Source organism: Myzus persicae, unplaced genomic scaffold, assembly GCF_001856785.1.
Source record: "Myzus persicae strain clone G006 unplaced genomic scaffold, MPER_G0061.0, whole genome shotgun sequence".
Lineage (NCBI taxonomy): Eukaryota > Metazoa > Arthropoda > Insecta > Hemiptera > Aphididae > Myzus > Myzus persicae.
The window spans coordinates 275,061-334,304 of NW_019101621.1; the positions used below are offsets into that span (position 1 = coordinate 275,061).

General features: G+C 28.5%; 5 protein-coding genes across 6 annotated transcripts in view; 1 reads left to right on the top strand and 4 right to left on the bottom strand.

Annotated features, from left to right (window-relative positions):
* Positions 1-1,125, bottom strand: part of LOC111029865 — a 6,066-nt gene extending 4,941 nt beyond the window's left edge. The window contains exon 1 of the mRNA XM_022309084.1: positions 993-1,125. Coding sequence (XP_022164776.1) covers positions 993-1,125 — 133 coding nt within the window. The remainder of the gene's footprint in view (positions 1-992) is intronic.
* A 10,564-nt stretch (positions 1,126-11,689) lies between these two features.
* Positions 11,690-39,117, bottom strand: LOC111029875 (peroxidase-like). Of its 2 annotated transcripts, none has more exons than XM_022309100.1 (11): positions 20,022-20,240; positions 17,942-18,047; positions 17,601-17,850; positions 17,292-17,530; positions 16,625-16,789; positions 16,338-16,534; positions 15,500-16,062; positions 12,583-12,736; positions 12,263-12,439; positions 11,999-12,188; positions 11,690-11,931 (listed from the first exon to the last, which is right to left on the bottom strand). In XM_022309100.1, the coding sequence occupies exons 1-11, from the start codon at positions 20,022-20,024 to the stop codon at positions 11,747-11,749; spliced, it is 2,229 nt and encodes a 742-aa protein (XP_022164792.1). In that variant the 5' UTR covers positions 20,025-20,240; the 3' UTR covers positions 11,690-11,746. The 2 variants fall into 2 exon arrangements, with proteins under 2 accessions (XP_022164792.1, XP_022164793.1); XM_022309101.1 differs by lacking the exon at positions 20,022-20,240 and adding an exon at positions 39,054-39,117 and having other exon boundaries at positions 11,747-11,931.
* Positions 28,460-29,777, bottom strand: LOC111029866. Its single transcript, XM_022309085.1, has 4 exons — positions 29,572-29,777; positions 29,183-29,475; positions 28,557-28,729; positions 28,460-28,483 (listed from the first exon to the last, which is right to left on the bottom strand). The coding sequence occupies exons 1-4, from the start codon at positions 29,775-29,777 to the stop codon at positions 28,460-28,462; spliced, it is 696 nt and encodes a 231-aa protein (XP_022164777.1).
* Positions 39,118-39,132: 15 nt separating the features above from the next.
* LOC111029874 (SUN domain-containing ossification factor) lies at positions 39,133-48,700 on the top strand. Its single transcript, XM_022309099.1, has 12 exons — positions 39,133-39,531; positions 43,895-43,985; positions 44,123-44,256; positions 44,324-44,577; positions 44,647-44,858; positions 44,941-45,204; positions 45,266-45,603; positions 45,662-46,287; positions 46,348-46,613; positions 46,726-46,959; positions 47,063-47,294; positions 48,193-48,700. Exons 1-12 carry the CDS (start codon positions 39,464-39,466, stop codon positions 48,576-48,578), a joined length of 3,105 nt encoding a protein of 1,034 aa, XP_022164791.1. The 5' UTR covers positions 39,133-39,463; the 3' UTR covers positions 48,579-48,700.
* A 263-nt stretch (positions 48,701-48,963) lies between these two features.
* On the bottom strand, positions 48,964-58,698 carry LOC111029867. The gene is made up of 11 exons (XM_022309086.1): positions 58,271-58,698; positions 58,072-58,173; positions 57,365-57,728; positions 57,120-57,302; positions 53,899-54,294; positions 53,629-53,818; positions 53,207-53,517; positions 51,611-51,856; positions 51,443-51,541; positions 51,224-51,361; positions 48,964-50,909 (listed from the first exon to the last, which is right to left on the bottom strand). The coding sequence occupies exons 1-11, from the start codon at positions 58,696-58,698 to the stop codon at positions 50,634-50,636; spliced, it is 2,733 nt and encodes a 910-aa protein (XP_022164778.1). The 3' UTR covers positions 48,964-50,633.
* Positions 58,699-59,244: the final 546 nt, after the last annotated feature.

Genomic DNA, 59,244 nt, shown 5'->3' on the forward strand with positions numbered 1-59,244 from the left:
TATTTAGAAATCGGTACCAGTAAAAATGAAGAACAATTTTTTTATTCAATTAACCTTTAAGTATTTAAAGTTAATTTTTGTTAATCGATACAACAGTTTTGTTTTTAATTAGATATCACTTTTCCTGTATTATTCAAGTTGTTGGTTTATTTTTATCTAAGTTTAAGTTTATCTCCTAGAAAAATGTACAAAGAAGTGATATGTAGCATAAATCATATTTATGAATTTATGGTTTTATAACATAAACATATAATATGAAATTACGTCTGCGCCATGGGAGTAATGAGTAGATAACCTATATGTATATAATACATATTATTATGTTTTATATTTATGTATAAGCTAAATTATGCTGTATACATATAGTATATAGTCTAAGGGTTCACAGAATTAAATATGAAGTACCTACAAATATTAAATGCATTTAGCTGACACTATAATATTATTATTTTAAAAATGAAATTGTGAATTGAATAACTAATATTTAATTGTAACCAATAAAATATAAACCGTTTTAAAGTTTTGAACTAAATTTTGTATTTTTATTAGATACAATATATTATAATAAGTTTTAATTTTTTATAAGGTTGATGCATAATTAATATCTTGTACATATTGAAGCATTAGGTTTTTTTTATTATTTAATCTATACAAATTAGGGCCAAAATCTAAAATAGTTCTTGTTTCAATTTACACTCAGTCGCCCTTCATTGGTGCCAAGGATGAACTGGGAGACAGAAGACAAGACCAAATGGATTATTAGATAGTACAACTCATTTGATCATATCTGTGTACACAATATCAATAATTCATAAATGATAACAAAATATGTAACGTTAAAACTTTAAAAGCAGTATTTAAATGGGTTTGTCGCCTTACACCTACTTAATTATACTGTGAAAAGTAACCAGTAAATTGTATCTATATAGTTATACTATACCGACAACAATATTTCATATTTATTATGAATTAATTATTATTATAAAAATTACCTCCGATATCATTACGTTTTAAAATCAATTGTTTAACTATATCATAAAAAAAAAAAAATGTAACGTCTTCATCATCCGTTGGATTGGTATTTCTTGTTTCTATATTATCATTGCTTTCACTGTTAGCAGCCATATTTAACTATCTAATTTACAAATCCGAATTTAACCAATTAAGTAGGTATTATTTTATATCAATATTAACAATTCAATAAAACACATATTTTCATATTAATTTAATACAAGCATTAAATTTAAATATAAAAAGTTACTTAATGTTTTTAAATTATTTAATGTTGCTAAGTGCAAAAATAAATGTTTAAAGCCAAATAATAGCTGTTATAGCTATCATGATTAGGTATAATATTATCAACACGCTTTAATAATCATGATTTTATACACTCGGCCTGACTCGCATTTCTCAATAGCTTGTATATACCTACATTTTGTGAGATCTATTACTTATATAATAGTTATATAACGCTATAACTTATATAATTATATAGGTAACTTAAATATCAATACTAAGCACTTACAGTAGAACAGTGTAGACAAGTTGATTATGATATAAATACTAAAATACCTAGCTTAAACATTTTTTAAATATTTTGTTTAAGTCATTGTTGATAATTTTAGTGGACATTTAAATAGCTGATTATTTCAAATGTCTAGGATTAGGATTTTTTGAATTTCAAAAAAAAAAATAACAAAAATCGAGTAATAAATCGTTAATTTATGGTTGAATAATATCAAATTCAATTGGTTAGACAAATTGTATGTGACTGCACATTAAACAACTTTTTTTAATTCCAGTAAAAAAAATGTATGAGTTTTAGTAATACATATTGTAAAAATAGTATTGCCGGATTGCATGACAATCAGCTAACATTGAACGAATCAACAGTGAACTAATGGTCCTTTAAACATAATTTAGAGGCCCATGATTGGACTATTAAATTTTATTGGACCATTAAATTCATAATTTTTTTATGGAACCCGGCATAAGTATTTTAAAACGATAAAATAAATACAAAATAATAAAAAAAAACGAATTACAGCTTATAGACTTGCTATGCAACACCACCTAAAGTTGGTCACAGTGTAACGGCTGTTATACCATAGTACAACCACTCTTATCATTCAAAAGCTTATCACTACCGAAACGGTGGCGGCGAAATGTCCAGGTCCGTAGTCGTTGGGCACTTGGCACTAGCGGCTTAATAAATAATATTAAAATAGTCTGTACCATATACTATTCACTCTTTTTCAATAGTTCACTGGAAGTCCTGAAATCGTCGTTATAACCGATTTTCAATCTACTACGCTGGAACACATATAAATGGTATTATTCTTGAGTATGAAAGTATAAAATGTACATAATAGAATAATATATTTACATATATTGATTTATAATATACTTCACGCACATTATTGAGTTATTATATTAGATATAAATACTTTATTCATAATCTACATATTATAATAAGAAATAATAATACACAAAATATCAACACGTCATGTTTTTAATATGCATACCAATTATTACTGTATGTATTTTCAGGATGAAAATAATATGATTTTGCATGTAGGCAAACTGCAATAGTATATTTAAATAATTTATAGAATAAAATAAAATTACGTAGTAAGTTAATATATTTATGATATAATATACCTATAACTATATTGTATATTATGTCATGTCTGGGTCCCGGGATAGAATAGGCCCAGAGCAATCCCTGCTTGTCGTAAGAGGCGACCAAAAGGGTCTGGGGAAGGGCAGCAGCTTCTCCAGTATTGGTTGTAGGTGGAGATCAAGGAGATCGGTACAGCTACATACCAAACATTTGTAAGTGAAGATGGCAGCCATCTAAAGGGTTACAAAACTGCGAGGTGGAAGGAAACGGGAAACCACCACCTTATTATCCCTAGTATCTGCAGTTATGGATTGTGAACTCATTGTAAAAGATTCCGGACGTAAACTAGTCTCCCGTTCGGATGTCCGGGTGGAGACTACCTTGAGTAAAACAAAACAAAACTATAAAAGAGTAGGCACATGGAATGTAAGAACCTTGAGAAGAAGCGGAAAGTTTGAAAATTTAAAACTAGAAATGAGAAGACTAAATATTGACATTATAGGGATAAGTGAAGTAAGATGGCCAGATCCCGGTGACTTTTGGAGTGATGAGTTTAGATTCATTCATACAGGCTCGGAAAATGGACATACTGGGGTAGGCATCATCATGAATAAACAGTGTGGAGAAAGTGTGATCAGCTACTATCAATGTACAGATAGGATCATCATGGTTAAAATTAACACTAAACCTGCTATTACAACGATTATCCAAGTATACATGCCAACATCATCACACAATGACGAAGAAGTTGAAGAAACTTATGATAAAATAGATGAAATAATGGCGATGACTAAAGCAGGGGAGAATGTTATAATCCTGGGCGACTGGAATGCAGCAGTAGGAGAAGGGAAAGAAAGTAACATAACGGGTAGTTATGGCTTGGGAACCAGAAATGAGAGAGGGGAACGACTAATACAGTTCTGTACACAACACAAATTGACAATTGCAAACACTTTGTTCCAACACCATAAAAGAAGATTATATACCTGGAAGAGGCCGGGAGATACAGCGAGATATCAAATCGATTACATTATTACTAAAAAACGCTTTAAAAATCAAATTAAACAATGCAAAACCTATCCTGGTGCTGATAATGACAGCGATCACAATCTAATTATTATGGAAACAAATCTAAAGTACAAAAAAATTAAGAAAGGTGTTTTCACAAAGAAATGGAATTTAGAAGTATTTAAGAAAGATGAGAAGAGAATAGAATTTAAAGAGAAATGTAAGAAAGCATTAAACAACATACAAATTGAGAACTGTCAGTCGGAGGAAAATAAATGGGAAAATATTAAGGAAATTCTAAAGATCCAGGCAGAGGAAGTATTAGGAATCCAAAAGAAAGAGCCGAGGAAGCCTTGGATGACAGACAAAATAGTTAAGCTAATAAATGAAAGAAGAAGGTATAAAAATCAAACTAACACTCAAGAACAACAACAATACAAAAGAATACGAAATGAAGTGCAAAGGAAGATAAAAAAAGCGAAAGAAAAATGGCTAGATGAGCAATGTAAGGGAATAGAAAATTTTCTAAAAAAAGGAAGAAGTGACCTGGCGTTTTCAGAAACCAAAAAGCTTTTTCGTGAAAGGAAACAAAATGCAGGAACCCTAGTAAACAAAAACGGCGAATTACTACTAGAAGCTGGTCAAAGGGCTAAAAGATGGAAAGAATATCTGGAAGAATTATATGAGGATAATTCAACTATGATGTTTGAGGAAGAGGATAATGTAGATGAGGATGATAAAGGTGATTATATCTTGCAGGCAGAATTTGAACATGCGATGGACTCCCTTAAAAACAATAAAGCGTATAGTGTAGATGAAATCCCAGCAGAGTTACTTAAATACACAGACGTAGTTGTTAAAAAAGAACTGTACAAAATATGCAATGAAATATATTTAAAGGGAAGAACCATTAGTGATTTCGAGAAGGGTATTGTGGTACTGATTCCAAAAAAGAAAGGAACACAAAAATGTGAAGAGTACAGAACATTAAACCTCATCACACATGCCGCCAAAATTATCACCAGAATAATCAAAAACAGGATAGATAAAAAGATAGAAGAAAATCTGAGTAAAGATCAATTTGGATTCAGAAAAAACATAGGAACAAGGGAGGCAATTTTAACACTGAGAGTACTAATTGAAAAACAAATTAGGAGAAACAAAGATACATTTATAGCCTTTGTCGATTTAGAGAAGGCGTTTGATAATGTAAAGTGGAGTATATTATTCGATATTCTGAAATCAATTGGAATTAAGTATTACGACAGAAGATGCATTTATAATTTATACAAAAACCAAACTTTATTAATTCGTATAGATGGAAAAGAAGAAATAGCAAAAATTAAAAAAGGGGTACGACAGGGCTGTAACCTATCACCCATGCTGTTTAATCTATATATTGAAGAAGTAATGAAAGAACTAAGAATAGAAGTAAAGCAAGGAGTTAGAATAGGGGGAGAAACAATTAACGCTCTGAGATTTGCTGATGACATCGCTTTCTGCGCAGAAACAGAAAATGACCTACAAAATATTTTAACTAAGGTCAATAAAATATTAGGGGACAAATATGGAATGCGATTAAATAAAAAAAAGACAAAGGTTATGGCGTGCAGCAAGACAAACCCTGCTAAACTTAATATATACATAGATAACGCACGCATAGAACAAGTACAACACTTTAATTATTTAGGAAGTAAAATAACAGAAGATGGCCGTAGTAAAGATGAAATTCTAAGTAGAATAGCGCAAGCGAAGAGGGCTTTCCAGAATAAAAAACATCTACTAACCACCAATAGTATGGACTTAGAGGTAAGGAAAAGGTTCTTAAAAATATATATATGGAGTATTGCCTTATATGGCTGTGAAACCTGGACAATCAGTGCAACAGAGAAAAGAAAACTAGAGGCCTTCGAAATGTGGTGTTATCGTAAAATGTTGAGAATTAAATGGATTGACAGAATAACGAATGAAGCAGTACTAATTAGAATAAAAGAAAAGGAAATACTATGGCATACCGTAAAAGTTAGAAGAGCTAAAATGATAGGACATCTACTACGCCATGAGAGTCTAACAAAAACCGTCATAGAAGGCGACGTTGAAGGCCATATAGGAAGAGGAAGACCAAGGATGGAGTATATGAAGCAATTAATGAGTGACATGGGGAAGAATAGTTATAAAAAACTAAAGGAATTGAGTAATGATAGGGAAGCATGGAGAACTGCAGCAAACCAATCTAAGGATTGAAGACAAAAAAAAAAAAAAAAATATTATGTCATATTTTATTGTAATTACTTTTGAGTCAACACTTTCCCATCATAGATCGGTGAGTAAATATGTTTGTTGTACAAACAATAGCAATATCATACAATTAATCTGAATGTTTTTAAAATGCCACTAATAAAAAATATAATCATATGAAAACGTCCAAAGCTTCGAATCACTAAGTATAATATAATAAATTGAATTAGCTGGTAATTTAAAGGTACCTACACAACAAATTAACTAAAATAATAATTCTTCGTTTACATATCAAATTTTGTTCAAATTTAATTTTGGAATGTCCATAAAAAAAAAAAAATAATTATGTACATATTTTTACAGGTTGTTTTAATGGCCAAAAGCTAAACAAAAAATTTAAAAAATACGATATATTTTGTACTATTAGTTAATAACCTATAGTGACTTCGATTACCTACATAACATTATGTTGTGTCTTCTGATACATACATAATATATTGTAATAAAAACGATCGTTATATGATATACAAAAAAAGACATAAAACAATATCTATTAGCTATCGCTATGGAATATATTTGTTGTTTAAAATTTTTGAAAATTAGTAGCTAGTAGTAAAAGTAAGAAAAGTATTCAATTTTCTATCGAAAACCATGCAATTATATAATAACAGCTAGTGAATGTAATCGTATTTAAAATATTTCAATGCCAAATTTAAAACCTAATACACATAATTTTTTATCATTATTTTTAAGGCCTAAAACCGTCGTCATAACCGATTTTCAATTTACTACTTTGAAACACATATAAATGGTATTATTCGTGAGTATAAAATGTACATAATATAGTATAATATATTTACATATATTGAGTAATTATATTAAATATAAATACTTTATTCATAATCTACATATTATAATAAGAAATAATAACACACAAAACTTTAACTTTTAATGTTTTTAATATGCGTAATATATTTCTACGTATTTTCAAGCTTAAAATAATATGATATGACACCCACCTGGCGTGCGGCGATTATGGTCCGACAATGCCTCCAGACCGACCCTGATTCGATTATTCGGTAGCGTCAATGTCGTGGAATTAGGTACATACGAATCTATTCGAAACGAAAATCAAAAACAAACATTTCGTTCATTGTTTACATTATATTTTTTTCCCGGCATTTATTAAAAATAGTATAATCCTATAATATCTACATTGCCATGATAAATTAATATACTTAAGGCGTCGTTTTAAAAATCGTGAAAGCGCACATTCAAATCACCCAGAGTAGTGTGCACTATGTGTCTGTGACCATTTATTCTTTGTTATTCTTCAATTAAATAAATCAAATGTATCTGCCAAATACGAATTTATACCACGTGAATAATAAAATTAGTAAAATTTAATTATATCGTGTCGACGACTATTATTGCCCTCGTTTATATACCGTCAGTTTTAGATAAAAATACCTTAAGTTTTGAATGATATTATAGTTCAGAAAAAAAGATTTTATGAGGTACCAATTTACTTTGTTTTTCTCCCTAGATATAACACAATCCTAGATACAACACAATTAAAAATTAGTATGATCAATCTATACAATTATTTTTGTGACTATACTTTATTATTTTTTTTATTTACTAGGATTTTAATGTTAAAAATAAAAATAAATGATTGTTATTCATTTTTTTTTTTTAATAAATAATAAGTATCGACTTAACATTTTAACCCAATACGCATACCTAGTGTTTAATTCAACTAAGTAAACATATTTTTATAACACAAGATTATAACTAACACAATAAAATTATTTATTTTACTGTTATCTAGAAATTTACTTTAATCAAAATATTCAATTTTTTATATAAAAAGAATAAAAGAATATAACGAAGGTCATCTATGTTATATAGAAAGTAGGCAAACATTTATGTGACTACTTTTTTACCAACTCCATATGTTAATTGGTTTCATTCGTTACAAAAATAAATTTAAGTGCATAATTATTTATAAAATTGTGTCACTATATGAATATTGGTATAGGTACCCCGTTTATATTACAAGCACCTACCTAATTGTCGAACTAAAAATTAATAATACTCACAAAAAAAACCATAGTAAACCAAATTTAAATATAATAATAAATAATGGTTCAAAAGTGGTCATGCTTAATAACTTTTTTGATTAATTTATACGATATTAAAAATTCATATAAATCTAATCCTAAAAGTCAAAAGTTAATTTACAGAGTCGTCTTTTTGTATTCACTAAATATCTCAATTAAAAAAGAGTGATTTTTTTTTAATTACCGTACACACTACACATATTATAATGATTGTACACAACTTTTAATTTTTTTAAAGATTACTTAAAAAAAATTTTAAAAAAGCTTTTTAAATTTATCACCCTGCAATGATAAAGCAATAACATATTTATGGATACCAAATAATAATAATTATTAAATCAGGAAATATGTGTATTGATTTATTTTTATCGAAAATCATTAGGTATGACATTGTACAGAATGATGTATGCAGCTTGATTAAACAAGAAACATATAATATTATTTTAACTCTGAATTCTGATTATACTCTTATAGAAATGTACAAACACGATTTAACGGAATCAACATTGAATCAACTCATCATTTTAATTAAGAGGAGAAACACACAACACTCATAACTCATAAGATGATTGTTTTGCGAGAAAATGAACATTTCAGACAAAACAGTCATACCTACTTAATGAATTAATAAGTGCTATTCCGAGGGCAGTCGAAACGAGCACAACCTTGCCCAGTGTATTGCGTAATTACATTATACATTGTGTGAGTAACAAAAATCATTTTAGTCATGACTTTACTGAGTAACCATAATTTTCACCTGCGTACAATACTAGTTATAGTATAACTAATCGTATTATACAACTATTGTTCAAAATATGGGCTATGAAATATACATATGTCTCGTTAAACATGTTGGTCATTAGCAGCTATAGTTTATTATTGATTTGGAATTAAAAATGTAAATAATAATAAACATACTCTATATTACTAAATCATTAAATGTTATCAAACAGTTTTTTACACCAAAAAAAAATTGGTTGGCATTTTCGATGTTTTTAAAGATTAACTGACATCCGAGGTTGATACCGAGCAATACTTATAAGTTAGATCTATTTTCCACCACAGGAATGGGTTGAAGTTAGAATCATATAAAATATAATTTAAAATACAAAAACATAAACAGATAAGTAGGTATATTCTTAGATGTTAAATTACGAAAATATTTTGTCTCTATTTCTTCAAGTGTCATATTATTATGAAAACTAAAAAACAAAGTACTATGTAATTTAATATGTAATTTTAAATTGAGGAAATTTATATTTGTATACTCACATAGCAAAGTAATTTTTCTTAGAATTGGACGAAAACCATTTTTAGTGAGTTCATTGTTGAACAAATAATTTTGCATTACAGATAGAAACGTTCAGATATTATTGAATTATGAGATTATTTTTTTTTCGGGGTCAACATAATAAAATGTGAGAATAACACACTTTGAATGTTTTCCACATAGTTTTGTGGTGCACGTCATCGACAAATGGTTATCTCATAAAAGAACAAAATACTTACTATATACTTAAATACACAGCTGATAGGTGATAGCCACGATCATACAGATATCATTTTTATTTTTATTTAACTGTAATCGTGGGTATAGTTGAGCAAATAAATGTGGGCAATTACAAAATATATTATCATAGATATTTAGTATTTACGTACAAACAAATAGTACCTATACTATTGTGCATACGAGTGATTACTCATATAATATTTTATGTGGTTTCGAGTGGAAATTTTGGAAAAGTGGAAAACCTGTTGCTGCCTTTCGGAAAGCTAAAAGACGATCTGCATGTTGTGACAGCCAATGTCTCTTTAGCGGTGCACTAACACAATAAAAACGTATTTGAGTGTAACTAACGTATGGGAAATATTACATAACACGATAAATATATAATTTTTGTGTTTTAAAATTCAAAAAAATATAGATTTATACCGCCAATATAAACAATTCCACCTAAAGGTTGACCAATTTTGTCAAAATTTGAAATTTAAAATGCTTAATAGAAAATATTTTTAAATTATAGTACTAAATCGTATCGGTGAAGCTCACGGGTTTGTAACGACGTCGGCGCAATTGGTTGAGTTATGGTAACCGTGATGGGGATGAGGTCGATGTCTTTTACAGCCATTAATAATATAGTATATACAGATAAGTAATAATATACAAATGGATAGGCATCTAGTATAATAACGCGATAATGAACATTTTGATACTCAGAGTTTTCGGTGTTCTCACCAATCACTTAAAAAAAAAAAAATGAACGATTAAACAAATAGCTAGAGTGTGTGCACTGCACAATATAAGTACTTATATTATATTATCATAGTATGTAGCGTCTGTCTGTCATCCACATTCCGGGCAGCAACACATTTTTTCGTTTCTATAGGAGTGGCCTATCCATTTTTATATATCTACGTTCACAACACGCCTACTCAAACGGCAGCTAACCAGATACACTGCGCATTTATTCGTTTCTAATCAATCTGTAAGCTCCGCGACCGGGTTACATGTTTAGTTATTCAAGTGCCACGCCCCGAAATTTGATGATCACGTAAATTATATTCTTTTTTCTCAGCGTTTGTTAAAATATAAAGTTTATACTCGTAATAAGTAATATATTAGACGTAACTTTCTTAAAATATTCAAAAATTATAATATTTTATTTATATTATTAATACTATCTCATGTATATAAATATATGAATAAATGTTCTGTCTTCAATGGTCTGCTTCAACTGTTCGTTTTTTCTTTTTGAAATATACGGGTGTAAGCAACAGAAGCGACGACTTAATGTAAGTTGTAACAATTATTTTAAAAATTCATATATACTTGATACAATTTTCAAAATATTTTGACTTGTTTTGAGCCGTGTACGGACATTTTCAATTTTTTTAGTTTTTGAGAAACGCTGTTCTACACAATTAATCTGCTCTAATGTCTAGCCTTAGTTATACCACAGACTTTACGAAAACTATTTTCATTTAGTCTGGTTGTACAGTCGACGTCAGCGGGCCGTGTACGAGACAGACCCGTATGTTCATATGGGTAATTCTAAGGGATATACTTAATATTATACTTAGTAATAAATTCATAAATATAATTAAATGGTTTTCGCAGACATACGCTATCATTATTATGAGTAATTAGTATTATATGTACCTATATTATAATATAAACCGTTCTATTTTTCTGCCGCCACTACCGATCAGAAAATATAACTGATAAGTATTAACCTACAGGTACATTAAATTAATAAATGGAATTAACACAACAGCCAAATCACTGGCTACTGAGTACTGACTATCAACATATATTTTATACTTTGTGCATTGTGCAGGCTGTTTTAAATTTGTACTATCATAATATTATATTCTTTATATCTATTAAGTACTGGTTTTCAAACACGAAATGTAAAAATGTATATAGGTACCTACTTTTATATTAAAAAAAATGTTCTTGTACACAAAAAATTATCTAGATAAATTAATATAGATAACTGTATTTTTTATCTAAAATAAAAAAAAAAATGACCGGTAGAATTTAATCTAGAAAGATAATAGATAATAATATTTTCATCTAGATAAGTTCCAACACTTGTTACAAACAGGTAAAATGCAAAAAGGTTCAGCCAATGGTGAAATAATGATTATTTATTATTAAATATAAAAATATTATAATTCTTATAATCTAGTACTTTGTTTCAATATTAATACATTATAAATGAATGCATCGATGTTTGGTATGATATTATTTTCAAAATGTATCGACCATTTCTGACCAGTGATTGATGTTGATTTTTGGAATCAATTTGGAACTACAAAGTTGCAAATCAGCCGCAGTTGGTTTCAAAAATACTTGTTTCTGCATTGATGTGATATTATTGCTGTTATCACAAAATACTCTGGCAAGCGTCACTTTTCTGATTTCTGTCAGTTGATCTGAAATTCGAAAATAAGATTAGTTAAAAATAATTTAATTTATTCAAAATATTTCAGATATACTAACATTTGTTGAATACATTTGGTAAATCGTAAAAATATCTGTCTGCGATTCTAGTCCTTATAAACTGTTCCTTGATAATACACCTCATCGTCGGGCCAACCATAGCGACGTCTTCGTGTTTCTCAAGCAATGCACCTACCAATAGCTCTATATTCTCCCAATGTTTGTATTGGGCCAACAATTTATCAGTTGACTGTATATAATAATATACAGGAATAATGTAATCAGTGTAAAATGATTTAATAATTCAAATACTTTCAAACTTACACCTTCCATCATGATCTGGGACAAATCTTGCTCATTTTTTATAGGTTTTAGTCCACAATATTCTCTGTATTTCGTATAAAATCGAATACCGTGATCGCGATTTCGTTGTACATCCAAGCTGAAAACGTCCATTCCAAATATATTATCTGGATGCACAGTGTATAAGTAATTTGTTATCTGAAAAAAACATACGAATCACTGATAATACAAAAAAAATTCAACATATAATATTGTCTATATTCTATAATATGGGCATTTTTATCATTTATGAGTTTAAAAGAGTCGTTCCATCATTTTGATTCTTTTTTTCAAAAACTCACCGTTTTAGTAAACAGCATATCGACTTTTTGTGTATTCTGCGTAGATAACCCTCTGACAAGTTGATCCATGTAATTCGTTAGTAATTCAATCGGTCGGTTGAAATGTTCCTTTAGGGAAAGACTACCGTTCATCACTCGATCTTCAGTGTATAAACTAAACAAAAAACATCCAAATAAATTATTCATTAGTGCATTTAATGATTCATTTTTCGTACAAGTACACATCAATATTCTAACAAATGTTTTCTTAACGATTTTGACATAATTAAATGTAATTCTGTATTATTTGATTTTTGTATAACTAATTAAATAATAATAATTAAATAACATATAATAATAATGATTTTTTAATTCGACCAAAATACGAAACGAATATTGTTGAATATCTAAAAAAATATATCACAATACATTCATAAATAAATAATTTTTTAAAAAAATATTTTATATTTTGTATGGTTTATTAAAAAACAATCACTTTGTGCTTTAACATGAAACCATACATCAAATGTTTGCTACAAATTAGGTATGCAAGTTTTGTATGCCATTTTCAGAATTTGCCAATTATTGATTTTCCGGAATCCTGGAAACAAATATGGCAATGCTATATATGGCACCAAAACTTTCTTAATTCAGCTCAAAATAGGTATCAACAGTTTGCTAGGTATTTGCTAAATTTATCAACGCTGTTTTTAGAATTGCTCCCAACTGATTTTTTTCGGAGTACCGGAATAAATGAAAATTATTTAGCAAGGGGACTTTGAATAAAAATATCTGGACATATGTATCTCAATTTCAATATTTAGATGTTTTGAATTGCCTGACTAACCTTTGATTAAGTGTTATATTGCAACATAAAATACAAAACAAAAATCTATAGGAAGGTTGGAAAATTAAGATTAGACTCCACTCTCTATTATTCATAAGCCTTCAGTCATAAGCTTTCAATTTTTAAACATGTATACTATAAAAAGATCATTTTTTATTCTTAACAATTATAAATAAAACATTATCGAAACTGGTTTCTAAAAAAACTGAATATTAATAATATTAATAATTTATAAAAAAAACAGTAAACACATATTTAAGAATAATAAATGCATAAATAAAACACAATAAATTACTGAATACTTTTTGTAATAATCATATTCATAAATTCAATAAATTCATTTATGAACTCATACCTAAGATTTTTTACAATCGTGTATTTATGATAAACTAACTTTATCATGAATGTATTGATATATATGGATTTAAGTGACATTCACGGTACTATTTTTAAAAATGTTTGAATTTTAAATATTGACAAAATTTAAAATTTACATGAAAATAACAATTTATTCTAACCTTTGATATTAATTGAAATTCTTGAAATTAATTCAAAAAATATTATTCCCCGAAACATAAAACAATTTACTGTTTAAAACGTTACTAACACGTACATAGAAGATTAATCAACTTTATAGTTTATGAACTGATACACAAAAATATGAGTAAACAGGATCTTTCATGCATAAATAGGTCGAACGAGAATCGAGCGGGCCGCGTGATTGTACATATTTAGGAATACACTGTCCATATTTACTCAATATTACACAGACGAACGAGTCTTATAATTGTATATAACTTAAGAAATACATTTTACATTTGGTTAAAACCATACAATTTAGCTAAATGGTATTGTTTATGTTAGACTGTTGGACTGTTTCGACTGTTGTCTCGGGAACCTACACATGACATCTTACCTAAGCATTATGGTACTCAACGTGTTAATGAAAATTCGTAAATACGTAAGTATCTCGCGGGGTTTGCAATCCACCACAGTTGGATTTCTTACATTACATGACAATAAACTGTTCACGTGATTACAAGCTTGTCCCACCGAAAACGCAGGACGGGATGTCTGCACTCTATCAGAATGAGATCGTACCTCGGCGGCCACCAGTTTTCGTCCTCAACGGTCAGACGCTTCCCAAGCCTAGTCAAATAACGATTCGGAATTCCGATTGTGTATGTCCTCGGCAAAACTATTGTTCTGTAGCAAAGTGGTGACTGGTGGCCAATGCTGCGCGTGTAGAAGTACTAAATTGTCCACGCGCGATCATATCGATTGAATGAAGTGTTCATTTCAGCTGTCGGTACCTACTATACTATTGACAAAAGCTCGTGAGCCCAGCACTGCGAAACGAAGCCATGCCCATGCGCAGGAGTAGGCTGCAGAGAAACGATCTCATTCTAAATAGAGTATATATTATATAGAATTGAACTTGTCCAGTCTGCCTCACTGACTGATCAATGTGGAGCCTAAACAATGATGATAGGCGGAGGCCTAAAATTTTCACACTGCCTTCAAGTGCTCGCTGGGGAGGATCATAAATTATCAAATTTATTATAGCGAGTAATATAAAACCAATTCTACAAAGCTGAAATCAAATAGAGTTGGCTCATTTGGCAAGCAACAAATTCTTTTCACGTGCATCACCGAACGGGACAACTACTTGTAAATACACAAGGGAAGCTTCAAACGCAACTTTTCTGGCAAAATTAATTTAACCTAATTCAAATATAACACATCCATTATGATAACCACTTGTAGACCCCTGATTTTTTTTTTATTGGTAGCAAATATGTTTTCTCATATAGATTTTCAACTACGTGTATTGTGACGAATATAATTTATAAATATAAATATCAAAAGTATTTAAACAAAAAGTTTGTAAGAAACTGCAGATAAAGTAACTGGATTCACAATGAGGGCTCACTAAATCAGTAAATTGGTACCTAAAAAACTAAAAATATTCGCTGAATATGGGATAACCGTACATACATTGAAACAATAATAAAACATTTTTGAGTGTAAACAACTAACTTACATACGATAATAATGATAATAATATTTCTTTAATATTCGTCTACATACTTAATCGATTCTGTAATCATAGAATTAGCGAACGGTAATATTGCAGTAGCGAAACTGTTGCTGACGCTCGGGTCAGAGGTTTCGTTGTACGCGTTACTGTAACCTTTAGTCAACAGTTCGAGCCCGTACTGCCTGGTGAAGTTTTCACCGAGCAGCGCCGGCAGCCATTCGGCGTAAGTGATGTGCTGTATGGACGCCGTTACAATTTTCCTGGCTTCTTGAAAAATGCGTTCGTCACTCCAGTGCGGGTTGACGTGGGACAACAATTTTGCCAACCGGTTGTGTTCCCTCATCCACAACGTGTGCATTACCGTCAGTTGGGGAAGCGTGTTTGCCCGAGGATCTCCAGCCCTATAGCAAGTGCCGCTGCCATACTGGCACGCATTCGATTCCGTGTCTTCCAGCGGCATATACCGTGGCTGTAGCGTGTCGCCCTGGCCTTTGTTATCGCACCCCATGTCCGTAAACAGTTGGCCGTCCGACTTGGTTCTCAATGACCACGTCCGTTTCGCCGACGAACCGTATACCATCGACCCATCTAAATAATGAGTAGCTTGATTCATCTGCGAAAAACCACCATGATAATGAGTTCCATATATTATTTTTATGGTCTTTTGGGAATTCAAAAGTCAGCTCTAGAAATAATGCTATTAAAATATGCACTATTCCAAATGCACATTGATTTTTTTATATTGATTCTTCTTTAAATGTTGATCATAAATTTAAAAAACAATAAATGAAATAACGGAAAGGGTAATTATTTAAATATTTTAGCTGTTAACATAAACATAAAATAATTTACGTTTGTCGTTATGGTATTATCTTATTTAGCTCTTACTTGTTCCCTGGGTCCAAAAGTACAGTCGGAACTCACCGCTGGAACCGAGCGCACGTAGTTCATGCACCGAAAGTCAAAAAATGGATCGCGATCTTTACTTCGATCGTCTATAACTATTTGCATGCACAATTCGTTTCTGTCTCGAGGAGATAATTCATAGTTGTGATTACAACAAATCACCGGTTTATTATTTTTTTCTGTGGATTTTTATATTCATATTATGTATGCATTAAAAAAATTATTAACATAATAAACTATCAGTATAAACTGTTATATATTAAACCTACTATGGCTAGAAATTGCTGTGTGAGATAGATCATGACCTACAAAGATCGTCCAGTACGCTATTGCCATAGTCTTTAAGTCATCTGGTGAGTTCTCGTCGTTGACAAGCGCAATGCTAAGCTTTCTAGCATTGGGAAGAGAACTCCTTCCACTACCATCCAAAATAGCTGTATGGACGATAAATAAAATCTTATCATAGGATCCACATTAAAATTAATTATATCAGTGAGTTAAAGAGTTGATACCGACTATAGTTCAAAAAAATCTAATCTTGAGGCAATTCAAAATTTAAAAATAGTCAAAATAATTTTACCATATTATGATTTATGGAAAATGCCGATATAAATATTTTTTAAGTGTATTCGGTTATGTGGTTGGCGGAAAAAATAATATTTTGTTTTTCACTTTTTTTTTTGAAACTAGGATTTTTTCATTTTAATCTCCCGAATGCGAATACTAAATAAGCTTTTGAACTCGAAAATATGTTGATGTCAAAAATAATGCCGAGCATTTTTACTGCCAAAAATGATATTTACACAAAAATAAGCTATACATCATTCATCATTGTAAATACAATACAATTCATTGCTAAGCTCAGAATCTTAATAACGTGTATGGTGTATACGTATATATGTTATCGGTGATATGTGTCATAAAAATAAATATTACTGTGAAAATTATCATAATAGCCATTTAACAGCAAACGATTATATGCAGTGGTTGCCTTCCCCGAATAAGAACGTTTCAAGTTGTTACAAGAACCGTCAGGACTACGATACTTTAGGTTCATCCCGATGCACGCAGTTTTGTTGTAATACATAGACAAACACTTCTCACCCAAAGACGTCTTGTCTAGTCTCACTTTCGATAAGTCTGTGGAACATTTTTTACTATGTTCACCTTCATGCCTAAAAAGTAATATAGTTTAGGCAAATTAATATTTTTTTTTATTTATTGAGATATTTTTTATGCTCGTACAAAAGGCATTTATCAGCAGATATAAACCGAGAAGCTCTAGAAATAATTTCAGCACTCCAATATACCGAATACCCGTCTTCGGAAAGCTGAGAATCTATAAATTGTCCATAGGTCGGGCTTCCATTTTCCACACCTGCAAGATGTAAGCCAAAAAACAAATTTGTACTTTTCACAGATCGGTCTATATAATATTCTAATTCATTGATTCCGAGATTCCGGTACCAGTTGTTTGAGTCAATCTTCAAACCATCTATAAGTACAAACCATTTAATCATTGCAAATTATAACCAATCTGTATAAAATAAATTAAAACTAAAGCTTAAATTATAATAAATTAACACCTTTGATAATGAACCTCTTATGACCTCTGCAACACGATGGCAAGAATACCAAAATACAAATCAACAGATGTAGTGATATCATTGAACTCATTCTGCTACTTATAAACTGTAATCATCAAAACAAAATGATTAATTATTAACTTTTACTGTTACTTCAAAAATTAACCCATTTAAAAAGTTGCAATACTAAATAACAGAAACAATTATCTACTCGTAATAAACTAATCACCAACATAACGACAGGTTTAATTAGTTAAAAGTTAACCATACCGACGGTCGTCATAAACCACTGTGCGGTGTCATGTGCATCACCACCAAAATATCACTTATTGAAAATAATCTTCATTCAATTTATTCAAGTTACAAATAACTCAGATAAAAATATCCTGCATACAAATTATCAAGACTGGTAATTAACAAGTTAAACATAAATAATTAAGTTAAAATGTTAATTGAATATCAACTAAGTTTGATAACTCGTTAATTTTTTTTGAAACTTATTTTCAACTTAAATTGTTACATTTTTAACATATTCAAGGCACTAACTTTAAACTGATTTATTAAAATGATGTACAATTTTTAATTGTATGATAATCAATACTTTACCAATAATTTATTCATAATTTTGATGTTTTATGAAATATTAGATGGGTATTATAGTTCACAGAAATGTTCAAGAATAATATAGGTACAGAAAACGTAGAATGATTCATTCGTGATTAATTATTTTTTAATATATAGTCGTATAATATACTCAAAGAGATTAGAGATATTACTTATATATGTCTATATTTTGTTGTGTAATCATATGCAGTCTTAAATTAGTAGGTACATCAAACACCACGAGTTATATGATAACGGCATTAGTGTATTATTATAAATTTACGAATTACGATTACCCTTTGTCCTAACTGGTGGGCCCGAAAAACAAAATAAGTAGGCTATTATTGTTCCCGCATATTATGCCGTTTACTATTTATTTAATTGTCATATTTCATGAACATAGTTCTTATTGGAACACTGGACATGTTATTATAATTTATATAAATGTATCAACAACCCTGCCCACATGCATGACCAAATTAAGGCTACAGAACACCGAAATTGAAACGATTTCCTAAGTCATCATTACAGTTGTAGATGTACCTACTTTTCTTACCCATAGGAGATTTAAAAATTTTTTCTAAAGATAATTTGATTCATCCATAAGTTTTTAACTTAACCAAGTTGTAAAAAAAGTTAGTTACCTTTTAAATTATCTTAACTTATTTTGTCGTAAACTGACTAAACTTAACGTGTTTAAAAAAATCGTTCATTTGCCAAGCCAGGCAAAATATCATGATTTATATTACATTTTAATTCAAATTATTAAATTTACTAGTAATTATTCATCATTTCATATTAAGGGCTTTTTATGTTCATGTATTGAATTAAATCTAATAAATTGTAATCGAAAATATTATTTTTATTTTTTTACAACTAAAGCATTTTGTGGCTGAGTATGAAAGGATTATTTTATCATTACTAATAAAAATAAATAACTACCCAAATCAAATACATTATATTATATAAAAATATAATACATGATACAATAACTATTAATTGATAATCTTCAATATAATTCAACAATAATGTTGAGTTTCTATAAGCATATATTAAATGATCATTTAGTATTGATTAAAATGCCTTAATACATTTTTGCTAGTTGAGAAAACTAGAAAAAGTAAAACAAGGGACAAGGGTTCTTATAAGCTGTTATTTGTAAGAAAAAAAAGAGTTCACAATTATGTTGTGTCATTTTTATGTTTTATACATTTTACTTGATACAATAGCCGTAAACACATTAGTATAAATATTGTGATATTATAAAATACATATTTTAATTCCCCATCAATTTTTTTAATACAAATTACGGTTTCTACCATTAGAAATAGAAAAATATAGTTTTAAAAATAATTAAAATGTATGTGGTAATATAAGTATAAATATATTTTAAAATTACTATACTGATTAGTACTTACATAATTTATATGTGATAACTTACGTAATTGGCGATGAATAATCGTTGGTATGTACTCACCATAAGTTGAAATGTTTTATCAAATGAATACAGAATAAATTCTTGTCCATTGACTACTATCGTGCGATTGAATTCGGATTGTATTGATTTTCGTTAAGCTCTAATCCAATAATTTGAGGTTACTTAACAACTCACGGTTATCGATGCGTTAACGAGCCATTACGGGGAGACGGTTCTGAGTACTTTTTAATACCTGACACATTTCTTTGTGTATTTTTTCGGGTGGTATCGGCGGCGCGCCGAATCGTACTCGGTGAATTGATGTATGTTTTCGTGAGAGTGGTTATTACTGGCGGGGCGCATATATAAGAACCCTCAGTTATGGAACGCAGTAAAGCCTCACACTATGTAGACTAACCAAATTCGTTCACTAGTGCACCCGTTCAGTTAGGATCCGTAAACACGCTGCCTTGACCGGGTAAACGACAATCCTATTGGGTTCACCCACTCCCCACTGCAGGTAAAAAGCACAACCAGTATATTTTCCAAACAAAACACTTTTAAATGAACAACGGAGCATCGTATTTTATATTTTAATACAGAATTTTTCTGTCTTTTTTGTATTATTATATGAACATTCTTTCGGTTCAATAATTCTATGATCATTATTATTGTAACACTAAATTTATATATTATAACAACAATTAATAATAGATTTGCACATGTATCATAGATAATATTTTCATAATATTGTTAATAATAATAAATAACCCATTATAATATTCCATCATTATTTTTTAAAGAAAATATGTAGAATTTAAGTATGTAAAATACAACAATTTAACATCGAATCATCTAGGTACTTACCTATCGATCTTGGTTTTAAAGTAAATTAATCTTGGAATATACAGGTACTTAGACTGTAACAGTGCTGAACATCAGCAAAAAAAATTAATTAATTTCAACTTTTAAATATAATTATTTTTTAATGATCCATCTACCTAGGTTTGTCGATCAAATGAAGACTCAAATTATCATCAAACCATTATCAAAATGATTATATTAAGTAGTAATTAATAATTAGTTTACTTTGTTTTGTTTCTTTTCCAAAAAAACACAGTACCTATCTATTTAAATGCAAGTAATCAATGTTATTTTTTACCGACCTATTGAACTGGTAATGCGTCAGACCGTTTTAAGTGTTTTTTGTTTAATGTCCAAATGTGTACAAAATATTGTGTATGTATAGGATTTAGAAATTGGAATTTGTCCTTGGAATCGTGCGAGGCAACGACCGGTTTTTGTCTCGGTATTTTTCATAGGCGTATGACAAGGAAACATGGAATTTATACATTTTTTTTTTTCTCAGAAAATTAACGGAGTGGTTCTACGGCATCATGGTGTGGTTATTATTTAATTTATTGTGTTCACATAGCAGCATGGATGAGCTGAAGAATATGTATTATACTAAAAAACAGTTTAAATAGCACAACTACTTAGAAAACGGATGAGGAATTTGTAGTATTCAAATTATGGTGTTCAATTATTTTATTTTTATTTTTACAATGGTTTTTCTTTACAGCTTTCAACAATATCATAATAAAGAATGTATACAGCGAATATATTAATATATATATATATATATATATATAATATGTATATACATTATAGTTGGTATACGTAGTATACGGAATTCATGTTTTTTATAAGCCCGTAAATACCTCAAAAGGAGCCAAAATATTTAAAAAATTTGAGCGGGATTATTTCACGTACCTACCTAGTACCTACAATTATATGGTTTAGTGTTACATCAAAAATCAAAATCAATTTTTTGAAAGCTATAAGAATTATTTTATTTGTGAAAACCCCAAAGTCTCAACTAGATTCATCTTCTTAGCAGAAAAATGGGTAAAGTAAAAAATCGATTTAAATTGATCAATATCAAAATAATATAAATTTGTGAATCTTAAAGTAGTAGTAGTTACATTTTACAATTCAACCTAGTGTAATGATATGCTCACACATCATTATAACAATTCTTTAAAATGTAACAGATAAATAAATAACGGCCAGACGGTCTCACGTAGAAATCGGAAATCTCCAGACCCAATAAGTTATTGTCACAGACATAAATAGTCTCCTTATATTATACGATCACGGACTAAGAAATCGACACATACGACATACTTATGTTTGTAAGTGTAAAGCGTGTGGCTTTCTTACATGCTACCAGAGAAAAGATAAGTATTTTTAAAAAAGGGTTCTTGTCACAGAAGAGAAATCTACATCTCGGATGCACAAAACAACCTTTTGATGAAGCCGTCTATCACTCTCTGGTTGGCAAAACCAGGTCGACCCTTCGTCAGTGCATGCACACCGCCAACAAAGTAACAAGTAACAACCTCTCTATACCAAATCCTACGAGCGACAAATGGAAGAGCAATAATCATTGTGTTTTAAAACGTCTACAGCTTAACCCAGAGACAGCTACGATTTAGGTAATATTGAGTAAAATAATTGTATGATTTTCAATTTGAACAAATATACTTTATTATATACTTATATTTTGTAGTGTTTATTTAACCAGCACTTAGTGTTACAAGTTTACAACATCAAACCTTACATCAAATGTTTGCTACAAATTTTAGTACAATTTTTGTATGCCATTTTTAGAATTTGCCATTTATTGGTTTTCCGGAATCCTGGAAACAAATATGGCAGTGCTATACATGGCACCAGAACTTTCTTAATTCAGCTCAAAATAGGTATCAACAGTTTGCTATGTATTTGCTAAATTTATCAACGCTGTTCTTAGAATTGCTCCCAACTGAAATTTTCCGGAGTACCGGAATAAATTACAATTATTTAGCACCGGCACTTTGACCAAATATCTGGACATCGGTATCGGATTAATGAATTATATTGCAACATGAAACATAAAACCCAAATTTAAAGGAAGTTTTCAAAATGACGATTACAATCCACGTTTTCTTATTCATAAGCCTTCAGTCGTATACTCGTATGAAATGAATACCCAGCTTTCAATAATCATTTGTCAGAACTTTTTAATGTTAGTCTATGAATACAAAAAATGATTATTACAAATGATTGTAATTGTAGTTGGCTTTTCACATACAAAGAACCAATTAGTTTTGAGAAATAATCAAATAAAGGGCACAAAATATTTATCTAAGTCAATGAATGTTTTTTTCAGAATTGTTGAAAATATCAATATATTTTGATTAAATTTAATTAAAACGTAATCATGTTTTTGACTACACATGAAATGTAGGTGAATATAAAATTTAAAGACAAAAAAAAATGTTAATATTGATTAGAACAAGTTATCAGGTCTTCCTGTTAACACTCTCTGTTTAACCTTGCCTGTATAATACTCAGTCCAAATGGGTTCCCCCATGCAATGACCAAATACACCGCTGTAACGATGTGTATAATGTTTTTCTACGAAATTTAATCTTCTCTTTAAAAAATCAAAAACTGTGGTCTGTGATATCTAGATAAGAATATTCTTTTACTTCTTGGTAATATACATGCAATGTTCAATTTATATGTGTTCAAAAAACTATTTTAAGAATTTGATCTACCTAATATTATCGTCAAAAATCAAAAATACTGAAATTATTAATGGTCTTAATTTTTAAACATGTACACTAATAGTATTTTTCTCATTATTTTTCTAAATTACATTTAGAAACATTACGATAAGTTATGTTTCGTTTTTTATTCTCAGCAATTATAAATAAAAAATTATCAAAAATAGTTTCTAAAAAAATGTATATTAATAATTTATTTATTTATAAATAAAAATCAATAAAACAAAAATAAGGATAACAAATGCAATTAATAAAAATAATTAATAAAATGTTGTAAAAATTTGAAAAATAATAAATAAATAAAAACATTTATTATTTAAAATGACAAATTAATATCATTAATAAAAAAGTAAATTAACTAATAAAGTGTGAAATGTTCCTCCCTACTTTACCCGGGCCACTTCAAACCTATGCCAATATTTCGCAACTTATTTGCAACTCTTTACCTTAACATCTATGCACATTGTTGTGCTGGCTAGTAAACATTTTCTTGTGCCTATCATTTTGAAGGTAGGTTATCATAGTTAATATCAAGAAATCAGAAGCCAAACGGGTTAACAACCTGAATTTTTAAAAGGTATTTATTTGTTATAATAATATAAAAGTATTTATTAAATAATTATGTTGAAATATATAGTTGTATTTTGAGTATTTTATGAATTGCAAAAATATGTTAACATTTGCCAAACATCGACTTGAAACAAAATATAATATTTCGTTATACATACATACAGTTATAGTTTCCATTTTTTTATTGCAGTCCTTTCGTTATCATTGTTGTCGTCCGTAATATACTTAATAAATAATCCGTCATAATGTTTTATTATTGACTTGATAAAATTAGATGTTTAATTGATGATAAAATAATAATAAATTATGCCTAATAATATTAATAATGATAATTTTTTTTTTAGAAATAGTTGATATTGGTTTACAGGAGAAATATTTTTTTTAGAAGAAGAAGAAAATATACAATCTACATCTAAGACATAATAAGTATATGTGCGATAAGGGAAACATCGACAATGAAACATCATTTTACATAAATTTGAAGAAAGAAGCCACCCACTGATGACACATTCGTCTAGGTTTATCGTACAGGAGAAATATAAATATTTTTAGTAGAAATTTGTATTTTTTTCGTTTATTTGTTATTATTCATTTCATTATTGCATACTATTTTATTATTTTTGGTATAAAACATGAATTTTGATAATTGTAAAGAAGGATATTTCGTATACTACAGACATTTCTGACCTATGTTAAAAATAAAATATACCTTAAGTTTATCACTATTTTCATCTAAAGCGACCATAGTAAGCGGTCACTGCTTTAGAATCCTATTTTGTCCACTTGAATCTCGTATGTATAATATTATAGCTTTACATTGTGCCTATGTTTTAACATCTTCATTTTAGTTAACCAAGACATACTAACTAAAATGTAGGCAATATATAACAATACTAAATGTTATTTCATACTACATACAAGTTTTCTTAATCAACCTAAATAATAGTTGTAACATTATGTCGATGAATTGCAACGATTAACAACATATTTTATGTATCCTGACTGAATTTATTCAACATGATATACATTTATATATTTTTATTGATACAATAGAGGCAACCACATTAATGTCAAAATTGAGATATAATTAGTTAAATATTTTAATTATCTATAGGTTTCTTTTTTTAAGGTTTCTGTCATTGGAATTGGAAATAAAAAAATATAGGTACCTACATTAAAAAATAACTTAAAAGTAGGTATGTGGTAAAATAAGTATAAAGTTGTTTTAAAACGATAGGCATCTACAACTGTACTGCTTAGTGGTTTATAATTTATAAGTGAGAACCTACTTAATTGCCGATAAATAAACGTTGGTACTCACCGCACCTTGAAATGTTCTGTTTAACGTATAGATTCTTGTCCATTGACTACTATTATGTGATTGAATTTGGATTGTATTTCAGTAGTAATTGTCTTTAAGAACTTATCCAATAATTGAAATTACTGAACAACTCAAGGTTATCGATGCTTTAAGAAGCCATTACAGAGAGACGAGTTTGAGTAACTTTTATTAACTGACAATACATCTTCGTGTTTTTTATCGGGTGGCAGCGGTGGCGCACCGTATTGTCGTCGTAAAACTGATGTCTGTGATCATGAGAGACACGGTTCCCACTATCGGGGTGCGTATTTACGAACACTCAGTCACGGAAAGCAGTGAAGAAGCACACTACGTAGGCTATCCAAATTCGGCCACTCGTGTAGCAACTAGCAACTCAGTAAGGGTCTGTAAACACGCTGACATGAACCGGGTGTACAACCATCCTACTAGGTTCACACCTGTCCCACAACAGGTAGCCAGCACAACCAGTCCATTTTCCAAAAAAAAAAAACACGTACAAAATAATGAACAACGAAGTCGTCATTCATATTTTAATACAGACATTTTCTGTATTTTTTTTTAACCATCTGAATATTCTTTCGTGTTCTAAAATTGTATGGTCAGTGTTATTGTAATACTAAATTTATAAATTAAAACAACAACCGCGTATTTATAATAGATTTACACATATCCTATAGATAATATTTTCATAATTTTTTTTAATTTCCAAAATAAAATATACTTTAACTAATTGAACATAATAAATAACCGACTAAAATATTCAATCATTATTTTTTTAAGACACTAAGTAGATTTTAAGTATATAAATTACAATTTAACGTCTATTCGTCTTATAAATACCTGCCTTTCTATATTGGTTTTAAAGTAAACGAATTTAGGAATACATACTCAGACTGCTACAATGCTACACTTCTAATTATATTTATTATTTTAATTTCTAATGATCCATTTAAAACAATTTTTTTTCATTGGGAATTCTCAAATATTTCTATTTGTTTTTTGTATTTATATGTTATGCATGATAAGTATATTAAAAAACATTAGTATCTGTTTCAATATAATATTGTTAATCTACCGTTCACGAATGCGAGCAGTACATTTGTAAGTCTAGTCTAGACTGTCTAGTCTTCTTTACGATGCGTTAGTTATCATAAGACTATAAAAGTAAGTATCTACCTAGTTTTGTAGATCTAATGAAGACTCATATTATCAAATGCGTTTTATTAAATAACAAAAAGTAATAATTAATTTGCTAGGTTTTTATCTTTTCTAATAATATACTGTAACTAAAAGCAAGACGTTATCAATGTTATTATACCAACGGGCGCATGTAAATTCCACCCAAAATGAACTACAGGTAAAATAAGGTACATGTAAATTCCGCCCAAAAACAATACAGGTAAAGAAACATACATGCAAATTCCGCCCGAAAAAATTGGATACCCTGAGTGCGTCCCGTTTTTAATTTTTACATTTTTCATAGCCCGAGTGCGTCCGCCGTCTTATCGACAAATTATAATGAATAGCCCGAGTGCGTCCTCGGTTCACAGCTGCTATAGGTATCTATTTAAGATATTTTAACACTAGAAACGGTGGGAAAATAATTTTAATTAATCTATTTGGTTTACAATTATTAAATCAAGTAGATGTAGAAAACTGTATTATTGAAGATTTTATACCTATAATGCCAAAACATAAAAAATTTAACGAATTTATGGATTATATAACAGAAAATTATATAGATTCTGGAGCAAAATTTCCTACTTCCATATAGGCCGAAATGAATAGTAGTTCTGAAAGGACAACAAATGCTTGTGAAAGCTTTCATTCCAAGTACAACTCGTTATTTTATACACATCACCCAGACATATACACATTTTTGGAAATATTAAAAAAATTCAAATCGATACTAAAATAGCAATCCAAACGACCACACAAGCAACAAAAAACCAAAACAAAGTACGTGCAAGAAAATATTATATATCGAAGACAATATAAAACAATTTAATAATAATGAAATATCAAGATTCGGTTTTGTCAAAAGAATGGCATTTAAACACCACACTATATAAATATATAATAAGAACCAAAAACGTTTTAATAAATTGTACGCTCGTTAGTAAGCTAGTTCTAATAATAATAATAATAATAAAAATAATATTTTTGGGGTGTAAGGCAGTTCACCTCCTCGTGGTGCACCCCGGGTAATTTTAAATGAACTGGACGCATTCGGGCTATGTAAAAAATATGACCTTTTTTCTTGGGACGCACTCGGAAGATACCTTATTATGGACGCAATAGGAACATTAAAAAAAGGTCATTTAGGGACGCACTCGGGAAACTCCCCGAAAAAATGTATTACTGTTAATAAACAAATTTCTGAATGTGTCTTATATTAATCATATTATTACTGACATAACATAGATTAAACATTATAACTAAGAAGTGGGTATTTAAATAAATATATATTTCACATATTAAGTCAATAATTACAACATAAATCATATATAATCGTAAGAATAGTAATAATTATAAAAGTAAATATAACAATCATAATACTATAGTAAAATTAAATCATAATCAATAATTAGCACAATATATATAAAAGTATTAAAAATCGTAAAATAGTAAAAATAATAATAATAAATACGAGTCAAAATAAAATCATCATCAATAATTAGCACATATTATTATAAATCGTGTATATAAAATAGCATATAAAATTGTTAAAAATTGTTAAAATAGTAATAATTATAATAACAAATACGAGTCAAAATATCACTTCCATACTATTTTTTTTTTTTTTGTTAAAATCCCCAAAATAATGAGCCACGTTTTCTACATAATCATCTATAGATATTTCATTATTTTTATATTTTCTAATTATATTTTACATGTATATATTTTTTTTTTTTGATTTTGAATTTCTATATTTATGTGGTTCATTTAAACTATTTTTTTAATGTAATTTTCTAATTGAATTTGCTTAAGTTTGTCTAAAAATATAAAAATATGAGGATGATTAGAATTAAAACTTTTATTAAATTTGGAATGAAACGACTCACAAACATTAGTTGTTCTGTTCAAATCTGCTGTAGCAGCAGACCATATATTTGGAGGAAAAGCAGCGTCATTACTTATATAATTATTTAATAAATAATCAGAAAATTGTGCTAATCTATGATCATTTGGCTTAGAACTCATTAAAAATACTTCAAAGTAATCAAAAACCATCTCGGGCTCTAAAAAAACTATTCCATAACATTTAATTATCCAATTTCTAATAGTCGAGTCTTCGGTTTTATATTCTACACTTAATCCTATTGTTTGAACATACCTATACCACGATTGAAATAAATGAAAACGACAACCATAAATTTGAATATTCGACCAGATCGATTTGCATGCGTTGTGTATAGCTTTTTCGAAGTCAATAACCACATACTTTGGCTCAAATAAGTAATTATCATGAATACAAAGATTAACTATTAATTTAAAACATTGCAAATAAATATTTTGAGTTTTTGCTTTTAATAAAAAAAAAACTAAAGGTATATAATGACCATTAAAATAGCCATGTATAGTAAATAGTAGCAAAAAAAATTTAGAACTATATTCAAATGTACCATCCATGTAAACCCATTCTGCTGTTGATAACATTTTTAGATTTGTTTTGCACACAAAAATTATAATACCATTTACTTTGTCATTACTAAGAATAAAATTTTTATCGCGATTGGTTACCACCTGTATATCATCCAGCATATCTTGAACTTCTTCCCCCGATTTTGGCAAAGGAGGGAATTTCTTTTGCTTAGCATTGTAAATATTTCGCTTGATATTATGCAAGTCACTTACTTGCAATGCTTCAGATCGAGGAATGCTTTTAATGGCAGTACACACTATTTTACTAGGTTTCTCATTACTATCTTCAACAGCTTTACGTTTTGCTGATACTGACACAATTTGCCGTTGTATATTTTGATCACTAAAAACACAATTATAATTTCAGGTTTTAAAAAATTAATAATTTTAAAATATATTATTTAATTTAGTTGTATATTATGTATAATATTGTACTTGCCTATTTGCCCTATGTTTATCATGATCAAAATTTTGTTCAGCAATGTTCGTAGTTTCACCAAAGGTTTTCACAAAAGCTTTGCAAGTTTTGATTATACATCGCCATTTTGTTAATCCAGAAGCCAAAGGTCTATTTACTTTAGAAAATTTAAAATTGTCTAATACTAAAAGTATATTTCCAAGTTCTGATTCGATAAATTGAGCCATTATAGCGTAGGTACTAGGTATAAGAGTATAAGACTTTAGGACGTGTACGGTGTACTGAACACAATTTATAATATTTCTATCTGAAATTTCCAATAATTATTAGATCCACAATATTGCAGTCAAAGCTGATAAGATATGACATGATTCATGATATCGTTTGAGATACTATTGTTCAAACATTTTGTGACTTCCCAATACTATAAGCTATAACACTCGCCGCGTCGCGAAAAGTACGGTCGCGTCGTACAGTCACGGAACGCTTAGTTTAAAAATATTTATTTTTCCGGGCGGAACTATTTTTGTACCTGTATATTTTTTCAGGCTGAATTTACATGTACCTTTTTTACTTGGATATTTTTCCGGGCGGAATTTACCATAGACCTTGTTTTTACCTGTTCATTTCGGGCGGAATTTACAATCTCCCAGGGCGTAACTGTTTTCCGCCAAAATGACCCTCGCCCGTTATCACCGTGGCCACTTTCCGCCAAAGGTTATATTTCGATTTCCGCCAAAAAAAAAATTATTTTTGAACCCCTGAAACCTAACCCCTTGAACTGAAACCGTCAAATAGTAATGATCACGATGTACGCGCATCACCTTGTATCACACACGCACCTCACCTCAGTTTATAGATCATAAACTTTTATCTATATATTATCTTACCATTACTATTCCCCTATATATAGTGTACCCACTACCCAGTGTGTTTCCCAACGCATACGCTATTATAATTGTACTTAAAAACAGCATAAGTATTAATTGTTATGATTATAAACGTCATACTAGTTTGTCGTCCAAATAATACATTGTTATAAAAATTAAAATTATATAAAATATATAATAATAGCACGTACCTACATCGTAATCGTCACTATTTGATGGTTTCAGTTCAGGGGTTCTCAAAAATAATTTGTAAATTTTTTTGGCGGAAATCGGAATATAACCTTTGGCGGAAAACGGCCATGGTGATAACGAGCGAGGGTCATTTTGGCGGAAAACGGAAACCCCCATCTCCCATACCAACGCATTGGACTAGGAATGCGTCGAGACGTTTTTTGTGGTTCTATAATAATGTACAAGTGTGTACATAGTATTTTATATGTGAGTCCTATATCGACGGATTTTTGAAATTGGAATTCGGCCTCAAGGGCTTTTTTCCTCGGTAATTTTGATAGAAGGGTGTGTGACAACGAGACACCGAATTTTGTATTATGTATTAGTATCGGAAATCAGTAATTTAGTGGCGGGGCATGGTGGGGTGGTGAAGGACAAACCAGAGGAGTGTCGCTCTCAGTCCCCCACTCAGCGCGTGCACACACGTCTGTTTACTCCGTTACTCGTCTCGACGGCGCCGCCAGTCCGACCGGTTGAGTTAGCGATATCCTGATGTCACCGACCCATCGACGGTGGAGGTGACGATGACCGCGACCATAGTATACTACGTGTGTATAGTTTGTCCCGAAAAAATACACCATACAACATATTATCACGTGTACCTATATATGTGCCGCTTCATTCGTCAACGTGATCTACTGCTATCCCAGTGTAACAGGCGAATCATACACCCAGATATTTATACCCCGTTGGTACGATTTCCCTAGGTTAATAGTACTCCCGGTACAAATTTCCCAGGATATTAATACCTCTCTATAATTATATACCGGGGATACAAATATTCTAGGATAATAATACTTCCACGGGGGTATGAAAAACCTAGGAAATTTATACCCCTGGTTTAATTTTCCTAGGATATTTATACCTCCCAAAATTTCTTACCAGGGGGTACGGATATCCTAGGCTTTCTATACCTTCGGTATGGTAATCCTAGGATATCTTTATAAATTTAATACCCGGTAATATATTTCTAGTAAATTCATACCCACAGTACAATATATTCAGAATTTTAAACTGGGAGGTACTAAAATCCTAGGAAAATTGTGCCAATGATAATATTTAAATCAATAGTTTTAACGTTTAATTTTTTGAAGAATTAAAAATGGGACGACAATGTCGAAAATACAAAATATGTATTATCATAACAAATAGAAATATAGATTACTTGTTATTAAATATAATTATTATTCAATTATTGTTATATCTAAAAAGCATGTTTATGATTCGATTTGCATATTTAAAAAAAAACAAAAAATGTTTACATGTATTCTCCACTCCTAATTATTAGTAATTAGTAATTACCGTGTGGCGTATAACGAAATAGAATGCATTAAAATTATTATTTACTATAATATGTATATAAACATTATAAACATAAGATGTTATGACCCCTGATGTTTTTTTACTTATAACTTAGAACACTGTATATTATGTATAGATGAGTTCATATTTATATTTAATTGTTTTTAACTATTACAAGTTGTTTTTTATATAAAATCAATAGTTAAGCATAAGTCATATTCAGATATAAAATTATTTACATTTGAAAATATTCATTGAATAAATAGATCGCAAAAATGTTTCTTACTGATTGAGTATCCGCATACAAAATTGTCTAAATTGGCTATAGTAATTTATAAATTATTAATAACTTATTAGGAGTTCAGTATAAGACAAGTACATGTGTTCATATTTATATTTAATATTTTTTCTCAGCTTTTTTTCCGCCCATCTATAATTACACCACGCATTTATTTTATCTATGCTGCAAACGTTTGGCAACATATTCACGATTATCTCTGCACCATAAAAAAATACACTTCATTATTTAATATTAGAACTAGCTGGGATTTAATTAATTGTATTCAACAAATGCATCATGTATCATTGCCCACAGGACCCAAATTAATGCTCATTAGTCATTACACTCAAAGTGCATCCCTGTACTACTCTATGCAGCAGAAGTTTACGCGTTACATTTATGCTGCTTCTTTAAACATAAATGTGAACACATTTGCCTATAATCTACACCTAATTAGTAATTAATAATTCATAAATTATTATAATAGCCAATTTAGACAATTTTATATGCGGATACTCAATTAATAAGAAGTATTTTTTCTACCCATTTATTCAATGAAAAATTTCAAATATAAATAATTTCATATCGAATAGTGAATATGGCTTATGCTTAACTATTAATTACATATAAAAAAACAGCTTGTAATAGTAAAAATTTTTTTTTATTTTAAATATTATATTTGGTTATAGGTAGACGCCACAAGGTAATAGGTAACTATAATTAGGAGTAAAGAATATAATATGTATTCAAATTTATATTTAATTTTTTTACTGGGCTTTTTTTCCCGGAGATTTTTATTCCGAATACCAATAAAAGATTGTTTATATCAATCATATCAGTATTAAAATATATCAGAAACACATGTATATGGTATTCTTTGGTCATAACGTTCGAAATATCAAATGTTTGTCTCCTTTATAAGAATCGTTTATTTCGTTAAACAATAATATTAATAATTTAAGTTAAACATACCGTGCGTAATACGTATATTATAATAGTTTATTCGATTTACTGAGCAATTAAAAAGAAAGAGAAGAATAAAAAATTGATTCAGGTTATCAATAGATTATAACATGGGAAGGACTGTGCTAGTTAGGTTACTAAATAGTACATTTTAGTTGATCTCTGATTTTATTGTACCTACGTCCTACATGAAAAATCAACTATTTTTACTCATAATTTTAGATTCTGAGTGGAGAGATGAATGTATTGATTTTACAATGTTGTGTGTTTTTTTGTTAATTTATTTTTTATTTTTTGTTTTTGTGTCTTACGGCTTGGGGCACTAAAAGTGCTTCGATTTTCTTCAACAGCAACTTTTCTGGTAGGAAAGTGAATCTAGCTGATGCATTGAGGAAGTCAAAATATAAAATTCTCAATAGTTTTCAAAAGCGACAGGCAACCAAACAAAATATTAAGGGAAAATGGAATTTGTACGCAAAACCAGTTTTCGAAAATATCTATTTTGTTATTTAGTGTAACTCTAAAAAAACGGCTATAGATACATAAAATGTTCATTGAATGTTTGTGTTAGTATTTTCTATAAACCATAAAATCTTCAAAATATTTTGACTTATGTTCAATTATTTAAAGGCATTTGAAATTTTCGATTATTCTTCACAATAATGTTTTATGAGCGCCTGAATTTCAAATTTTAATAAAATACGTAAGACTCAATTTATCTTAGGTTAGAAATTCATTTACATATTTTTTTTTCTTATCCAAGATTTAAAAATGTAATACAAGATTTCTTATTGGTTTGTCTACCTTAATAAAAAAAAAAATTTCTACCGAAAAGTCAAATCAAATTTTTATGAGCGTTTGAAAATGAATATTCATTCGATTTTTCTTATAGTGATTTTTTTATTTTATTGTAATTAAAAAATGAATTACTGTAGACATTAGAAATGCACACAATATGTTAATTTCATCAGTTCATATACTTGATAAAATTTTCAAAATTTTTTTTACATGTTTTATGCTGTCGAAGGATATTTGCAATTTTCATTTTTTTTTTGTTTCTTTGTTTTTATAAATTTCAATAAAATTGTATTGGTTGGGTCCAAAATGCTTGAAAATTTAAAACAAGACCCTGATATTATGTTACAATATCAATTTAAAAATATCTGTACCTAACCTAAAAATACATACACATCTTTTTTTATAGCTATTTTAAGTTCAAATTTACCCGAAATCGCATATTAACATAAAAAATAACAATCTTAGTCATTTTATTGTAGTTCGGTTACTAATTTTACATACATATTTATAGTATTTTTTCAGCATCTCTGATAATTTAAGATCAATATTATGAATAATATTAATTAAATGTGCCCTCTACCGTATTAATAATAAGTAATAACAAAATAAAATGTTCTAGACTGATATACCATCTCCGCTCAAAATTGCTTTTTATTTACAATGATATTATATCACTGAATTTAAATTTAATACCATCCATTACAGCGACTCTCTAGACACCTATAATTTACAGCAAAGTGATATCCACTTTCCTACGTTTTTATCATAGAACTTTTAAAATGTTACAAATTATTATTATTATTATTATTATTTTTATATATTATCATAATTTTTTTTTTTAATTGACCTTAATTTATTTATTTGTAAACATTCTTTGCCATTAGCTGGTATATTTAACCTCAACTATATGTTTTTAATACTATGACATAGTATTATAATTTGTAATCCACGGAGCATAAAAACAAAAAACAATAAGATAATAGGTACCCTTAAAAGAGGTAAAATTATCTACTGTAAAAATGTATTCATTGATATTGTCTTTAAAAGTAATTAATTTTATTAGTTAAAAATACATAATTTACGAATTTACTAATCAAAGAAAATATGTTTATAAATAGGTGCCAGTTCTGTTGTACCCAATTTGGTGTCGATCGGGTCGCGGTAATGGATTTTAAATTTTAATTCCATGTATTATAAAATACGAAAAATGATTTTAAGCAAAAATGATCTATCAGTCTATAATCTATATCAAGAATATTTCAAGATATATTTTTGATATCGGTATTAAAGTAACTTATTTTAATATTTCAATATTACGGTGGGTTGATTTTTTTTTTTTTAACTACCTATGGCATCTTTATTTAAAAGACCGAAAGTCTTTATAAATACAATACATTATGGGTAGTACAATAAGATAATATTATAAGTAAGTGACAGTGCTATACTGCTATGACAACAATGAATTACTTTAACATATATATTATACATGAACATGTTTGGGGTTGTACCTCCAGTGAGATAGCCTCTTAGAAAAGGGGCTATCTCTCCTTGCCGAAAAATTGAAATTATTATATTAATCAATATTTAATTATTATAATAGTGTCAAATTGAATAATATTTCTATATACAAATATATAATATGTATAATTTGTAGGGGGGGGGAGGTATAAGATTCCTAGGTTATAATAGTACCCCAAGTATACAATTAGGTTTTTCATATCCCCATGGAGGTATAATTATCCTAAGATATTTGTACCCCCGGTATAAAGTTTTGGGGGGTATGAATATCCTGGGGTATTGTTTTCCTGCCACATTGGTCATATAGGTTAGGAATATTGCAAAGTGTATCCCTTCATCTTTTGAATGGGTCTTTAATATATATATTATATATATAACTATAATTATAATTGTTATTATATATTATTATGGTACACGCCTTGTCCTTCGTGTTTGTATTAAATTTTCTTTAGTGTTACACCGGTAACCTCAGGCTCGATATATATAGAGTACAAAACTACAAACGCACCCAAAAGTTGCTTTTAGTTTTAGATGTAACATGTAACATTAAAAACCTAGCCATTTGTGTAAAGTGTATACAAACTATACGCCTTCAAGCCAGAAAAAATAATTCAGATACTGACAGTGTTTTGTTATTGTTCTTAAAAATCAAATTATATTTGAAACTCGTAATCGAACTTAACTTTGCATCGATCTCTGAAACATTTTTTTATTTTTATCAAATCTCATATACGAGAGTAAATATATTTTTTTAAATTTGCGGTTTTGATAGAAAATAATAGTAATGTTCGATATTGATAAAACCTATGCAATACTTCGTTTATAGATATGTTCAAACGTCTTTAAAAATTTTAAATTGAACTTTAAAAATTAGGTGAGTGTTGAAATCGTTATCAGGCGTTTCGATAATCCTGTGATGTTCGAAGAGCCGCTCTTGACACTGGACAATATTAATATTTGACATAACTAAGAAAACATATTTGAGGAATTTGTAGTATTTAAAAGTCTATCATGGTGTCTAATTATTTTTACTTTTATTTTTTTACATTATGTATGCCTTATTACGGTTTTTAATGATGAATATATACAGACAATATATTAATAGATACATACTACGAGTATATCAACATAATTGAAATACTTATGAAGTTATAAATTATATTATAATTACCTAAACGTTACAATTACAATTTCTTAATTGCTATTAAGGAGAAAATAATAAATAAAATAAGTGCAACAAATGTATACGCTTACCAACTCTGATACCTTTTAAGTATCTTAAAAGTATAATATGCTATAAAATCCAAACCCTTGTAATGTGTAATACATAATATGAATGAATTTTTGTGGTAGTACCTACCTAAGGTACAAATAAACAGATTTATGGGACAAAGGAAGATATAAGCCCTAAACACCCCTCCCCCCTACCCTTTGGACAAGTGTGTATATATCACATGATGTAGAAAACATTATTTTGTTCATGGATACTGAATAGATTCCTTTCCCCAACGTCGTTTGGATTAACGAGACCCTATTGTATTACTTAAATAGTATTATTTTATTGTTGATACAAGTGTTCAGTAAAAAAAAATAAAAAATAAAAATTTTGTATTAATCAAAAGTAATTTAATGAATATATATTTTTTTTTTTTGAATAACAGTATATTAAAATCAAATTATGGCAATTTTCTGATACAACTCTTCAGATACAATAATTGTATAAACTATTTAGTTATAATGGTCTAAATTTATTTATCGATATTGGGTTAAAGTCAAATAATAAGCATCTATTATTTTAAAATTTAATAGTACGTTTTACCCGCATGTGTTGTATTTTCGTCATATTTATTTCTAAATTAAGACAAAATAAGAGCATCGATCGATGAAAAATAGTTGAAAAACTCAAATGTCGTAAAATGTTAAGCCTCAAACGCTCACAATTTTTTTTTTTTTGTAAAAAGTAGAAAAACTTATTAGAAGTCTTGTATTAAAATTTAAAAATTTAAGTTTCAAAGTTTTTATGCATTTTTAACTTAAAATTTTATTCTAGAAAATGTATGCGATTTTGATAAATTTTGTCAAAATTCTAATTTTGATTTAGTGAAAAAAAAATATTTTTGATATTTTTTAGTTGGTATATGAACAAGTTATCAGGGACCTTGTATTACATTTCAAACTTACGGAGTGAAAAAATTTTTATTGACATTTATAGAAAAAGAAATTTGATTATTTCAAGTGTGAAGTGTTCATAAATAACTCAAGGAGAGTCGAAATATTTTGAAAATAGTAAATATTATAAATATAATCTAATAATATTATAATATTATAATATATTAATAATTATATATTATGTAATATTATAATTATACATTACATATTTTTTTTATTATAATTTAACTTGGAAAATGGTCATAAAAATTAAAAACATTTGAAGAAAATTTAATGTATACCCAACTATGATTATTTGTTTTTGATTTACTACATAAAAACAAAATCAATTTGGTAATGAACTTGCCTTACGAGAAAATATCAGTTTTTCCCTAAATTTTTACCTATAACCTTTCCTCGTTGGGGGGGGGGGTGAATTTTTTTTTAATAAATGACAAAAAAACACAACATTCATGCATTCATGGCTCCACTCAGAATCTAAAAACTCTCAGGGGAGACTATCGCCATTATCCCTCCTTTAATTACACATCTCTAGTTCGTACTAGGATTTAGGAAGTAGATAGTTACGTTGTGTAGCCACTCAATAGTACAGAGTACAGACTGGCATCAACAACTATCAAGACTTAAGAGACAAGAGTCCGATATATCTATAGGCTCATCGCTCATGTAGCCACACCTTAGAACATATAATGATCATTAATCATCATCATACACTATGCTATATGGATTACGCACATGCCCATTTTACACGTGTAAACAATTTGATGCACGTCAAAAGAGACACGAGTCTATGTATGAGACGCGCCATTTACGCATGTGTATCGCAACCGTCCGGCTGCTTACGCAGTTACGCAGTCGGATAGCCTACTGCCTACAGCATTAGATTTATCATCTACAATCATGGTGAACAGTAAGTTATTTATTACTCTGCGACCTATGTACGTGTCGATAGTATGTCGCACTCTGCCGTCAGTACGTCACAATAGTCTTTTTCGCAATAATGACCAGGGGATAAGATTATCAGTCCATTTCTATGGTGTAACTTCTTGAACGCTCGATTTTTAACTGTTAATAATATTATTTACCGATATCATCAAATTCTTGCCTTGAATAATTGTTGTATGCGTTTGCATATGATTCCGGCCTACTCATTAAAAAATAATTATGGGTCCTGGGTTTATTCGTATTCGTAGACATAATTTAATATCTTTATAATTATATTTTAATTGCCTACACCGCAGTTAGTACTTATTATTTACATTAAAATGGTATCGAACAATCGAACCATTGCCCTACGAGGCTACTGCGACTACGGACTACTATATTGTATACAGACATACAGTATACTATACCCGTACGAACGCATAGACGTCTATTCTGTAAGCAGTGCGGTATCGCTCGCCAGACGACACATCAGCTTCTTATCAACCGAAACGTATTGCGAGATAACACAACATGACGATAAGAACGATTTCGGTTTTCAAACGCGAGTACGCGACATTACGTTTTATTTTGTAATTTATTCTCCGTCCTTATGCGGTGGTAAACGGTGTTTTAATGCTATTGTTCCGTGTCGAATAGTCCGTTTCCGTAATCTGCTCTGTTTCGACTGCTATGTGTTGCCTGGATTCGTTCGTACAACCTTACCAGCTGACCGCATCGGAGAATCGGGACGCCGGACGACGTCGGCGCCTGGAACTCCGCTGAAAATTGCGATTTGTTTTCGTCTGCTGCCGGCTTCCGACTTTATGCACAAATTACCATGCGAATCAAGCGTGATCGCTTCGGTGTCAGACACGCGTGTCTGTTAATCGTCATCAATGTTTTAATGTGAGTCCAGATAAATAATAACAAATAGTATCGTTGTGTCGCGTTATAAGGTCTAGACATTTTTTATTTATGACCCATTAACATAGGTACACAATTTGACGATTACACTATCTCCTATAATATAGTCATGCATATTTTTTTTTATTCCAATCTTCATAAAATTTCCGTCAATGAAGTTTTTAAGATACAATATTTCTTCAAAGCAACTATCCGTGATATCAATTCCTTTTTCTTTTAAATAAGTTATTGTTGTCTTTTCAACTTCTTGCCATTGCAGCGAAGAAGTAAGATCCATCCATGAAAAGACCTCAAATTTTATAAGAGGGTTACTCCACTGTTGTAAATACTCCCGTGCCGTTTAATAATAATTATCGACTTCTTCGTTGAATAATTTTATCGAAACAAAAATATGAGCATCGTCTTTTATTTTATTATATTCAATTTTAGTTTTGATTCCCAAAAAGTTAGCTTCGGCTCGTTCTGAAAGTGTTTGTTCTAAATCGTTTATAATCTTTTTGACTTCTATAATGGTAATTTCAGATTTTTCTATTTTTTTGATTTGTTTCTCAAATAAAAATGTTTGACAATATAAAAACAAGAAATAAATTTGTGACAACGTGTACAATTTAATATAATTATTTACACATAACCGGGACTTTTGTAGGGTCTAGTAGGACGACCGGGACCGAAGTCATGAACTGGTGACATGTCCCGGTGTACTTGGACGTATGGCAACCCTATCATATATTGATGTGAAAATCCTTAATACTTTTGCTAGGTACACAATGTAATTATTTTAGTATTTAGTACTATTGCAATACCTACAACTATTATAATTTTATAACATTTACCTTGAAAAATAAATTTTGTACCAGGTAATACAAAAAAATTATATATTAAAAAAAAAGCTTGTATATTAAGATAAGACCATGTTATTGTGATCACGAATATTAATCATCCATATGTTGTAATCAATTAAAAATATTAGGTACCTAGGTAAAATAAGAGTTTCCATTTCATGAAAAATATGATTACACCTCGGATTACACTGAGTGAATATGACATATGCATACATTAACCACTAGGCAAGTTATACAGTATACACTTCGACTTATATTATTGTTTGGAGTCTTGGTAGCATTGATGTTACGTCTATCCTATGCTCTGAAATTAAACCATTTCTTAAATTTCATATTCTGAGATTATTCCAATCAGGAATATATTATATTATAAGAATGCTGATAAAATCTCATTCTGTATGCTTTGAACTGATAATAAAATTCAATATTTAGTAACTTTATAACAGACATTTTGGAACATTTTCTAGTCAAAGGTTATTCTAAAAAAGTGCTATTCGCACAAATTGTATGAAATACTGTAACTTCTAATTATTATTGTATTATATTAGTTCAAGCTATCCATTTACTTTGTCAGACACCTTATTTATTTTAAACCGATGCAATCAGTTATATTGAAAATGATAGTGAAGTTAGAATTTGGCAGCCGTACATTGCTTTGAAGTTATGACTATTGAAAGTTTGACGTTAAGCTTATGTTGCCTGGCGTTCTATTGTTCAATTAATAATTATATTCGCTCTTACCTGAGTAAACGATCAATATTTACTGTAGTATAGGTTTTGAACATATTATATAAGTTCATTAGTCATATTGTCATAACTCATCATAAAATAGTTCATCAACTATAAATAAATATGAATAATATGAGCTGTTTGTCACTACAGTACTCTGTTTTACATCATTTATTTTTTTATTTGCGTTTCTCACACGGTCAAGGTAGAGGTGTAAAATAATGGTACTATTATGATAATACTATCTTTAACAAGGTTTCACTCAAAACATGATAACCTTTTAGTTAGTATACTTTTCACACTGTAACTTCAAAGTTTACTAGAAGTCCGTAGGACCTTGAGTTCTATGACCAGACATGTTGTCTACCCCAAAATAGTTAAAACAACTTTGTATAGCATGAAGATAGTTAGAAGTAAGGTCCTTAACTCGTTGAAGTACATACTTTTCAAAACAAAACAAATATTTGTTATAGGTGTGATAAACAAAAATGATGCTCGAATGTGTAAAAATCGCAAAATCGAGGAACTCCATGAATCCATAACTTTGAAACCAAGTCTGACCGCTAAATTCTGATTTCACTATTGTTTTCAGCCCGGTTTTCAGTTTGATCATTGATTTTTAATTATTATTTGTGTTAAGTGTAATGTAAACGGATACAGCAATTAGTAGCTTCTAATATTAACAATATAATCTGCTTATCTGGATGGCTTATCTGTATATTTTAAAATCAATAGTGTAATTAACTATATAAGTAAAAAAAAAATGTGTCCGGTAAAGTAACAAAGTTTCTGGGTCAATTAACACATCATCGCGTGTATCATGATGTAACAATTACTAAGTATGATTTAGTGAAAACCACTGAATCACATACTACACACAACCTGGAATAACTATGGTATACTGTATAAAAAGTCATTACTGTAGAGCTGCACATTTTCATAAACATTTTTTCATATGGATTTTGTAATTGTTTATTTTTTAAAAGTTATAGACCATTTGTTAGTTAAATATAAAACACTTGCCAACAATATAGTCAGAATATTATCATTATCATAATTAATTACTATTTCTATAAAATACTTAATATTACAAGTTTTTAACACTATTGTTAAGTACTCCGAAGTTGAAAACATGACTACTGGTATTCATGTACTTCTAACTCCTGTAGAAAAAAAAAATTGAAAAATTGAAAAAACTTTTCAGTGTTGACAATTTTCAATATTGCTGAAAATTTCTATGAAAAACAGCTCTAGTTATTAGTCATAAGATGTAAACATATCTATATTAGGTATATCTATAATATTCAAAAGCTTCAGAATTATAGTGACATAGAATATAGATAACCACAGTGGTCTTATTATTCTTATTAAGTACCCACTTCATTATAGGTAATAATTGGAAACTATTTCCTATTTTCCTACATAACAAACCTGTGTTAATAGCATATGACTAGATAACTGTTCAGTAATCTCAATTTCTTAAACTCAAATTACCAACCAAACATTTAACATAGGTATTAATAACTTACATTGAAAGTTTGTGGACTAAATATTTTTTAATCACACAATGATAATATCACAAGAAACAGTTTAAATATCACCTATAACTTAAATTGGTAGATGAAGACGACATTTATCTCTATTCATTTTACCTTTTATATTATTACTGGTGCTATTAAAAAATATTGTAAAAAAAACCTTATTTTGTTGTTGTATTGTTTAAACATTTAAAATGTATAGCAAAAACTATAAAAAGAAATCATATAAATACAGTTAGCTTTTACTTGTGGGCTAAACCAAGGATACAAAATGTTTAATGAATGTGAAAAACAAATACCAAGTAACAAACATTTGTATCAAATAAAGATTTAAAAAATAATACATTAGTGCTACTCTCATATAATCATACGTTGTCTGCTCACACATATCACCATTTTAAACTATGCACAGCTACCCAACAGCGTCATCAGTTATGAAGATCAGAAAATAACCAAATTCAAATTAAATAAAAAATCAAGAAAATCATTTTTCAAAAACCATACATACAATAAAAATGTATAAAAATGTTTTGTATTATTGGTATAATATTGTATATGAATTACTATAGTAAAAAAACATACAACACACTAAATTGTACAATATCCTTATTTTTTCTTTCTTTACTTATAGAAAATTTGGGGGCATTTTGCTGCCCTAAAGTCACTTCTGGATATGACTAAATACATAAATATATTAGCAAACACCATAGAGAAATAAATTCTTATAAGATGTACAGAAATTATGACATTAATAATATTTTGCTGACATTCCTATGTGCTATCTCAAATAAGAACGATAGTCAAACGGCTGCCAACTTGAACTCAGGGATGTGGCATTACTATACTCCGCTTTACGAAAAAAGTAACCCGTGTCCCGATCAAATTGCATTCGAATTCACCCATTCCCCATGTATTTAAGGGACAAAGTGGGGGAAACAGAGTCTAGTAACGCTCACTGCCGTCAGTCTACATGTGCGAAACAAATACCTTATCTCGTAGCGCGAAGTATACATAGATATTTAACTTAGTGAGGCTGACAAACAGGTGTTGCCTGAATGCTTTCCTAAGAAAACTGGTTACTGCTGATTACCGTTCTTATTTTGGATTGAGTATAGTTATTTCTATCATGCACCTAAATTATATAGGTACACTTAATGAATAATTGACTATTTATTAAATTTAAATTAATTGCATTTTTTAAAACAAAACATCTTACATCAGTTTTAATATTTTTAGGCCAACCATAATTGCAGAAAATGAAAATATTTCTGAAAGTGTGTATAATTCATTGAAATATGATAATACTTCAACTATATTAATACACAAAGTAAGAATTTTCAAATATTTTTAGTTAAATTATCAAAAACCTTCATTTTAATTTATTACATTATTAGTTAGACAAGAATTAGCTTAACCAAATTCATATTCATCAAAGTAAAATAAAATGTATATTTTTTTTTTCAGAATACTGACAAAAGCGCTACTCAGAAGACATTCAATTATAAGCATAGGTGGAAAAGTATTTTAAATGTTATGGATACCTGTAATAAAGAGATTATTTTTCCTGAAATACAACCAAATATTGATACTGATAAAAGGTAATTATATTTTTTTTTAGGTAGTCTTAATTTTATTTTGCTAAAAATTGTTTATATTTTTTTATAGAATAGTTTCTGAAATAGAAGATAATCTAATGACAAATAATCTTAACTCAAGTTCAGAATTTATAACCAAAGATAATTCGGCCGAAGATTATATTACCATTAAGACTCATATGATAGATGATGATGAATTCAAAGAAAGTAAATTTCAGTCTGTTGATGTAAGTACAGCAGTCCGCAATGCTACCATAAATGAAGATATTCCATCTTTTAGAGAATGGACTAAAAAACAATTAGAAGAAGCTGAAAAACAACCAGGTATGAAAAAATAAATAATTTGTAAGGCATCAACTGAACTTAAGCATCATTATTAATTATTATTTACAGCTACTAATGAAACTAAATATAACCACAATAAGAAAGTATTAAAAAAAAATTATGCATCACCAGAATGTGGTGCCAAAGTAGTATCTACAAATCCTGAAGCAAAATATCCACACTTATTACTAACAAAACCTTCTGATGAATATTTATTAAATTTATGTAAAAGTACTACTTGGTTTGTTGTTGAATTGTGTGAAGCAATCCAAGTAAAAAAAGTATGAAAAAATTATTTATCTACAAAATATAATATCATTATTATCACTATTTTGTAAAAATCTAATATTATTTTATTTTAAGATTGAGCTAGCAAACTTTGAACTGTTTTCGTCTACACCAAAAGAGTTTTCAGTGTATGTTGCTTCTCGACTGAATGCACGCGTATGGACACCAATCGCTAATTTAGTGGCAGAAGATGTGAGAATATTGCAAGGATTTATTTTAAATACAACAGATGAAAATGAATTCAACAAATACATTAAAGTTGAGATAAATTCACACTATGGAAAAGAACATTATTGTCCAATATCAGTATTCAATGCATATGGATTATCAGAAATTGAAGTATGACAAATAAATGTTTTTAAAAGTGTAATAAATAATACATTTGTAATTTTAATTTTAGGTGTTGGAACGATCAGATGAAAATGGATTGGAAATTAACATTGCAGAAAATGAAGATGCTGATGATTTTGATGCGTTGAATGAGGAAATCCAAAATAACCAAAATAAATCAATGGATAGTAAAAATACATTGCTCGACAGTGCTCGTGTTGCAGTGATGTCAATTGTTAAAATAGCTGCAGATGTTTTAGATATTAGGCAAAAAAATATCAACCATTTTTCTAATCATACATTAAATGATAACATTGATAATGTAACAGTAGAAGTTCAATTATCAAAATGTATTACTCCGGGATACATTATGATCTGTCACAGTTGTAATGACACATTTTATAAACAGTAAGTTTTACATTTTCAGTGTTTCTTATGAGAGTACAATTTATTTTATTTTTAATAGGATGTTCGACACAATTAGTTGCGAAGCAAATCATTTAACTCAGATGTATCAAAATATGTACATCCACAATACAATAATGAATAGTGATGCGTGTGTAGAATATGGATTAGATTTTTTAACGATAAAAAAAAAATCACAACGGAAAATCTCTTTGATTAGTGATAGAAGAAAAAATTTTATTCTTTCGATTTTCCCCCGTGTTAAAATAGCTGCTCTATGTAATACTTTGGCAATTGTCCACAAAAAAATTGTATTAAATAAGGCAAAACGTGTTTACATTAGTGACAATTTGATAATAAATCTGGAAACATCAATTCCAGATGAAAATGAATTAACTTCTAACAATAGTATTACAAAACTTCAGCAGTCAAAAAATGATACTTCCTATTTGGACATAACTAATGATAATAAATCGACGGTGTATTTGTCTAGTTATATTGAACCTATAGTTTCTCAAATATTACCAACCAAAACATTTTTAAGTTCCGATGAAGATCCAGAATCATCAAACAAATATTATGTTAAAGAATCTGCTACAGTTATTAATGAAAATGCAACATTATCTTCATCTTCGAATACAGAGTTGAATTCAACAAACGAAGTTCCTATTCCAAGTTCCACTCAATGTATATTATTATCTGCTCTTATTTATTATACTTATTATTATTAATTTCACAATTTTTCAGTTGAAACTAGTTATATTGTGGAAAACCCCATAGATTCCGAACTCCAGAATAATATTGAAACAAACATAACGAATGAAGGAATACTAGTTGAACCACCCTCAGATACATTTGATAGTTTTTTCAAAGATTTTGAAGTTGAAGAACATGATAATGACAAATGTAACCCTACAGCAGCAGAGTCATTAGTACATCATACTGTACAACCTTCAGTTCAATCTCAAAATACCAAGCAATCTTTATTCATTCGCCTAGCAAATCGTATCAAAGTAATATATGATATTTTACTTCAATAAGCATTTAAAATTGATAAATTATAATAATTAAAACAAAATAAAATAATTTTGAATTCAAATTATTTAAATGTTCTTTTTTAAATAGGATTTAGAACGAAATATGTCTCTCAGTGGTGAATATTTACAAGAGCTTAGTACTCGTTATAAGAAACAAGTTGATGATATGCAACGTACTATTTTGGAGTTAACTGAAGAAAACAGAATGAAAAGGGAACAAGATTTAAAGATGTATGGAGAAATAAAATTTCTTAGTGATCAAGTGGCTTCTCTACAAAATTCACTCAACTATCTAAAAACTGAAACAGAAAATTTAAATTTGGTGATTAATCATATTTGTTTTAATTTATTAAACTATTCAATATTTGTAATTAATGTTTATAATTGAGACAAATTCTTATGTTAAAATATATTTTTGTTTGCAGTTTTCAGTTATTGTGCCTGAAAGCAATCCCCTCAAAATTGGAATAATTTGTTTATTAATATCAACATATATACTTCTTAGAATGACAGGAATTATTGGAAAGAAAAATCAAGAACTAGAATGGAAGAATTCTAATACAGGATTGGGCGCACGTAGACAGTCTACTAATGATATTATATCAAATATTAAAGAGAAACATCGACGTCCTAGTGAAGAAGCATTATTTTCATCTGGTAAGAACATGTCTTATGTTCATGGTCGTGACTTTAATATTATGAACGATAGAGTCATAAGGAAAAATGCAATTAACCTTTAAGTCCTTTTTTTTTATTTCTGCATTTTTGGAGAGTTGAATATTATTGTAAGATGATAAATTGGGAACATTGTAACTTTACCTAACACAATTTTATTTTATTTATTATTAACAATGAGGATTTGTCAATTACACTTAATTTTGAAATACCCTTATATTCTAAATCCTAATGGAGTTTCCAATTCTGCAATTTTTAAGCATGCATTCGCACAACGTTTTATTTAACACTTTTTTAATCGACATTATGAATAATACTATTTTTGCATATTTTTCGGGCAAAGAAATGGTCTTGTTGCAAATCTCGAAGTCCTATGAACATCTCGGAAGGTTTTTTTTTATTCAGACTAAATGAAAAAATGTTTAATTTTTCAGTTTTGTTGGTACAGCATAAAAGTAAGTATGGTGGCCAAAATTTGATTGCTCCATAAAATTAAGCTTTAGAAATCGTATTAAAAAAAAAAATGTATGGAAGGTATTGTCAGAGCTCTATGCTCAAAATAAACAAAATGACAAAATCATGAACTTCAGTAGGCTATAATTTTGAAACTGTGTCCACCAAATTCTAACTTGGCCATCTTTTAAGTATACGGAACTGCATGAATGGAAAAACCTTGCAAATTCAATGTTAAAATTGACTTAATGTTGAAAATTTGAAAACATTCCCGGTGCAGCAACTATTAGAATATCCTCATTTTTGACAATTTTATTTCTTTTAAAGAAGAGTTTTTTGTATTTTTATTTTCATTTGAAAACTACATTAGTTTTATTGTGAAAAGACACATATTAACGAAACTGTAACATTTTTGTATTGTTAATAGGAACCACTCATCAAGATTTATTAATTCGAAATAACAACGGAGAAAATAATATAAAAAATGAAAAAAAACGTCGGAAAAAGAGAAAAGAGCTTATTTTGAAATCCAAGTCAAATGCAATTAACCTAGAAGCAGGTGGTATTGATAGTAACATCAAACTTAAATCTACCTCTAGCCTTTCCCAATCAAATCGAAGAGCTTCCTCGTCTGATCTTACTACATGCAATGGTTCAACACATGATTTCATAAAAACTGCACTGTCAGTTAGAAATAAACGAATGTCAGGACCGTTACAACATACCTTAAGCGTCCTTGATTCCAATAAAATGAAAAATTCAACCGAAACAAAGTCTAAAAGTATTAAAACTTTTTTGAAAAGAATATTTTAGATCCTTTAACTCGCCTGTAATTTAAATTGTTGATTATAATTGTTAACTATTTTTATGTTTTGTCTTTTGGTATTGTGGAACTGATGTTATCTATTTATCAATATATTGTACCTTTTAAAATATTATTATTTTATTTGTGTATATAATTTATGTAATCATGTGGTTTATTACAAACACTTCTTTGTTGATGACTGGAAATCACATAGCTTGGTCAACTTTGTGTTTATATTTTATTAAACATGTAAAGTCTTTCACAATCAAAGCACAAATATTGAGTAGTGGAATCAGTATTTAAACATATTTATTAATATTGTATCTTATTTATTTTTATACACTATTAAATGTTAAAATGTATTAAATATATATAAATTATATTAGGAAATTGATAATTATGTATTTTTATAGACTATGCAATTTACATGTTATGTATGAATAATTTTAATAACAAAACACTATTAAATGTATTAAATAAGAATATTCTTATTTAGATATGAACTAATAAACTTCAGTCATTATAGCCACTTTAATTTATATATTTGAAACAAAATTGTTTGGTAAATTGTGAATTTTCTCTGTACATTATAATAATCTTGTACAAAAATGTTAATGATAGACTTGAATTAAAAATCATTAAGTATAGACTTGTATACTCTATTCACATTGAGATCGTACCTCGGCGGCGACCAGTTTTTGTCCGTAGCGGTCAGATGCTTCCCCCATTTAAGCAGTCGGCCGCTGAGTTACGATCTCATTCTGAATAGTGTATAGTCTTACATAATTTTATTTAAATATGAAATACTGTTTGTTTTATACCAGCTCAAGTTAAGACACAATGAATTATACCATCTATAGTCAATATAAAACCATTCTTATATGATATTTCTACACCTTTACTAGATATACACATTTATGATGAATGCTCTGAATGATATTTTTATATCAACCTTTTTTGAGCCATGTGCCAATATTTTGTAATCGAAGCATTATAACAATTTCACGTCACAGTAATATATTATATGTTCATTGTTACTTCTGCAATTTTTCTCTGGGTGATCGTGGTTTAAAAAAAAATGAAACGTTTTTTTAATAACAAGTCTGTATATATTGTTAGTTTTAAACATTATAATGTAACACAAGCAGCATTAGCTTCATCCATCAATTTATTATTTTTTCATTGTTCAAATTCATTATGGAAAATAAACTTCCACAACTACTTATGTAAGCTCACAAATATTGAGTACATTAAGAAGGGGACACTTTTTCCAGTTACAAAATATTATATATGGAAATAAGTTTCAAACTTTCAACATTTTACTGTCAGTAACTATATTATTTAAAAATTATTTTTTTCATTAAATGCAAAATAGAACAATGAAAAAATAAATATTTTGGGGTGCCATTAAAATTACTTAAGGATTTATTTGTATGACTTTTATTCAGTGATCAGTGACTTGTATAGATGTATTGTATTTAATCTATGGTACACTGTATTGACTTAGTATAAGCTAATTAATAATAATAATAATATTAATAACCCATGATATAATATATCATGCTCGATTTTGTTAAAAAGTTGTATCATCTACCATATTAGTATATAGTAATTATGTGCTTTGGTTCAACATACTGCTTGTACTACTATTAAAAAAATTAATAAGTTCCTACTCATATAGCTAGTATATAATAATAGCTACCACATTTACTACATTCGCTGCAACAAATATGTATTTAACTTCATTATTACTTATTCTGTAGTATGTCAGAGAAAAATATTTGTTTCCTCTCTCACACCCACACGAAATATAGATAAAACACAGTCACCCAAAACATTTTTTAAGTTTTTGATTAATCACCTAACCATAACTGGTTGATATCACTTAATATAATGCAATTTTGAGTTAGCCCGCGTACACTTTATGTTAACCAAGTTTCAAAGTCTTAATACAAATATTTATGTGCCTTCTTATGGTTCTTTATAATTAATACCTATGAGTTTTTTAGTTTGTAAGTCAAATACTTACAAGGAAGGTATAATTCTTATTAAATACTAAATAATTAGTAAAAAAACCGTTTTTTTATAAAATTTATATCAAGTTGTTCGTTCTCATCTTGTCGAGTCACAGGTTTAACTGGTTGCTTAATTGCCTGACTTTGTATCGCCTTTGGGCTATATTGTTGCATTATAGGAGCTAACATTTTGCATTTTAATTTATACATGTATAGTTGTTTACAAAGGTCTTGTTTCTTCTGTAATAATGTATCATATATGCAGTTCATGTTACTTATCTCAGTAGTAAATGTTGATTCCATTGCCAAATTTTGAAATTTTTTCTGTAAAATAGAAATTAAATATTTTCTAAGGAATAGTTAGATAGACATATTATTATTGACTATTGTTGGTTTTTAAAATATGTTCTGTGGATTGATTCATAACGTGATATTATTTTAATTAGGTAATTCAAAATGTTGATACTGAAATATGTGAGCTATACCTAAATTCCACATTTAAACGAATGTATGAATATATAAATATATATATATATATACACATTAATACATTAATATATGAATCACTTTATAAGGATGATAAGTTATAACTTAAATTTATGTAGAAACCTATCTAACAGAAACAATATTATAAATACCGTAATTCTTTCTTGGTCCACATCCAAATACTGTCGTATTGTATTAATGTTTTCTAGAACATTTTTTAACAACTTATTTCTACGAGTATTTGATTTCAATAAGTTAGTTACTGAAATTTGTTGGGTGGTAATTTTATTCTGAAATAAAACAATTTCTAAAATAATACCTGAGTATCTAATACGTATATTCCTAAATCCTAATTATTATATAATAGGTACTTCTAATATTCTTAATTCTTTAATAAAACGATCCTTTGAATCTCGAGCTTCAGTTTTAGATTTAATAATCATGTAATCGATTATAGTCATTTCCATTTCGTCTAAGAAAATCCAATTCGTTTCAGTTTTAAATTTTTTTATCATTTCATCTTTAATGGATATTTTAATATTTTTCAAAACTTGCTCCATTTTGGCTATTTCAATGCGATCCTTTTTGGCACATAACTTTTCTTTTTTTAAAACGGCCACTATCTCTCTTTCTTCTTTTTTTAATTCAGCCGCTCTATTTGATAGATCTTGTATAACATTTCCATATAATAAGATACTACTTTTCAATGATTTAGCTTTGGTCATTTGAGATTTATACAGTACAATCGTGGTATAAATATCATTTAGTTTCAATTGTTTTTTTGTCTATAGTTTAAATAATAATACAAATCAATACATAATTATAAATAGTTAAATACAATAATATTGCTAATAATTATCAAAAATATACAGTGCTGTGACTGCCATGCTAATTTTCATTGGCGCTATTAAACATAGGCAAGGGAGACCCTGCCAAAATGAATATGTACATTTTATAACTGTAAATTAACATTAAATAATGTTTATAAACATAATCCAATAATAAAGACTGTTAAGCGACTATTTTAATTTAAGAACCTTCAACTTGGAATCCATACTTATATAACCTTTAGTGAGCAATATTTTTTTTAAAATTATTTTGTTAGTTACCCCGGCAAAGTAAAAATGAATAAATAAAATTGTACTTGAATCGGTCAGTGTTATTATTATTATTATTATTATTATTAATAGTCGAAGCGAAGATATTCGCTTAAAATTCATGGAAATATTTTAAATCACCGGGAAAAACAAATAAAAAACGGCAAATCTGACAAAATCAAATTTGTTTTTGGCGTAACTCTAAAAATTTACCGTAGTTACTTGACAATTTCACTGATTATTTATATTAGCATTTTCTAGGAAAACAAAATGCAATTTTAAAAATATGTTGACTCATTTTGTTCTGTTGAGCTATTTATAGGCATATGAAACTTTTGATTTTTATTAAGTAATTTTTAATTAATGTCAATAAAAAATAAAAATAGTTTTGCATAAATCCACAGTAACCTTTTATGAGCGTTTGAATGTAGAATTTTTAGAGAATTTGTAAAAATCATGAAAATATGCAAATATTCTTAAGTTAGTAATAGCAGTTGAAAAATATTAAAAATGCATGGACACAATTTTTTTTTATAATAACTCAAGTTCAAATTTTGATATTTATTAAATTCAAAATGTACAAATGATTTTGTAGTTAAAAATGTACAAAATATTCAATTTTTAAAGCTAAAAATTGAAAATTTAATTCAAGGTTCAATGTACCTAAATAGTTCATGCCGTAACCAAAAATCTACGAAATACATAAAACACAGTTTTTTTTATAGTTATTTTAAGTTTCGACTAAATTACCAATCAATATTGCACCTAGTAGAAATTTCCAATAGATAGGTAATGATTTGAGATTTTCTATAATAGTTGATACTATAATTACTGGTTTTCTGAACACAGAACACTTGGGCATTTGTGAAATTGTGATTATCTGTTTTAAATAAGTAGTGTCACATTTACTACGAAGGTCGTAGGTAAGTATCGATATAACCATATAACCTATTCTTTCAGGAGTATCTATGGATATACAATTAATGACCTAAAATAGCTCAAATGCGATAGTTATAATTATTAAAGTAAAATTCTAACCTGACATGATACTAATTCTTTTTGAATTTCTTTTAATTCATCTTCAATAACATCAAGTTCCACGAAAGTTAAACTCAGATTTGTACTACTCGCGTCCAATCTTTTTTTATTATCCTCGATCTTTTGTTCGATTTCATATTTTTTTGACCTCAACTCCAATGTTTTATTAAACAATTTTGGATCACAGCCTGTTGGTAATACTTTTTCATCAAACGTTGGTAATCGACTCATTGCCATTAATGATTCTCCACTTTCGTTATTATATTCTGGTTCAGATTCGTCACTTTCGTCGGATGAGGACGATGAAGTATCTACGACACATATTTTAAGCGCATGAAAAAGGTATATTTAATGCTGCTGAGTATAGGAAATTGTATTATTAAAAATGTAAAAATTAATAATGAATTATTGTATTATGTTACCATCATCATCATTGGATTTGATTTTAGGTATTTTCAATTTTTTATCGAAAATTTTTTTAAGATGTTTAGCAAAACCTTTATTCTCCAATTTCATACACATATCAAAAGTATGTTGATTATCTATTAGCATATGTGTTTCTCTCATATGAATATCATTAAAATATTTTATGTCATCTTGAATTCTTTGTATCTATTAGTATGTAATAAAATTGTTGTAAAACTAATACTTAGGTAATTGATTGATAATAGCAGATTATTAAAACATGTTACTTGTTGAGCTTTATTATTTTGTACTCCTGTCTTAACATGCACTTTGTACGAAAGTTCATCTTCGAGTAAATCAAAATCGTACAAAACTAACATTTCTTCTTCTAACGTCGTGGCCCATAAGTCAAGAAATTTAATTTCGAGTTTATCTTCTATTCGCATTTTATTCAACTTCAACAGATGATCATCAAACATATTGATTTTCTTTAACATTGTTTCATGTAAATGCATATGTCTATATTTAAGTTTATCAATTCTTATTTTTTGCATAATGATTTCTTGATGTGTAGGCTCTTCGTAAACATATGCATTCTTATACAGAGGGCTTAATTCGGGATGATAAAGTAAATCCATCAGATCCCAGTGATTTGTCGGTTCAAACGAATCAATCAATCTAGGCTGAAATAAAATTATAGGAAAAATAAGCAATTAGGTACATATTTCCATTTTATTGTATATATTAGGTATATTTTATGAGTACCTATATGCGTATAACAAAAAAACATTATATTTTAAGTGTTCAGACAACTAGTATTATATTATTATTATTATATAATTATAAATTATAAGTTACAACAATAATATACAGACTACGCATAGCCAGTAGGCACCTCAATAATTAGTATTTCTACTAATTCGCTGCAAGTGAGCTGTGTCCCAAATAAGTGGAATTGTGTCCTTTGGATTTTTTCAGGTTACATGAGTTGTGCCTAGACGTAAATTATAGGGAAGTTGACACAAGTTGTGTATTGATAAATTTGTCTATTGAAATGACTACGTCTTGTTTTTGAGAATAAACTAAAGTCCAGCGAGAACGTGCACTATAACGTCCATATTATAACGAACTTAAATTTAAGAGCATTTACTGTTTAATCAAATATTTTTGAGAAACCAATCAAATCAATTAAGTTTATAATATAAATAATATATATATAAGAATTTTAACAATTCAAAAATATATTTTTTTCCTAAATGTCCTGTGGGGCTTTATGATTTAAAGGACCCAAAGGTCTGCATAAAAATGTTCAACTATTATATATATTTAACATAGGTTCTATAGATATAAATTATAAATTATAATTCAAATATAGAAAACATTAAAACTGACAAGCAAAAGATTTAACAAATTAAAATAGAAAATCTATTTTATAAATTCTATTCAATGAAATTTAATGAAATAGGTAGATAATCACGGATAATCATGAAGTGTAAATTGTACTTAAGTCCAGAAGTTCAAAATCACCCACTGAGACCAAAATAGGGTAATTTTTTCCCTCTTCAAATTCATCACCTCACTGAGCATTTTCCACTGGACGACTCGGTTTCACCGTTATATAATAGTGTATTTCTTTTTAAAGGTAGCACTAAATTATTCTGTCCATTGACATCAGATTAATATGCGGTTTTCGGAAGAAGATAGGGAATACATAAATACACATTTCTTGATGATTTTTACATTTTTAGATCTTTCCTTGTGCGCATAACGAGTTGAAGTTTCGATTAAAATTATTGAATTTTTCCACAATCGTACTAGAATTTTATGAATTTTTATGAAATTTCAAGTATTTTTTTTGTATCCTTGGCTTGAAGAGATTATTAAATCATTTTAATTTAATTTTGAGGAATTAATTAACATCAATTAAACGTAATTGTTTAATTTACTAAGAAAAGATTAAACAAACTGATATGATTTATTTTTGATAACTTCTATTATTAAAGTTTAAATTTCAATTATTAAATTTAAGATTTATTGTTATTTTTCATGATATATGTGGGTAGTTACTTGTAATTTCTATGATTATTTTATTTGTAACCATTCATTAAATAAACTAAATTAATTAAAATACTTGAAATTTCATAAAAATTCATGAAATTCTAGTACGATTGTTGAAAAATTCAATAATTTTAATCGAAACTTTAACTCGTTATCATTTAGTCAATTTTGATTTTAGAGGTATGGTGAAAAGGACCAAATTGACTTAAAAATTCGGTCTATCTAAATTTGATATCCAAAACACCTGTTGCCATTAAAAAAAAATGCAAGTTGTATTGCGCATGCACACAAGAAAATATCTAAAAATGTGAAAATCATCAAGAAATGTGTATTTATGTATTCTCTATCTTCTCCCGAAAACCTCATATAAATCTGATGTCACTGGAGAGAATTATTTAGTTATACCTTTAAAAATAAACACAGTATATCACCGATAGCATTGTAAAGAGAGTTTTTTAAATATTTTTTTCCGAATTACTTTTTTTGACATACATCGTTTTTCAATAGGTAGTTCATTTGAAATTACCTAATATAAATTAAAACTAAAAAGAATTATTACGTGTTGTGTAAAAATGTAAATAAAACTACAATCGGCTCATCTATAAAACGATACAGATCGTTACTGCACATTGGATAAAACGTCAATAATTTCAATATGTCGGCAAAATTATAAAGAGGTCTCGGCTTACATTTGTATACACCTACAAAATTACTGGTTATAAAGACATTGGACGTAATGACAATACTGGCTAATACTATTCAAAAATCGGCACATATGTTGTTTTTGTACCAGAAATAATGACCTTATAATAATTGTTATCTCACGTTTTCATCAAATATCTTATCGGTGTACTTACATACCTATTTGCATTCGTCTTTAAATTAGAATGAATATTTACATCATGGGAATATCTGTAATCATATTTTACTGTTTTAGTATTGTTAGTGGAAATTTTCGGTAATACATTCATATTAAAAGATTCAAAATTATAATTATCTAGGTAAGTAATGTGTACGTAATAGGTAAGTATCAGTAGTAATAGTATTATGTAAGTCTAAATTAATTAATAAATTATATTCAAAAATAAATAAAATGTGTATATAACGGGGTACCAATTTTGGTTATAATGAAATCTTTTTAACAGTATCTAGGCCGCTGTTTTAGATAATATCGATAGTATTTTTAAAAATTCAGGACACAACTCGTGTATAGCTCTTTTATCTCGTGTACTTACATGGCTGCCTACCATTAATTTTGACGGAACTATTTAACTGTATACCGATAAACAGTATGAAAAACATGAATCATGTTGATACTTAGGATATATCAGTTATAGCATTTTTATTTAATAACCTAATCATGGTTATAGCTAAGATGACTTTATAAAAAGTAATAACTTAAAAACTGCACAATAAAATTTACTACAGCTTTATGGAGTATATTTCTTACATCAATAGATTCGTCCATCAGGACTTCAGGGAAATCTGATGGCGTTATTATTTCTGGATCATTTAACTCATTTTGTATCATACTAATATCAAACTTGAATTGCTTGTACTCATGTATTAATTTTATTTTTTGTTTTCTGAGTTTGAACACTTTTTCATTAAATTTTTTTTTCATAATGTGTATCTATTATAGAATATAAATTGTAAAAATCGGTTTATAAATATTTTAAATAATGGAAAGTTAACCTTATCTTTAACTTCCATGTACTGTTCAAATGTATCTTCCATTCTAATAATTGTATTTTCATTCATTTTAAAATTTGATCCCGATTTTAAGTTCAAATAGCCAATAGAATCAAGAGTATATTCTAATAATGCTTCTTCTTCGATATTATTATCTTCACCTGGCTTATTTTTATACATTTCTCGAATATTAAGAATTTGTCGATTTTCAAAATCTTTTCTTGCTGCAAACTTATCTATGGCAAACTGAATTTTCTTTGGTAAAGACGAATACATTTCACGCACATTTCGAAGAAATAGTTCTGTTTCGGAAATCCCAACTATTTGATTGGGAGTAGGTTTGCTTAAAACTGTCATTTCACGTCTTCTACATAAATACAATAATAGATAGTACTAGTTAATTTCAATATAGTTTAGACTATTTTATTATTTTTAATGTCATGGTTAATTAAAAATTGTATAGATTAAGACCTTACAAAGTTTGGGACTAATATTTCTTTTATGGACTTAGCTGCAGCGTGTAAATTTATTAGTTGCTTAAACAATTATTTTTTTGCGTTTGATTATTATAAAGAAAATGATGATCAAATATCTAAGCCAATTAAACTTCAAAGGTGTACAATGGATAAAAATATGCTACATGTTCAGAATCCTTAAATAGATTAAAAAAAAAATTGATAACAATTTAGTACTGTTAACAACTTACTTACCGTCGTTTCGGATGTTTCTTAGATATAAATTCATTTACTAAACTAATAAATATGTTATTAGGTTGCAATTCGTGGTATATTGTTTTGACTCCTACATCTGTCCTGTAATTATCAAATTTAAAATATAGGTATAAACAATAATAAAATAAAAAAAAAACTTATAACTGAAATTTCGTACAAAATTGATTTAACTTCAAACGTATTGGTTATAATATTAGCGACGAAATAATTTTTGACATTTTGAAGACCTAACAAGCTTTTTTCATAATCGAATGCCAGTCTTAACTTTAATTCATCCATTTTCAATTGCTCTTCTTTAATAATTGAACTAATGATTCGTTCATCGAATTGAAAATAGTCATCAGGAAATTGCAATGGTTCTGGTAGTAACTTGTTTCTGGCTAAAACTTGTTCCAACTCTTCTCTTAACCTTCTTAATAAACATCTAGTTTTTTCTTTTTCGATATTAGCTAACATTAATGTTTTGCGGGTTTTCTCCCGTACCATTTTGTCTTCCAAACATAGTTTTGGGTCTTCCATTTTATCAGACGAAATACTCTGAAGTTGTAATACATTTTCATCCACCCATCTTTCATTTTTAATTAGTTCGGGAACGTGATCATTCATTTTATTACTATAAGGGATTTTGGATCATTCAAGAATTACAACTTTTACATTAAATATATCAATACAGTATACCCATAATGCCAAGAATCGAATAGAATTATAACAATTAACAACACTGTTCTGTTGCTTAGCGAAAAGTCATAGCATGGAATACGCTGAATAGTGAATATGGAATAAGTATATTAAGTACATCGATTACTTCCGATTATTAATTTGTATTTTTTTATTTACAGCATTTCATACATTTATAGAAAAACATATCGTTACTCATTGGAAAATATTATAGTCTATCCATTGAAATATTAGTGCGTTTTATCAGTAATAAATAATAATTAGTATTGATAGTAGCCAATGGATAATAATGTAATACAAATGTTGTGTTGTATATTACGAGATCATGATCACACGGCGTCCTAGATAGGCAATTAAGCGACATTAAAGTCGTTATAGATCAGCTATTTATATATTATATATAGTACCATCATAATATTAAATTTATCTAATATTTTGCGCATGATACATTATTGATACCGATATTCCTATTAT

Bases quoted from the DNA above. Each gene is read 5' to 3' on its own strand.
- LOC111029875 (XM_022309100.1), bottom strand. The intron at 16,790-17,291 runs GTAATATTTATT...TCGTCCATACAG, and splicing joins CTATTATGATAATTTTCACA to CTATTTTGGATGGTAGTGGA. The intron at 16,063-16,337 runs GTAAGAGCTAAA...GGTTTTTCGCAG, and splicing joins CTTTTGGACCCAGGGAACAA to ATGAATCAAGCTACTCATTA.
- LOC111029866 (XM_022309085.1), bottom strand. From the start codon at position 29,777: ATGGCTCAATTTATCGAATCAGAACTTGGAAATATACTTTTAGTATTA. The intron at 28,730-29,182 runs GTATTATAATTT...TAGTTTTTTTAG, and splicing joins TAGTAATGACAAAGTAAATG to AGCCCGAGATGGTTTTTGAT. The intron at 28,484-28,556 runs GTTTGTGAGTCG...TTATATTTTTAG, and splicing joins ATTTGAACAGAACAACTAAT to ACAAACTTAAGCAAATTCAA.
- LOC111029874 (XM_022309099.1), top strand. From the start codon at position 39,464: ATGCGAATCAAGCGTGATCGCTTCGGTGTCAGACACGCGTGTCTGTTA. The intron at 45,604-45,661 runs GTAAGTTTTACA...TATTTTTAATAG, and splicing joins AATGACACATTTTATAAACA to GATGTTCGACACAATTAGTT. The intron at 47,295-48,192 runs GTAAGAACATGT...TATTGTTAATAG, and splicing joins AGAAGCATTATTTTCATCTG to GAACCACTCATCAAGATTTA.
- LOC111029867 (XM_022309086.1), bottom strand. From the start codon at position 58,698: ATGAATGATCACGTTCCCGAACTAATTAAAAATGAAAGATGGGTGGAT. The intron at 53,518-53,628 runs GTAACATAATAC...TATGTGTCGTAG, and splicing joins CAAATCCAATGATGATGATG to ATACTTCATCGTCCTCATCC. The intron at 50,910-51,223 runs GTATTTATAATA...TCTATTTTACAG, and splicing joins TGGACCAAGAAAGAATTACG to AAAAAATTTCAAAATTTGGC.